General features: G+C 36.5%; 1 protein-coding gene and 1 long non-coding RNA gene across 3 annotated transcripts; both read right to left on the bottom strand.

The window, feature by feature from the left end:
• Nucleotides 1-19,475: 19,475 nt before the first annotated feature.
• On the bottom strand, nt 19,476-42,537 carry ZMAT3 (zinc finger matrin-type 3). 2 transcript variants are annotated; one of them, XM_045556685.1, is made up of 5 exons: nt 42,217-42,537; nt 25,636-25,755; nt 23,110-23,276; nt 22,892-22,992; nt 19,476-20,615 (listed from the first exon to the last, which is right to left on the bottom strand). In XM_045556685.1, exons 1-5 carry the CDS (start codon nt 42,484-42,486, stop codon nt 20,407-20,409), a joined length of 867 nt encoding a protein of 288 aa, XP_045412641.1. In that variant the 5' UTR covers nt 42,487-42,537; the 3' UTR covers nt 19,476-20,406. The 2 variants fall into 2 exon arrangements, with proteins under 2 accessions (XP_045412641.1, XP_045412633.1); XM_045556677.1 differs by having other exon boundaries at nt 19,476-20,618.
• A 5,658-nt stretch (nt 42,538-48,195) lies between these two features.
• On the bottom strand, nt 48,196-58,772 carry LOC123641760. The gene is made up of 3 exons (XR_006736345.1): nt 58,726-58,772; nt 54,659-54,697; nt 48,196-48,455 (listed from the first exon to the last, which is right to left on the bottom strand). It is a non-coding gene; the product is annotated as an uncharacterized LOC123641760 (long non-coding RNA).
• Nucleotides 58,773-72,089: the final 13,317 nt, after the last annotated feature.

The raw sequence follows: 72,089 nt of genomic DNA on the forward strand, positions 1-72,089 counted from the left end.
CAGACTTAAGGTTAAGTGATGGAAAAATATATTCCATGCAAATGAATACAATAAGAAAGTAGGTGTAGCTATTCTTGTATCAGATAAAAATGACTTTAAATCAATAATAGTAAAGAAAGAGAAAAATGGTCATTATTTAATGGTAAAGGGAGAAATTCAATAAGGAGATGTAACAATCCTAAATATTGATGCACCTAACACAGGAGCACCCAGACTCATAAAGCAAACCCTGCCATATTTAAGCAAAGAGATAAACGGCAGCATGATAATTGCTGGGGATTTCAACACCTCAGTGATAGAACTGGACAGATCATCCACATAAAACAAATAAGCACAGGACTTAAATGGGACGCTAGAATAAATGAGCCTAACAAACACTTACAGAACATTTTACCCAATAGCTACTGAATATATATTCTTCTCATCAGCACATGGGACATTCTCTAAGATTGATCGTATTTTAAGCCACAAATCATGGCTCTACAAATTCAAAAAAAATTGAAATCATACTGTGTATTTTCTCAGATCACAGTGGAATATAACTTGAAATCAACTCTAAGAGAAAATCTAATTTTACACAAAGTCATGGAAATTAAACAACCTGCTGCTGAATGATTATTGGATCAATGAAGAAATTAAGATGGAAATCAAAAGATTCCTTGAACTGAATAACAAAAGAAACACAAGCTGTCTTTGGCATTCAGCAAAAGCAGTCCAAAGGGGAAAATTCATAGCCTTAAATACCTACAATAAAAATATAGAAAGATCATAAATTAACAATCTAATGAATCATCTCAAGGAACTAGAAAAGGAAGACTAAACCAAACCTAAAGCCAGCAGAAGAAAAGAAATAATTAAGCTCAGAGCAGAACTAAATTAAATGAAAAACAAGAAAATGCAAAAAGGTCAATGAAACAAAAAGTTGGTTCTCTAAAAAAATAAACAAAATCAATAGACCTCTTGCTACATTAACCAGGAATAGAAGAGAAAGGACCCTAATAAGCTCAATCAGAAATGAAAAAGGAGATATTACAACTGTTACCATAGAAATACAAAATATCATCTGTGAATACTATGAAAATCTCTACACACATAAACTCAAAAATGTAGAAGAAATGGATAAATTCCTGGAATCACACAACCTCCAAAGACTCAATCAGGAAGAAATACAACTCCTGAATGGACCAATAATGAGCAATGAGATTGAAGCAGCAACAAAAATCTTCCCAAAGAAAAGCCCTGGACCAGATGGATTCACAGCTGAATTTTACCAGACATACAAAGAAGAGTTGGTACCCATACTGCAGAAATTATTCCATAACATTGAGAAGAAAGGAATCCTCCCCAACTCAGTCCACAAACCAGTATAAACTTTATACCAAAGCCAGGAAAGAACACAGCAAATAAAGAAAACTACAGACCAATCTCCCCTATGAATATAGATGCAAAAATTCTTAATAAAATACTAGCAAACCAAATTCAATAGCATATCAAAAAAATAATACACCAGGACCAAGTGGGCTTCATCCCAGGGATGTAAGGGTGGTTCAACATATATAAATCCATAAATGTGATTCACCACGTAAACAGAAGCAAAAACAAAGATCATATCATCATCTCAATAGGTGCAGAAAAAGCATTCAACAAAATTCAGCACCCTTTTATGATAAAAAAAAAAAACCCTCAACAAACTAGGCATAGAAGGAACATATCCCAAAATTATAAAAGCCATATATGACAAACCCACAGCCAACATCATACTTAATGGGGAAAAGCTGAAAGTATTCCCCCTAAGAACCAGAACAAGACAAGAATATCCATTGCCACCTCTTCTATTCAACAAAGTGCTGAAAGTCCTAGCCAGAGCAATCAGGAAAAAAAAAGAAATTAAAGGTATCCAAATCAAGAAGGAGGAGGTCAACCTACTGCTTTTTGCTGGTGATATGTACGATCTTATATCTAGAAAACCCCAAAGATTCCACCAAGAGACTCCTGGAACTGATAAATAAATTCAACAAAATCTCAGGATACAAAATCAATGTACACAAATCAGCAACATTCTTATACACCAATAATAGGCAAGCTGAGAGTCAAATCAAAGACTCAATACTTTTCACAACAGCTATAAGGAAAAATAAAATACCTAGGAATATACTTAACCAAGAAACTAAAAGATCTCTACAAAGAGAACTACAAAACACTAAGGAAAGAAATCACAGATGATACAAACAAATAGAAAAACATATCATGCTGGTGGATTAGTAGAATCAACATTATTAAAATGTCCATACTACCAAAAATGATTCACAGATCAATGCAATCCCCATCAAAATACAAATGTCATATTTCACAGATCTAGAAGAAATAATTCTATGCTTCGTTTGGAACCAGAAAAGAGCCTAAATAGCCAAAGCAATCTTAAGTAAAAGGAACAAATCTGAAGGCATCACATTACCAAACTTCAAACTATACTACAAGGCTGTAGTAACCAGAAGAGCATGGTATTCGCACAAAAATAGAAATATAGACCCATGGAACAGAAAAGAAAACTCAGATATAAAACCATCCACATACAGCCAACTTATCTTTGACAAAGCAGGCAACAATATACACTGGGGAAAGGAATCCCTATGCAATAAATGGTGCTAGGAAAATTGGATAGCCACATGCAGAAGAATGAAACAGGATCCATATCTCTCACCACTCACAACAATTAATTCAAAATGGATAAAAGACTTAAATGTAAGGCATGAAACTATAAGAATACTAGATGAAAATGTTGGAAAAACTCTTCTAGATATCAGTCTAGGCAAATAATTTATGAAGACATCAATGGCAATCACAGCAACAACAAAAATAAATAAATGAGACTTGATTAAATTAAAAAGCTTTTGCATAGCCAATGAAATAATCAACAGAGAAAATAGACAACCTACAGAATGGGAGAAAATATTCACAAGACATACATCCAATGAAGGGCTAATAATGAGAATCTACAAAGAAGTCAAGCAAATCAGCAGGAAAAAAATCAAACAGCCCCATCAAAAAGTAGTCAAAAGACATGAACAGAAGCTTTTCAAAAGAAAATAGACAAATGGCCAATAAACATATGAAAAAATGCTCAATGTCACCAATCATCAGGGAAATGCAAATTAAAACCTCAGTAAGATATCACCTTACCCCTGTTAGAGTGACTGATATTAAAAAATCCAAAAATAATAGATGCTGGAATGGATGCAGAGAGAAAGGAACGCTTCTGTCAGTGGGACTGCAAACTAGTACAACCTCCATGGAAAATAGTATGGAGATACCACAAAGAACTAAAAGTAAACCTACCATTTAATCCAGCAATCCCACTACTGGGTATTTACCCAAAGGAAAAGAAGTCATTTTATCAAAAATACAGCTGCACTTGAATGTTTATTGTAGCACAATTCACAATTGCAAAGATGTGGAATCAACCTAATTACCCATCAATTCATGAGTAGATTAACAAAATGTGGTATATGTATACCATGGAGTACTACTCAGCCATGAAGAACAGTGACTTAATGCCTTTTGCAACAATCTGGATGGAACTGGAGACCATTAGCCTACATGAAGTTTCTAAAGAATGGAAAAACAAACACCACATGTACTCACTATTAAATTGGAACTAACTGATGAGCATACATGTGCATAGAGGGAAGTAAAACTCAGTGGAAATCAAGCAGTGGAGAGGAAGAGATGGGTAAAACCCTACCTAACGAATACAAGGAACGCTATCTGGGTGATGGGCATACTTACAACCATGACTCAAGCATTATAAAAGTGATCCATGTAAACAAAAATATATTTGTATACCCATAATACTTTGAAATAAAAAGAAAGATATTTGAAAATACTTTTTAATTGCTCTATGGTCAAAAGTTGGCTTAAGCCGGGCACAATGGCTCACACCTGTAATCCCAGCTACTTGGGAGGCTGGGACAGGAGGACCACTTGAGGCCAGGGGTTCGAGGATGCAGTGAGCTATGATGGCACCACTGCACTCCAGCCTGAGTGACTGAGCAAGGGCCCTATCTCTAAAAAAATAATAAATTTTTTGAAAGTCAGCTAAATTAAAAGCTGATATTAAGGCTATATCTATGGTTTTTAAAAAGTAAAAAAAGGTCGGTCTGCTTTTTCTCCTTTGGATCGAGGGTCTCCCCTAAGAAGTTTTTTCAGTTGACTGAAATGCTTTTTTTTTAAATTATATGTTCTGTCTCCCTGTTCACTTCCTTTCTTCTCAGTATGATTTTTGCTAAGAAAAATGCAAAACTTCACTGGCCTTTTTTGAGAAGTCTAAAATCTCCCCTAACTGGCTTCTTTAAGACTTGTTTTCCCATTTAGTTCTACTCCTTCCTTTTTTGCCAACTTTGATACCGCATGAAGGAATCTAGAGAGTACGTCTAGCATCCCTGATACTCCTTGAAAAACACATAAAAAGGCACTACACACCATTTTTAGGGCCTTCTGTCTTCCTCATGGAGCCCCAAGAGTTGTGGGCAGGTTCCTCTCAGGTCTACAGCTTTGCTCCCTTTTGCATTGAGCTTCCTGATCTCTCCGGCTTTCAGAAGTGCCAGGGGTTACTTTGTGCTGTGAGGAAGCACTTGACTTTTGAGATTTTGAGGGCTGGTGAGTCACAGGTGAGGACTGCAGTTTTGAAACAGCTGATAGTGGTTGCAGTGAATGGCCATTACTGCAGGGGCTACTTGTTTCTTTGTACATTTAGATTGCAGTTTGGACACTTGGAGACTGTGAGAACACTCACCCTGAAGGGATGAGACTCCTGTGGGGGATGGGCTGATCACAGAGTGGGCTAATTGGCATTGGGTTGCCCTCCAGCCTTGGGAGAAATGTCTTTGCAGTGAGGTGCGTTGTGGAATTGTTGTACAGCCTGGCCTCATGACAGGTTTTTGCCTCAGCTTTGGCACACCTGGAATTCAGTGTAAAATTGGGATCCCTCATCTCTGGGAATCTAGGTGCTCTGCCTTCCAGCTGCACCTCTGCTTCACATATATAAGTATTAGGCCCTGGAAACTACAAGGCTTTGTCCGCCTAATTCTTTGATAGGTTCCTCCCTGAGCTTAGTGTTCCAGTCAAAACATAGAGACTAAGTTGAAGCTACCTAGCTAGATAAAATTGGTCTTCTTACAAAATCTGATGATGAATTCCCATGATTTTGTTACCTTAATATCTATTTTAAAACTTTCTCTGTGTCTCAAACACACACACACACAACTCCTTCTTTAAAAAATCTTAAATTCATCTCTGTATTTTCAGATGTAAATTTGCTATCCTGTTTTCTCTAAAACTTGGTAGAGGCTTCAGTCATGTGGGACAGATAAACTTGAACTTCTTACGTTTACAAAGGATGATTTAATCCAACTGTCTCTTTAAACTAATGAGTTTTATCTGTTTCATGGCTAAAATTTTAAAGTCAAAGCTATAAAATCTTTATGTTTGTATTTTTATGTATATACATCTATGTCTGTGTTTGCATATTGCCTACATGGTACCAAATTGAATATAAGTAAATGAGTGTTCATAAATGAAGTAAATAAGCCCAAATGCTTTTCAAATTTCTGTGACTTTAGTAATCTTTGACAAATAAAGCTAGCTTTAAAATTGTTGGTAAAATAAAATAGAAATGTCTTTAAAATATTAGACATTTTTGCTTGGGTCTACTGGTCAGAAAAATTTATACTGTTTCTGATAGATGTTTTAAAGTTATAAAACTGCTGCCTCTGTGATATTTTTGATACTTGCTTGATTTGTCTGTGAGCTAGAGCTATGTGAGGGCTGGCTTCTGGGATGCCCCAAAACTTTGCACACATCTTGCTGTGAACTTTTATCTTTGGTTTTGAGCCTTTATATTCTGGGGTCTAGACAGGGGGCCATGGTGAGTCCTAGGTAAATATGTGTGTACACAATGTCTGAACCACCAACTGCAGGGCAGAGCTAAGCCCAGTATGGCCCCATCCTTCCCAGCCCAGCTCTGCCTCCCGGCCACTCTGAGAAAGGTTGGATCCTCCAAGCGTTGTCTTCACAGCTCTGTCTTCTTCCCTGGGCTCTGTACCTGGTACATAATAAAGAAAATTGCTTACTTCTTTTTAAGGCCATTTAAAGGTTGTTTCACATTGAAGGACCAAAAGAAGAATGATATAGATAAAACTAAATGAATATAAAAAGTTGGATAAAAAGAATTTCAAAATCTTGTGTATTTAAACTAAAGTTTAATAAATTTATTATAAGGGTTTTTAATTGAAACTTAATATAAAAATATACTAATTCAAAACTAGAATTTGGTTTTCTCTTTTTAACAAGATTTTTATATAATATTAATAAGAAATAGTAAAAGACTTTGGTTCGCCTTTTGAGTAAACTGCAAGAAAAAGTGTGCCTCATATTGTCTTTATTGGATCTTTTGATTATTTTTTAAAAAATCTGAGTCTCCTACCAAAGAATAAAGTTGTTTTTTTCTTTTGTTTTTGTTTTTGCTTTCTGAAGTCTTTTAATTATCATTTTGGCTAAATGAATGACTATTATTTTACAGTGACCTGTGATCTTATTTTGTCCAAGTGTTTTTAAACCTTTGATATTTGACAAACTTCTCAAAATCAAAATTTTTAAATTAAGTCTTTCTGATCTTGAGTTAACTTTTGGACATCCCCAAAAAGGCCCTGGAAGTCAAAGAGAGACATACTAGGCTTACGTGGTATGCTAAAATTATACGGGAAGTATTATTAAATAAGAAATAATGTTTAACTTTCTTTGAGTTATATTTGTATAAATGTGTTATTAATATGTGTTCCAAAATTGTGTGAGATTCCTAAAAATATAAGTTTTGGTAGTTATGTTTTTGTTATGATTACTATGTAAAATTGTTGTAACCCATAAAAATAACCAAATTTCCTTGTCAATTGCATCTTTAACCATGATGGCCATTTGTCTAGTTCACAGTAAATTACTTTATTCTGATGCTTTCTTCCTAAAAGCTCTTTGCAAGCCCTGAAGTGTTGTATCTTCAAGGGGGTTCATGGAAAAGACTACTAATGTTCTTAAATACAGGTTTCTGACAACATTAGATAATATAATAGGACTAAGTAAAAATTTCAAAAACTCCAATTAAAAAAAACCTGTTCTCATAAAATTGCTAACCTAATATCAAGCAAAGGAAGAATTAATTACATGAGACTGAACTAATTGAGGACTGAAATGATTTCTTTATGACTTTTTTGTTTGAAACATTGCCAATTCTGTTTATGTCTTGTTTTCCAGAGTCAAGAAAAAAATTTTTAAGCTATTTATAGCTTACAGCAATTGGGTAAAGTATACTTTTGTGACCAATTGAAATATTTACCTTTCTCTCTGATTTCTCCAGAATTTGGAAACTATTAGTGAGTATTCTTATTTTATGGTAATATAGTTATTTATCTAAATTCAGTAAGAATTCGTTTTCTTTGTAACAAGACACAATTGGAGACACTGGTTATTTTACCAAAGCTTTGACTGGAATGTCATCTTTTCATTTATGACCAGACTGCTTTGAGGGATTGAAGTTGACTTTAAAGCCAATAGACTTGGAAAAACTGGCCTGTATCTTGTCTGCATGGTTCCCTTATGAGGTTCTTGACCTGGCAGTAAGTAAAGAATGTCATTTTCTGACAGGTCTAGGAACCTCAAGATATTTTCAGGAAGAGACAAATTTGGCCAGGTGTGGTGGCTCATGCCTGTAATCCTACCACTCTGGGAGGCCAAGGCAGGAGGATCACTTGAGGGCAGGCGTTCAAGACCAGCCTGAGCAAGAGTGAGACCCTATCTCTACAAAAAATATAAACATTAGCCAGGCATTGTGGCGCACACCTATAGTACCAGCTACTCGGGAGGCTGAAACAGGAGAATCATTTGATCCCAGAAGTTTCAGGTTGCAATGAGCTATGATGACGCCACTGTACTCTAGCCCAGGTGACAGAGCAAGACTGTCAAAAAAAAAAAAAAAGAGAGAGGCATTGACCAATTTATACAAGTATTACAGATGCAGTCTTTGGCTTAGCTCCTAAACCCCAAAAGGTTTTTAAAAGTCTAATCCAAAATTCCTTATGAAAAAGTTCTAGCAAAGTTGACTTAACAGGAGACTGTATGGCCAATCAACATTCTTGCTGTATTTTATGCATATAATTAGGCTAAGTATCATAAGACTTAAACTCATGCCAATTATGCCAATAAGTTGGTCTTACTATGATTTATCTTTAGTAGAAATGGAGGAATGGAGAGAGAAAAACTATGTTTCAAAAGAAAACTATAGTATACCTATTATTAGATTCTAGCCATGTTTATTATTTTTGAGTTTTTATTATTTGCCCACAATTTGCATTAAATTCTGAATTCTTTCCTGGCTACAAGTCTCACACTAAGGTTTTCAAAATTTTCTCCCATTTTTCTGACTTGGAATTACTAGAAATTAAAATTATGTTTTTTAGCCTTGCAAACTGAAGCTGGACAACTTCACACAAACTTCAGGAGAAATCACTACAGAAATTTACATATAAACAGCCAACATACTTGTTGATGTATGGACTACTCAAAAGTTCACCTGAACACCTCATTCAAACGGCAGTCCAGGAAAATGTGTCAGACTGGCACTGCCTGCCTGCTTCAAGTGAAGACGCATCAAACCCAAATGTAGGAATCTTTTCAACTGTCTGCCTCCAGACTCTAAAGAAACTGGTTTAGAGATTGTTCCAAACATTAACCTTTGTTTTTCTTCTGTTTTCATAGAAATGTCTCTTATTAAAGATCAGTTTGCTTGAATCATATATAAAAGCCTAGTTTTGAGAGCCCATCTGCAACGCCACCTGCTGGAATGGGATACAACTGTTTAACTGAACTCACTTGTTCTCACAACTAAATATTTAATTAAAGGATATGGGCCGGGCGTGGTGGCTCACGCCTGTAATCCTAGCCCTCTGGGAGGCCGAGACGGGTGGATCGCTCAAGGTCAGGAGTTCGAGACCAGCCTGAGCGAGACCTCGTCTCTACTAAAAAAAATAGAAAGAAATTATCTGGCCAACTAAAAATATATATAAAAAAAAAAATTAGCCGGGCATGGTGGCGCATGCCTGTAGTCCCAGCTACTCGGGAAGCTGAGGCAGTAGGATCGCTTAAGCCCAGGAGTTTGAGGTTGCTGTGAGCTAGGCTGACGCCATGGCACTCACTCTAGCCTGGGGAACAAAGTGAGACTCTGCCTCAAAAAAAAAAAATAAATAAAATAAAGGATATGGGGTGATACACTTAAATTTGTTCCTATCTACTCTTCCCAATTTGCTTTCCTCCTCCTTTGCCTACCTCTTACTTCAAAACTTCTAGCCCAATCTCTCCATATCTACCAATGCTACTTTAATATGTGAAACTTTCTAAAAATAAAGTTTCAAGTGGTGGACTAAAGGAAATCAAAAATATTTCACCCCAAAATATACATCTTTGACATATTTCAAGATGGCTATTCAGAAGGCCTGCCAACACAAGAAGAGCCCTGCAATACTGTCTTTTATGGGAAGATTTGCATCTGTAGAGGAAATAAAATGGAGTAAACAACAGATGCAAACAGGCTCTCTCTGAAGACCGCCTTGTCCAGATCTAGGAAAGCTTAACTGAGTCTGACATCTTTAAAGGTCTGACATTTACCACAGGCTCTCAAAACCTGTGAGGTTTCATGTGCATAACAAGACCATCTTTGCCCCATGCTTTCCTCTTCTCTCCCTCCCATAACCTATCTTGCCACGATAACCTGTCCTGCCATGCTCCAAGCCCCTATTCTTTCTGCAACCTCAGGATAGTATTAAAGCATCAACCATCTGGCCATTTCTTTGAGCTTTTCATATTTGGTATGACTTCTGTGTCCATATGCACATTAACAAATTTCTATAACTTTTTTTCTGTTAACGTGTCTATTATCAGTTTGTTTTATGGACTCATATTATCAAGCCTTCAGGGAATAAATTTAAACTTCCCTACACTTTGCACATATAAAATAACTTAAAATTTTCTAAGTCTTAATTTATGGACACCCGTATTCATAACAGCATTATTCACAATAGCCAAAAGGTAAAAGCAACCCAACTGTTATCAGCAGATGAATGGATAAACAAAATGTGGTCTATACGTACAATGGGATACTATGCAGCCTTAAAAAGAAAGGAAATTCTGACACATACTACAACATGGATGAATCTTGAGGACATTATGCTAAATGAAATAAGCCAGACACAAAGGAACAAATGCTGTATGATTCCACTTATATGGAATACCCAGCATAGTCAAACTCATAGAGACAGAAAATAGAATGGTGGTTGCCAAGGTCTGGTGTGGAGGAGGGAACGAGAAATATTACTTAAAAGGAACTAAGTTTCAGTTTAAGAAGATGAAAAAGTTCTGGAGATGGTTAGTAGTCATGACTGCCTGAAAAAGAGAATGTGCTTAATTACTGAACTGTATACTAAAAAATGGTTAAAATGGTAAATTTTGTTATGTATATTTTATGGTTAAGTTTTCAATTTAAAAAATTACGATGATATAAATGTCCATCAATAGAAGGCCAATAAAAGAAACTTTAAAAATCATAAAAGGAAACACCACATAATCAAAAAGAATGAAATAGATCCACATATGCTGGTATGGAATGCTTGCCAAGGTCACCACAAAACCCAAGTTGATGAACAATAGTTATGGAATGCCACCACTGACACTGCATAGAATACCTCATTACTATGATTTCCTGTGGGCAGGGGGACAGGGAGAATGCAGTTCAGGGGTGAGTTTAGGATTTTTCTATTTAAAGAAATCAATTCATTTTTTAAAAGATCAATCTTCTAAATTATCCATAGTACTGAGAGAGAGGGATGAAAAAAATAAATGGAACTTACACCTAATGGTCCAATTCTGGGGAACTGAATTTCAGAGAAGTTGAGTGGCATGTCAAAGACACACTGGTGACAGAACTGAGACCAGTTATCTAGCATGTACTTTTTCTAAATGCTTGAAATATTTAATAAAAGACTTGTTAAAAATGTCTCCTCTATTGCTAGCTTATTGAAGCAGAAAATATTGTTTTCCCCCAAATAAACTACATTTGGGAAAACTTTCAAATTTAATAGTTTATTTTTTATTTGTCAGCATGATTTCCATGTTTGGTAATATTTGCCCCTTTATGTAATTTGTTTTTAAATATTCAACTGTCTTTGATAAAAAAAAATTTCTAGTCATTTACTTTCTATTTGGGGCTTTCATTGACCATTATTTTAATTTCATTTCCATGTTTGTTGTTCACATTCCCAAAAAGGTATAGATAACAGATTTTAAAAGCAAAATAGAAATTTTTAAGACATCACAAAAACGTGTATGTTCACACATGCATATGCATATGTATCTATCCATACATATACATACATGCATCTTGATTCCCCATTCAACTTTGCCCATTGTCATACTTCAGCAGTTGAAGCTTAAAAGCACAGTCCTCAATATCTCCTAAAAACGTAACATATGTCTCTACTTTATTTACAGATAAAAACTCATATCCTCCACAAGGTGGTTTTCAACCAAAGAGCCTGCTTCAAAATTTACCAACCACCTTCAAACTGTAATTGTAAAATTCAGTTAATCCACAAGGTGGCACTGGATACCTTTAGTCAAAGTCCATAACCCAGTAAGAATTTCTAGAAAACAGGGTTAGAGAAGTGCCTCTGGCATCGGCAAAGATTAAAAATTGAAGCTAATATGAAAGACATCTTGTTCCTGTCTAGAGGCACTGCTGCCAGCCAAAACACATTTGAAGCTCTAATTACATACTTAAAAGACTAATCCAAAATGCCAAGCATCAGTTATAGACCACCTATGGTAGAGTATGTTACTTCCAGTGGCAAATTCACATCTGTTCCTTCGGACACACTTCATTAATAGTATTTGATAGTCTTAAACTTACTTCCACAAACCCCCTCCTAATCACAACCCCCCAATGTATGTGCGTGTGTGTGTGTGTGTGTGTGTGTGTGTATGTGTCTATCAAAGACACACATATGCAAACACACACAAACCATGAAATATATTTTGGGGGGATTGTTTTGGTAAGAACTCATATCCATATTAAATAATATTCATACTTCACAATAGGCAAATGTCTTTCATTTTGTAAGTTCTTAATTTTCAGCAGCTTACGAATATCCCACAAGAATAAAACTTGGTGGGTTAAGCTTCAACTCAGATGATGTCTTAAAGCTCATTACAAAAAGATCTATTTACAATCATATCAATTTATAATAGATTGGGAAAGTTAATTGCTAGCCTCTTACATAAATGAAAATTGAAAAGATAACACGCAACACTTGATCTTGAACAGATTTTCAGCCAATGAAGAAATCTCAGAAATGCCTAAAGAAAAGCTAAAAATCTCTAGTGGTTTGAGGCTTTTTTTAATGCCCATCATCATGGCTTTCGTGGAAGCAAAAAAACCTCTTGGAGATGATTTAAAAATTGTGCTGATGCCTTGACTATTTTGCAACACAAAAATTCAATGTGATCCATTCACTTCATTCAGAAACATTTTTTTTGTGCAGACCCAAGAATTTTTCCCACGACAGTGTGTATGTGTCTTGCATCCCGATTAAACGAAGCATAACAGCATCTTACAGCCTATAATCTACTTCTTAAAATAAGCATTTAAATCCAAAAGCACACTGCACACAGTAAAACAGAGTGCTTAAAGGACCACATCTCAACAACATATCTATATATGTGTATAAACTGTTTATATTTGTAAGAGTATTTTAAATGTGAAACACCCAGAAGATTAATGGGGATATGCTTTCTAAGATGTGTTTATTTCCAGAAGCAGTGGTTATGGTTCTGCGAAGGCCAGGTTTTCTCAGAATTTGAAGGGAAGATAAATATTAAAATATACCATTAAAATTGAGAACACACTCCAGTCCCAGGCCAATGACAGGGAGAAGGGCAGTGTGGGCAGCTAGGTCAATTCTACTGCAAGTTCAAGAGCTGACAGTATTCCATGAGTTTAAGAGGTCTGTGGCAGATTACATGCAGACTGATGGATGGAAAACTCATAGTCATTGACAATTGGCATCAAAATAACACCTCGGTGCTTACAATGTACCTTCTTCTCTTGATCTCCAACTCATAACCCAACAATTTTCAGACAACACTCAGAAACTGTTTTATTAAATTGAACACAAAATGCTTGTTATAATAACATCAAGCCTTTATCAGAAATCAGTACATAAGTGTGGATACACAGCCAAAATAAGCCATCAACATAAGCAGTGTAAATTTTAAATAACTTTCAGATTTCTATATTGAATATGCTAAAGAAAATAAAACCAAAAAGCAATTTCAATTTCACAATTCACAGTTGATTGGTTTTAATCCCATGACACATTTGTCACTTCTGTAGCCCCAGAACACAAACAAATTTCCAAAGCAGTGACTGGCACTTTGCTCCAATAGCATACACAGATCTTAAACCCCTATATAACATTTAGAGAAAATTTTAGGAAACAACCCCAATCTCATACAGTTTGGCTGGCATTTTTATCTATAGCCTTTACCAAAGATATGGTTCTAATGAAGTAGCAAAAGCAGTTTTAAAAGTTTGCCATGCCATTAAATGAAGGATTCTAAAGTCTCCCTTGGTTTTCCATGATTTTATTCTCTAATTTAAAACAATAGCTGCATTTAAATGCAACCTTAGCAGTGAAAGCAAAATCAGTTTTGCTTCTGGATCTACAGTATACATCCAAGAGAGGCGATTTGTTGTCCTAGCAGATATATGGAATGCAGGATCTGACATACTCCAGTAAGGCATTTAAAAGCATACACACAATACCCAAACTAAATCATCATGGTCAGCTGAGGATACCACAAGGTGAACACCAATTAACACAGAGTCAACATGAAATTCTTACAAAATGACACACTAATTTTCAAAACCACAAAAAGTTACTCAGGTACCAAAAAAAAGGTAAAACAATGACCAGCCACTCTTAAAAGAGTTTTGTTCCTGTAAATGCCAGATTTGCAGAGTAGAAATTAACTGCTTTATATGTGCTTTGCCCTAGGATAATGTCGCTCATCCTGATACATGGAGTTACTTTTCCTTACAAATATATATCATGTAGAGAATACACATATAATCAGTGATATAGAATATTTATTTTCACTAGTGAGGGGGTCACTTAAGCACTTACATGGAAAGAGTTATGACTGGATCGTGAAGGTCATTTAAATAAAAAAGAAATCTGATAAATCTTGCATTATTAGTATTCAACAATGCATTGAGATTTTTTTTTAGCCACTTCATTGGGCTTAATTAGGAACTATGACCATGAGAATATTTGTAAGTTCAAAGAATTATGAAATGTCTAAAAATAAAAGTCTAAACAGTAAAAATACATGTTTTCCTTTTAAGGGCCCAAAGGAATCATTTAGTTATTTTGGAAGCCATGAATCGTATCAAACAAGCACAAGACTATGAATTTGGAACATTTAAATTTCAATTTTGATTCAATTTTACCCATTGAATCTTCATGACCTAGAGCAAGTCACTTAACTTCTTCAGATTTTATCCACAAAAAGTAGGCATAAAAATAAAGGCGTATCAAGAAAGTTTTCTAAACATTACTAGAGTAAAGCTAAAGATTGTTACCAAGGCTCATAATTTCAACAACTTATGGTACAGTACAATCACTTTTAATTCTGCTAATTATAGCTAGAGGAAGCATGGTTAATTACAATTCTCAGAGAATTCAAATCAAATCCTTTAGATAGTTTCAACTTCCTAAATCACTACTCTGTTCTCCTAGAGTTGTTTACAGCAGCTAGTCATATATGTTTGACCCTTTACTCCCCTCTACCTTCTGGTGCAGCAGCTGAAAGTAGTGAAAGGAGATGTGACAACCAGGAGAAAAGCAGCGATAAACTGAAATGAGGTATAAGCTGATCTCATAAACCCCAATCAGTAATTTACAGTTTTTTGAAGAAACTGCATAGTTTGGCAAAAATATAAGAGGGGGGAAAGAAAAAAATTATCATGAAATTTTAAAACTTATGACAATTAAGCATTTTAAATGACCAATTCTAGAAGAGTTCAGTTTGAAAAGGAGTTGTTTTCCCTCAAGCACAGACAAGAACGGAAACTGGAAGACTAAAGTCCACAGGAGGAAAACAAGTATGTTCATTGGCCAGGTTATCAACTTTATACACTGCTTTCCAAAATATTTTTAAACAAACGTTAAACCCTAGTTAATGACACCTATGCTAAGTGTTTAGGGGGAGTGTATTGTCTGAAATTTACATTGAAATATATTTTTAAAAAACCCAATGGACTGAGGAATGACTAAAGGGACAGAGAGATGAATAAATGTGGTAATACAAGCACAGTAAAATGCTGATGGTAGAATCTAGGGGTGGGTAATATTGTAAACTTTTTTCAACATTGATATATGTCTGAAATTTTTCATTAAAAAATGTTGAAGAAAATGTTAATATTTCTATAATAAAATTAATTTAGCAGTGTGTTTCAAAGATTCTAAGTACTCAGGCAATTTAGAATTTTAAATTAATTGAACTAGGGAAAATTTTGCTTTAAAATGCCTCAAACCTGATCTGTGAAGATGCCTCTTTTAATGTAGACATGAACTAACACAATTAATAATTATTGTGCCAGTCTCAATACTTTGCAAAATACACAGTTCTTTCCTCTACAGAAAAGACAAGTTTGAAAAAGACTACCGGAATAAAAAATTTTTCCAAACATCAGTGTCAAGCTCTCCCAAACCACCACACTACCATTCACTAAGCAGAAATGTAACACAGATCATGGTGAAAAATGATCTATGACTGACAGCTAGCCTGGGACAACTGGATTCATCTGCAGGGTATATGGTTCCTGATCAATAATGACAACAGTTTTACTTGATATCAAATTGAGATTGCCTTAAGAAAGAAAAAAAATGTAGAACAGAATTCACACAGACCTTTGTTATTCCAAGCTCCTGTTTCATGAACTGTGATTAATGGCAATAATTCTATCATCTCTTCTCTTTGTGAAATGCTAACACTTGCTAAAGGCACTCATATTCTGGGCTTAACGGAGACAGGGTCACATGGGACCATAAGCCAGCACTTTTTTTGGTAGCTACCCAGAAAGGGAGTTTATAAATGTTCCTCCCATTCATAATGGGAGGAAAAAGTCAAACAACTATCAGTAGAAATGTTTTATGAGAAGCTATTTACACAACTATTCATCCAATCAGCTAGATTGACAGGAATAGCTCACAATGACAGGGATTCCCCCACCAAAAAAAAAAAAAAAAAACACACTTTTTATTATGGATGAAACTCCTAAACAATCATTTGGCTGGTAAGAAAAAAATAAGGTAGAATTTTTTTAAGTATCTGTTCAAAAACCTACATTAAACTTTTTTGCCTATCCTGACAGTACATTTCTCAACTTATTTCTAAAGCAGTTCTACTGCCACTGGTACATGCCTCACCAAGTTCTTTAGAGTACTTCCAGCCTAAGTTCTGACATTGAGGAAACAAAATAGGTTAGGTTCCAAAACCACCATTCCTAGGCCTCTCTGCAGGGAATACTATGTGGAACAGTTACATGTCTCCCCTGACACAAACAAGATTCAGTTTACGCAGGTCACAGGACAGTCCTCAAACTGTCATTGCTTGCAGTCTCAGCCAACTCAGGACTGAAGGAATCATAAATTCCACCACTAATCCCCAGAATCTATCTACAGATGAAGATTTAACCAGATGTATACATATACACACACACATATATATTTCTCCTTTTATCCTCATTCAAACTGTAGATAGGTAGCTCTAAGCAAGCATATAGTTCTGTAGAACAGCTTCGTAAAATAAGGTGAAAGATCTCGTGCTCCTCATTAGTTAGCCTTTTAAGTCAGAAAGGTGTAAGGATGATCTCAGATAGCCATGATTTTTTTTTTTTTCAACCTCAGGGCTTCAAAAATCCTAAATGGTGTTCTAAGTTTACCAACTAATTAAAAGGGCTTTGGAAATCCTAAATGGTTTTCTAAGTTTACCAACTAATTAAAAGGAGAAACAGTGAGAAAGAGTTGGGGGAGGAACTTTTTCAAAATTAATGGTATAAAAAAAATTATTCACTTTGCAGAATTCAGTGCAATAAGAGACAAGCAGACAAACATGTTAAAGAACATGCACATATTTACAAGTTACAGGACATGATATACAAAGCCAAGACCAACAAAGTATTTTCTGTTCAGTATGGAGTCCAAAGGATTACAGGGCATACTCTTGTAACTGAACTTTTTTTAAAAAATCACCTTGAAGGCATATGCAATCCAATCTTTTAATCGAAACATGGGTGGTTTGTTTTTTTTTTTAATAACTTCTTGCCCTCAATACCTAAGAAGAGTTTCTGTTATTTCCTACCATTGATTTTTTTAATGACAATCTACACAAAGATATTCACAGAGAAAAGAGACTTTGATGTTATGAGTTCTTACGGATGATGACTGAAATCTATTTAATTTTTTTTTAATAAAGGTTTTCTGTTGCTTAGGCCTCTGTCCATCCTTGAATACGGCTTACAAAAAGACATTAACATGATTCCTGGGGAGCACAGGGTGCAAATCCTAAAGCATGTTACAGAGCAGGACTGGACTTCACAAAATGAAACCAATGGAGATCACATATCACTGACTCAGAAGAAACAACAGCCTGCTTAGACAGGGAAAAAACACTGCCTATATGGAATACATGAATATGAGAAACTGTACCATGCAGAGATGTATTTATATAGGCATTTCCTGCCTGACAACCTCTGTCACCCTTTGTTTCACCTATGGAACAAAGGAGAACTGTAAGGTAATTGCAAGGTAAAATACAACCTACTGTCATAGAGATCTGTGATTTTTTTCAGATGTGCATGTAACCTCTATAAATGATCATGGAAGTGATTTATCAACTTTCTGGAGTTTGGAAATTAAGGAGCAAATTGAGTTACTGTAGGCAATATGGTACTAAAGTGTCATATAAAACAAACATATAGTTATTTTTTAGTGCAAAGAAATATAGCAAGTAAGAAATAACACTATAAATCTAATTCTTTCTTTAAAAGAAAATGCGCTTATGCATTCGTAACATCCATTAAGGGCACTGGGACACCGGAAACCTGAATACACAAGGCCTGACATACATCAAGCCCTTAAGTCCACTGCTGTCTGTATGTATATAATGAAACTGGTAAGTGGGGAGAGTGGGGGAAACTTTTCTTTTAATTTTATTTCCAAAGGAAAACGAAAAGTTTCCTTTGTCACTTTTACAAAATATAAATTCATATTCATATCTTCTACTGTTATCTGAAATAAGGGTTCAATGAAATCCTCTCTATAGTATCATATGTGTGTGGGGGGTGTATACACACACCTACCTACAGAGAAAGAAAATGAAATTTTTAAGTAATCATAGAACCAAGTGGCCAGCACTGTAATATTAAAATAGACCAAAAATCTATACTTAGCAGCAAAATGAGTAACCTACTGGCCAATTACGAAAAGCCCTAAATTGCCCTAAACTAATCAACTGTACTTTATAGATTACTGCAAAAAAGGTTATTATACTAAGAGTCATAGGTCTAGATAGAATCTCAACAGAATATTTCATTCTTCTATTTCTGCAAGAAAAAAAATTACCAAATAATTCTAATTTTTAAAAAACCACCACTTCAACAGAAGACAGTAATTTGATGTGTACAAGAGGTTAATCACAAAACTAATTTTTAAAGATGGGTCTATGTTGTTTAAAAATTGTTCTAAAGTATTACAGGAAAGGAATGATGATTATAATTTGCCTCCCCCCACCACGTATTTGCCTTTAGAAATCTCAAGAAAAAATAGGAGTTTTACCTTTAATTAGTAATATAAGCAATCACATGTGAATTGACCATAGTGCAAAGATACTGTTTAGTATAAACTTCCTGGTGAACGTGGACTTTCAAAAGAAGTGTGGATGAGCACCAGTCTTATCCATTTAAAGTAAACTACTGTAAATACATAAAATTCAGTTAATGAAAGTTCACACAGTACTCCATTAGTTAATCTAGACATATACTATAGCTTGTTTTAAAAACAAAAAACCAAAAATAATACTGTTGTAATTATCAGATAACAAAATAATCTATATTTTTAGTAACTTTGAAAAAGCCAAATTACAAAAAATAAAACCACAGTTCATTTATCTGCTGGAAATGATGATATTGATACTTGATTTGCTTTTTTAAAAATTCCTCTCTATGTATAAAACAGCAGGTAGTGATATTTTTCAGGACTGCCAACAAACTGGCAGAACAGAGAAGAATTTAAGTGAAGTGTAAGAATCAGATTATTTACAAAGTCTGCCAAAACAAAATATCAAGCAATCTTAACTTATGGTTGAGACCATCATATAAGTGTGTTATGATCAATGAAGAAGTAACTCTAAATTTAAAAATCACACACATCTTTTTGTTTCCTAATGTCACCTGAAAAACATATTTTTAAAAACATCATATCCACCTTAAAACTCACTGAATATTCAAATGTGAGGCTTGGAAAACCCCACAGCACAGCTGGGACATGAAAATGAGCTTGTTAGACAAGCTGATTCAATCAGGAAAAAAACAAAAAGAGGAGGGAAGGGTGGTGGCAATTAAATGTGTGAAATCCACAACTGGAAATGAAGTTTAGCTGTTTGGAAGTACATAAGCATATTGGAAGTGTCTGAATTCAAGAAAACCTACATTTCAATGATGGGGGAACATGATACAGGAAAAAAATGTTCTGAGAAAGACCCTAACACAGTTTATAATACTGTGTCCTACTAACAATGCATTGAGGTGGTGGTTCCAATGAAGCCTACGGAAACTAAAATCTCTGCTTACCTATGTTTACTGTGATCTGAAGAACTCAATACAATTGTTTATTTAATAGCACATGAAATTAAAACTGAAAAAGATGAAATTTGTAAATAGTCATATTTCCAAGTGGTCAGGCTACTAGTCAACCAGAACTTGGGAAAAATAAAAAGTTATTTCTGATGGGGTAGGTAGGCCACACTGTAAGTAGCTCAACACAATTGACCTGAAAAAGCATTATGACCTAAGAAGCTTGTTCTCCGTCCCCCGCCCCCAGTTTTGACATCTCATGGTACCAGTGCAGGTTACATGTATTAACATTAAGCAGAGGAATGTACTCATATCAAAAGGACCACAAAGCAGGGCGAGTTGACAGAAGGCAAACAACAGGCAGGACAAGCTGCTCTATCTGAATACAACAATCTCTATACATATCCCAGATTCTCCATCTCATTCCTGTACCGCTGTTCAGACACCTTGCTTTTATGTTGCTTGCTCTCTAAATGCTGCCGGAATTCCATCTCTTCACCAGCCCCAACATTACACATTGAGCAGTAAAACTGGCCACTTGGAGTAACGCACATGGCTAGATCACGTGGAATTCTCTGCCGAGAGCGGGGATTGAAGTAAGGACCTGCTAAAGCAAGAGATAAAATACATTCGAAATATTCACTAAGTAAAATTATAATTATCACTGTAATTTGTAATTCTAAGTTCAGATTATAAAACTCACAGATTCGAAGCTTTAAATGAATGTGAAGGTAATGGATTTTTTAAACTACAATTTTATACAGGTTTGATCTAAAAAGATAAAATGATTCCTCCAACTATTGTCAGAACATCTGCTGTAGAGCCAAATGAAAACTCCAAATGGCTATGTCTCTAAGAAAGTGAATACAATTTTAAAAATACTTTAATTTCCAAGCATTATATCAAAAGTCGTATAATTATGCTAACCCTTTATTCCAAAAATTCTACTTCTAAGAATTACCCTAAAAAAACATTGAGAACTTGCACACAGAGATTTACCAGCAAGGACATTTATTTCAGTAGTGTTTATAAAAGCAAAAATTTAGGGGGAAGGGAGATCCAAAAATAGGATTTGAAAAATTATGGTAATATATGCAATGGAAAATTATGCAATCACTAAATATAATGCCATAGAAAACTCTTATAATATGCCAGTAAGTAAACCAAGAATATCATAAAATAGGATCCCATTTCTATATATTTTTTTTCTTTTAGAGACAGGGTCTTGCTATGTCACCAAGGCTGCATTGCAGTGGTATGATCATATCTCACTCACTACAGCCTCGATTTTCTAGGCTCAAGCAATCCTCCTGCCATAGCCTCCCCAGTAGCTGAGAATACAGGTGCACAACACCATGCCCAGCTAATTTTTTTTTTTTTGTTTGTTTGTTTAGAGACAGGGTCTCCCTAATGTTGCCCAGGCTGGTCTAGAATTCCTAGACTCAAATGATCCCTCCACCTCAGCCTCCCAAAGTGCTGGGATTACAGGTGTGACCCACTGTGCCCAGCCCCATTTCTATTATAAAAAAGTAATATATATGAAGAGATTGGAATGACAGCCACAAAAATGTTAGTGACATTATTGATAATTTTATTTTCTTATTTTTACATTACTAGCTTCCTAAACTGGACAATTAGTTCATTAATTTTCTGCTTTTATTTTCTACTGTAACAATAAATATTTAACGCTTTTCTCAAAATACTGCTTTCACTGCATCCTACAAATTTTGATATACTTTCATTACTGTTTGGTTCTAAGAATTTTTAATTTCCAGTATGATTTCTTCTTTGAACCATGAGTTATTCTGAAGTGTTTTAAAATTTCCAAACAAATGGAAATTTTGTTTGCTTTTATTAATATACTTGTTTATTTATTTATCTTTTTAAACTCTGCCAAGTCTCAGGAATGATTTTATATTTTTGTTACTGACATATCATTTAATTATACTCTGGTCAGAGAACATAGTCTATTTTACTTTATCCTAAAATTTATTTTATCTAATATTAATACAGCTATCCCAGCTTCCTTAAATGCTGGATTTCTTTTATCCAATCTGATAATCTCTGTCTTTTAACTGGGACTTTAATATATTTACATTTATTATAATTACTAATATATGTTTAGACTTATTTATCATATTGCATCATGCTTTCTATATATATCCCTTTTTTTACTAAGCCTTTCTTGCTTTTCAATTAACTTTGTCTTTTATTTTACTGTTCACATAAATGATCTTTGCTGGCATGTGTATATATCACAGGCTAAGGTAAAGGGGAGGATGAGGGACTACTCAGTCCTACTCTCCCTACTGAAACAATCTGAATATGCAGAAAATATTCCTATAAATGCATGGTTGTGAACTGAATATGTATATAAAATTACCAAGGAAGCATTTTCAAAACACACATATACCTGGGTCCCACTTCAAATTTACTGATTGAAAATCCCTTATGTCATGGTTCAGGCATTTGGTAAAAACTCCCCAGGTAATTATGATTCACTACCCTGGTTTAAAAACAACTGCTACAGTCTTTATTTTCCCCCCAAATTGGAATTAAACATGGTGCAACTTTAAACCAAGTAGCCCATTTTTATCATGCATTTTACATTTCCCAACTGGAAAATACCAGAAAAAACATAAAGAGAATATGATAAAAGATGCTAAAACATAGGCTATGATTTAAAACCAAAATAAATAATATACTAAATAGGAAGTAAATAAATAAGACCTGAAATAAACACCAGACTGACTGAATAGCCACTAGACCAATTCAACATAACAATGACTAACCCCAAATTCTCAGGGCTATCTAATACCACTAAAGGAAATAAATTAAAGGAGACTATTTGCAGAAGGTATATGGAAACACACAGAATACCTGAATTATTCTGTACTGAATACATATTTCTCCTAGTAGGCATCATCTTAAATTCACTCCCTTCTTTCCGGGCCCGCCGGTGGCCCACCTCTGAGGAATCCCTGTAGAAGAGAAATTTAAAAAGAGTGAGATTTCTAAACAAGAATCCCTTTCAACAATTTTTCTTTAAAGAGAGTCTCACATAACACTTTGGCCTCAGAGAAAACGGCAATACCTACGAGAATGAGTTACTCTGAGCTTCCGCCAGCCGCAGCCTCTTGGCATGATTCTTCCCTTGATAGTGTGCCTGAGCCACAGCCGGAGAACTAAAGGAGGCATCACAGAGCTTACAGTAATCATTCTCTGTGGCCAGGATCACTCTGCCTCCCGGCTTAAAGGAGCCCACCTGACATCAAAGACACAAGACAAAACAAAGTTAAAAAATATGGAGCTTATTCCCTCCTCCTCCTGAAAGGTCCTTCCAAGAATTGAAAAACAAAGGATATGGCATGACCACAAGCACTCAGCTTCATAAAGAAAGAAAATAATTCATTCTAGAAAAAAAAGGCTGGGAGATACTTAATCATGGTCTTGCATTATAATCACCTATGTACCAAATTAGCAAAATGGTTCATTGCTACCTCCATTGAAGAAATTTTAAAAATGAGTTTAAAAACCCTAACATGGAAGATTTAGGGCAATAAATAATGGGTAGATAAATAGGTCTGGCCTAAAATCACATTACCAGAAAGAGTAAAGTCTGCTCAGAATCGATCAATAAGCATTTACTGAATGCCGTTTATTGGGCTTGCTGCCTCATCCAGAAGGGATATATAGTCATATATTTAAAAAAGAGCCCCTGTCCTCAAAGAGTCTACCAACTAGCTACAGATAAAATATAATCAGGGAAAAATAAGGAACAGATCGAGACAACTGTATTCAGGTTGGCAAACAGTATGTTAAGGAAAACCCAACACAGTACCTGGAAGATAGTAGGTACTCAATAAATATTGTTGGAAAATGACACGATAGATTTCAGCTGGAAGAGAATAATATACCATATGTTCAAGATTCTGAAAACCATATATATCATAAACAGTTGAAGAAAATAGTGCTGTTTCATCCAGAAGAGAAGATCTTCTGGGGACAGTCTAGCTACTTCAAAAATCACAAAAGGCAATACGCCATGAAGAAACGTTTAGACTGTTTGCCCAGGAGGATGGAGCCAGCTGAGAACAATCCCAAACTAGGGGCAGCCATTAATTTTAGAGCAGCCTTCAGGAACCAGTAATATAAAAACTGTTCAGCTTGAAGATCTCTCTGGGTATATTCCTGTTCTCTGATTCCATTATGAATATATCTCATTTCCCCCACAAATCCATGAGAAGGAAGACAGCTGGCAGTGCTACCCAATCTTTAAGTACTAAAAACTGACACTCAGAAAGGTAAAATTATACCATGATGGTTAGGAGCAAAGGTCTAAGATGAAAAGAAATTCTTGCTCCACCACTTTGCAAAACATCTAACATTGTGGAAAGTTACTTAGCTTATCTGAATTTCTAATGAATTTCCAGTGAGGCGGATGGTGCTGGCTCATGGATTACACTTTGAGTAGTAAGGCCAAAACCTAAGTTGTTGCAAGCATTAAATAAAGCCAGGGCCCGGGACTAGAATGAAGCAAGGAAGACACTTGCCTTGAGTACAGAACTTAAGGAAGCATCATAAAACTCAGTAATCAACATAAATAATACTTTAATATAATATTTTTAAAAATCAAATCATCTAATGCAAAAAATTTGATGAACAAAATACCAAAATTTTAAATATTTAATCAGTAATAGTACCAGGCCAACCCATATTGCAGCCTCAGGCAAAAGGGAAATCAGTAATACTTATCCTGTCTTTAAGTTTTTGATGTTTTGTTCACCATTGATCTTTTTAGATTAATTTTGAATTTCTAAAACACTACATTAAATACTTACCTTGATTACTGAGTATTCTGGCTCCCCCTTATATTTTGTGCCCAAGGCAAGTGTATCCCTTACCTCATCCTAGTTCCAGCCCTAAATGAAACAATGTATGAAAAGTGCTTAGCACTGTGCCTGGCATATTAAGTAATCAATTATAGTTATTATTATTTATAACCATTATATTGCTTTATAGACAAGTAACACCTCAAAGATAGATTATGCAGTAGAATCCATAGTTCAGAGGCTACTAAGGTGCAGAAATATCTTGTCTAAATCAACTTGCTCTATCTTCCAAAGAGCAAAAAGAACCTGGCTCTCAAGTATGTCTCATAATAGCAAAGTCCAAAAAGTGTTTATACAAGCTGTCAGCATAGAGGTAAGCAAAGGGCAATCTCAAGAGACTAATCTTACAAATGGAAAATGAAATCTGAAGTAAATGGGATTAATTGCAATAAAGAAATAAATATTTAAATAACTCTCTTTTCATTCAGAGCTTAGCCTAAACATTCAGGGTCATTTAACCTTGAATTTTGAGAATTTTGACTCTTCTAACATTTGTTTCATCATTTCATGCATCACAACCAGAGCCAATGAGAAATCTCAAGGTTTATAGATTTGGCATACATTACATCTAGCACCATAGAGTTCAAGGAGTTAAAAGTACCAAGTAGCATTTTTGAGGATTATTTGCCCAACTGTACCCTGATGGACACATGGACAACAAATTTCATCCATGACCATGTGTACACACGACAGCCTCTCCCCCTAACGCTGCTTCATCCAGACACATCTCACCTGCGAAGGGACTGGAACAACTGGAGTAGCTGCGGGTTCCACCGCATGGCTCATTCTGGCAGGAGGAGGACAGCTATTTGCTGCATAGTAATTGCGGAGCTTCTTACCATGATTTTTACCCTAGAAGTAAAAATAAAATGAGTACATCAGTTCCTCGCTTATCCGCAGTTTTGCTTTCAGTTACCCCATCTACTTGTGGTCCGATATTTTGAGAGAAAGAGGCCATATTCACATAACTTTCATTATAGTATATTCTTATAATTATTCTATTTTATTATTAGTTCTTGTTTATATTTTATTGTACCTAATTTATAAATTAAACTTTCTTAGGTATATATGTATAGGAAAAACCATAGCATATATAGGGTTCAGTAGTATCACAGGCATTCACTGGAGCTCTTTGTATCCCCTGTGGATGAGTGAAGACAACTGTAATCACCAGGAGGACAAGGTGTCAAATCAAGTTAATCAATATATTCATTTTTAAAAAAGAAAAAACCACAAGCAATACTAACTACATTTAATCCTTTATACACAACATTGGGGTAAGGAGACCACTAGCTAGATTTCACTACCAGATTTTGAAGTAAAAGAGTCTACTCTTGGACTCTAACACAATGATTAAATTTATCTGGGAAAGATAAGAGAACAAAGCCAAAAAAAATTAATTTCCTATATGTTTCTGAAAAAGTATCACATTTTCCAATGATCTATTTCCTCACTCAACTTGTTGCCATTCATATGCCACTGTTTAAATATGAATTTCATGACACTCTGATCTAATCTACTTTATAAGTCAGCAATGAAATGGATAATCCAATTATTTTTACAAAAATAGCTCTCAGAGTATCTTTTTAGTTACAAACGATGTTCTGTGCATTAGCTCATTTGCTGCTCACAAAAATCCTGTAAGAGGAATCTGTTAACATTATCCATATCTGACAGCCAAGGAACTGCAATCCAGAGAGTGGGGGTCACTTGCCCCCAGACCCTTTCAGAAGGGCTAAGTAGTGGAGCCAAAGCTGGAGCAAGCCTTCAAAGAATGGCCCGTCCTCACTACAGCATGATGGCTTCAGGACACACTGGGAACCGCTATTAAAATGAATTTGCCTTTCTCATCACACTATAAGTTACTATTCACATGATTATACTCCTTGAACTGACACAAACTAGTGGCAAGGGTCAATGGCTCAAAAGTATTCTAAATGAGGGCTAAACAGGTAATTATTCTTTAAACTGTATTGTAAAATTCAAACCTGTATGCCAACATTAATTTACCATTTACTATATGCTGGAGCCCTAGAAATAAACTAAGGGCCAGCACATAGTCTAGAGGAAGAGACAGATACATAAGCAGTTAATTAAAGTAATGAACTAACTTCCATCTTCTGCCCATTCAAATGCCCTAAAGGTGCTCTTACCACAGTCACAGCGACCTCCAGAGTCAAATCCAGCGGTCACATCTGTGTCTTCATCTTACTGGAACTCTAAGCAGCATGACACAGTTGCCCTTCCCTCCTTGAAACGCTCTCCTGATTGCCATCTATGACCCCCTCTTTCCTCCCTGGTGTCTCTATCAAACCTCTAAACTTTACAGGGCCCAAGGCCCTACACTGGGCCCTCTTTTCTCCCCATCTACACTCTGACCCTAGGTTACTTTATCCAGTCCCACAGCTTTAAGATACAATGAGTATGTTGGTGACTCCCAAAATTACCTCTCTCCGTCCCTCGCCTTCAGAACCATATATCCAATTGCCTCCTCGCCATTCGTGTTTTTAAGTCCTAAGAGGCATATTCAACTGGACATAACTTTCAATTCCTCCCCCACAGAACTTTTTATTACCACAACCACTAGTCACCCACGTAGGTAAATGGCACCACCATCTACAAGATTACACAAGAAGAGCCAATGGGTCCTCTTCTTGAGTCCATCCTTCCCTAAATCCAAAACATCCATTCCATCAGCAAGTCTTGTCATTCAAAATATATCCCACGTCATTCTACTTCTCTCCATGGATACTACAAATACCACAGCAATCCAAACTACCGGACATTTCTCACTTGCATCGGGCAACAGCTCCTAAGTGGTCTCTGCTCTCAATCTTGTCCCCTTTATAATTTTCCTCATTATAAACTGTAGTGATAATGCTAGATATGAATCAGATCATGTTGCTCCCTCACTTAAAATCTTCCAATGGCTTCCTACGACACTTAAAATTCACAAATCTTCTTATGAGGCCCTACATGATTTAGCCCCGTTTACCTCTCAGATCTTACGTTAGATGTACTCCTTTCCCCTGCTCATTATGCTCCTTCCACACTGACCTGCTTCTGTTCCTTAAACATACCAAGCTCACTCTAGCTCCAGGGCCTTTGTACTTACTGTTCCTTCTGCCTAGAATGTGACTCCTGCAGATCGCTGGCTCCTTCTTATCTTTCAAGTCTCAACTCAAACAATGTCTAACTCACTCTCAAGTGTCACAACCCCCATTTCCACCACCCCCCCACACACACACATACTCTCCATCACATTACTACATTGTCGGTTCTGGTTTTATCTTGGTACCACCTATCACTATCTAAAACAAGACTGTTTGCTTACTTGTTTTTTCTCTTTCCTCCCCTCTGGAATGTAGACTCCTCGAAAATAAGGACCTTGTCTACTATTCTATCTCCAATGCCTAGAATGGTCTAGCATAGAGTAACCAAGCAATAAATAATTGCTGGATAAATGAATCAAGTATTATAATGGAGATGATAAACTGCCAGGAGAACACAGAGAAGGAATTTCTTATTTCTGCCTGAATGTGTTGGGGAAGGCTTCCCTGAAAAGAGGGACATTGAGTCATCTTTTTAAATGAGCAAAAGTTTACTGGGGACGTAAGGAGTTTACTGGGGAAATAAGGAGTGAAAGAAAGAAAACTGTGCACTGAAGAAAGAGCATGAGCAAAGGCCCAGCCTGTTATGTTGAAGAGCCACAAGGAGAGATGACGATCGTCTTCCCCTTTGGAGAAGAGGTAGGAGTTAAGATACACAGGGGCTCATCTTTAATGGTTTTCTCCATGATATAGAACTGGGACTTCAGAACTGGGCAGCAGGGAGCCTCTGAGAGACTTTAAGCAAAACAGTGACATGATTTGATGTATTTGATAAAGATCGTCCTAAGATCAGCATGGGGCATAAATTAGAGTAGACCAAAGCTAGAAGCTGGGAAGATACAGAGAGAGTGGGGGACAAAGCCCTCGGACACAACAATATAGAGTGTGGTAGAGAATGAAGATCCAGAAAATGAGAGTGAGAACGCTGGCCTATGAAGTAAGATGAAAATCAGACAAGGCGTTGTCATGGAAGCCCAGAAACAAACTGGAGCTAAACAGTGTGGTCAGGCTGGAGATGGAATCTAAGCAGTTGCAGCATTTAGATGGCACTTGAAGTCATGAAACCAAAAATGATTACCTAGACAGAATGAAGATAGGTAAGAGGTTTTGAAATGGGCCTGGAGCAAGATAATGCCTAGAGTGAGGGAGAAAGACACAAGAACTATGAAGAAGGTAAAAACAAGTAATGACAAGCTGGATATGACGGAAGCAAACCACAAAGTAGATGGGGATAACAGTTGTCAAAAAAAAAAAAAAAACTTTAAGGATGGGGAGGAGAGAAGGCTTTGGGGAAGAAGATAGCATTAACATGCTGGAATTGAGAAACATCCTGCTATTGCAAGACATCCTGATGAATCCTAATGAAACCAAGAGACAGTACAACACGTGGATTAGCACTAAGGAAGCCAAGGCTAAGAGGGTTTGGGAAACTTTCTAAAAACAGGTGGGAATTTGAAACCACAGATCTCAAGGAGGATAACAGGGTTAAATTATTACTGACTACCCCCTATGTGCTAGCCCCCTATGTGCTATTCTAAGAAATAGAGATAAGATGCTGCACACAGTCCCTGCTCTTACAGAACATTCCCAGTGGACATACATACACATATTTCATAAGCAAAGAAGAAAGATGTGAGTTAGAGACACTGCTCTGCAGAAATCAAACAGGATGATATAATAGATAATGGGCAGGGAGAAGGTAGGGTAGTCAGATAAGGCTTCTCTGAGGAGAGATGTGAGCTAAAAGCTGAAGAATAAGAAGGCTGCAACTGTGCAATACAGAGAAAGAGGAAAGAGATGGGCCTTAAGAGACCCATTTGGCCATGTTAAGTCTGAGACCCCTTTTAGATGTCTAAAGAGAGACCAATCTGGAGTTCAGGTGTGAGGTCAGGTTAGAGACCTAGTATTTACTACTATCAGCACATAGATAGTATTTAAAACCATGAAACTGAAAAAATAATAATAATTAAGATGAGAACAACAATAAAAAAACATGGAACTTGGTAAGATTACCTAGGTGGCCTGGAAATAGAGAGTGAAGGACAAAACTCTAATACACTACAATGTGGAGTGTGGTAAAGAATGAGGATCAAAAAAATGAGACTGAGAATGCCTGGCCTATGAAGTTGAAAACCCTGCAAGTGTAGTATCATGGAAGCCTAGAACAAGGTGGCTCAAAAGTAAGTTTAGGTACATCATGACCCCGGAACTCTATTTCTAGGTGTTACCTAACAGAAACATATACATGATGAGATATCTATAAGAATGTTCCTAGAAAGACTGTTTTGTAACAGAAAAAAAAAAAAAATGGAAACAACTAAGTGTCCATCTATAGAATAAATAAATTATAGTCTATTCATATAAGGGAATACTATACAGTAATGAAAATAAACATTCTGGGGCCATAGGTGCCCACACAAATGATTCTTATAACACAACACTGAATAAAAAGGGCAAGCTGCAAAAGAAGATATATAAGAACAATTTTTAATACAGGGTTTAAAAACATGAAAAAATGCTACATATTATTAATATATAGGCAAATACATATGTAGTACAAGTACAAAAAGATGTATGGTAACAATAAATACCACTTCATTATAGTGGCTGCAACTAGGAGCACAGGACAGATACAATAGGAAGGGATACATGGGGACTTTGGTCAAATTAACAATTTTTACCCTGTAAGCTACACAGCAAATACAAAACTTCATTATATTTTTTGTGCTTTATATCTGAAGGATTTCATAATAAAGGTTATTGTGTTTTAAATCATTTTTGACCTGTTTTCACTAGGTCAAAAGCTAGTAAAGTCAGGACAGAGAAGTAATGCTTGGATTTGCAGTTCTACTATGCCAGGGAGCAGGGAAATAGGGTATGGAGTTAGAGGAGTACATGAGGTCAATGGAAGATTTTTTTACAGGTGGGCTGTATTCAGGCTTGTTTACATGACAACAGGAAGAAATTACTAAAAACAGAACACATGGTGCAGGAGCCAAAGGGCATGGCTACAGGAGCACAGTCCTTGAAAAGGCACATGAGGTCTACTGGAAGGGTCAACTTTAGATACTATCAGGTTTTTTATTACCAAAGCAGCATCCATAGTAGTATTCAAGCAGATATTGCATCCATAACATAATAATAATAATAATAATAATGGCAACTAATAATTTTTGAGCACTTATAATGTGTCAGGCCATGTTCGAAGCAGTTCATAAATATTATCTCTTAATAATAATGAAATGTCTATCAGGTAGGTACAATTATTATCACCATTTTACATATGCAGAAACTAAGCTTAGATACTTAAAAACCTGCCCAAAAGGCTGAGTGCTGTGGATCACACCTATAATCCCAGCACTTTGGGAGGCTGAGACAGGAACCTCACTTGAGTCCCGAGGTTCAAAACTAGCATGGGCAACATAGGGAGACTCATCATTTTGCTTTAAAAAATTAAAAATGAGCCAGGTATGATGGCATGTGTCTGTAATCCCAGCCACTCAGGAGGCTGAGGTAAGAGAATCACTTGAGGCCAGGAGTTCAAGGCCACAGTGAGCTATGGTTATGCCACTGCACTTCAGCTGGACAATGCAGTGAGACTCTGCCTCTATTTAAAAAAAAAAAAAAATGCCCAAGAGCTTCCCAATAGCTAGGTAGTGGCTGTTTACTTTTGGGTCTCCCCACATATTCTCTGCAAACAATACAGAACAATAAGAAAAACAAAACTACACAAAAACCATGCCCTCCACATAACCAGAAGCACAGAGTACCCAGCCTCCAAAATAACTGTAAATAGAAAAAACATCAAATCCCAGGATCCCTCATGCTCCTGTCACAAACCTTCAAGTAAACAATGGCAATCTAACAAAAACTGTAGGAAGCAGAGAAGAGGGGAACTAGAAGCAGGCCTAAAATTGCTCTAAAACCACTACCAGAAAAAGAAAGTCCACCCTAAGTTTGCAAATATTAAAACATGATCTGGTGTATCAGAGTAATGACTACTGGAAAAGTAGCTTAAACATACACGATCTGAAGAGACTGTCTTCAATGTGGCTTCTGGAGAAGAAAAAGGCAAAAGGGAAGGAAGGGACATCCTTTGGCATCTAGGAAGTTAAAGGGAAACGAAGCAAAATAGGAAAAGTTAGTGTCCTGCAAAACAAAAATCAGAAGGCATACAAACCTTCCACAGACCACCAAAAAAAATATTTTAAAAATAGACTTTATTGCAGTCATAGAAGAGGTTGTCATTAAATTAAAAAACTCATAAACTACCCCAAATCACAAAATGAACAGAAGAAAATTAATCAAGTCTATACAAAATTACTACCAAAAATTCAACACATCTCAGCAAATGAAATCTCTCCCTTCCCCTCCCCAACAAAAACATGAAACATAAGAAAACCAGTAAGGTAACACGCTAAATTGAACTGAATATATTCAATCATTTGAGGATATAAGAAATCACCTCAGATCAGAAATTCAAAATGTACAAAGAAAATCATAGTGAGAAATGAAAACAAGGGTAACTGGGAAAGAAAACGAGAGTCATCTCAAAAATGAAAGGTAAATTACAAGTGACAAGAGAGAATACTCAAATGAAAAGTACTAAGTGGCACTGAAGAAATGTAGAAAAGCAATCCAGAAAATAAAAGCGATATAACTTATATAAAACTGGAGTCCCCAAAAAAGAAAAACAAATCAAACAGAATATTTAAAACCACAACCCAAGAAAATTTTCCAAAACTAAAGGAAGACCTGAATCTACATACTGAAAATGTATAACAGGTTATCTAGGAAAATTAAGCCAGAACAATCAAATCAGGGCACATTTTAGAAAAATGATGAGACTTCAAAGAAAAAAGAAAAAGCCCTCAAGCTCTCCAGGCAAAAAAAATCAAATAATTTACAAAGGCAAAAGAATTAGAATGGCATCCATAATATACAAAACAAAACAACAATGGGCAATACCTTTTAAAAACTTAATGAAAATGTAAATCAAGGATTTTATATCCTGCCAACTAGCCCCATGTTAAATTTCAAGACTATAGAGAAACAGATTTCAACATACAGGAACTTAGGAATTCAATAGTCATAAGTTCTTCTTGAGGAATCTATTAGAACTTCATGCAACAATAAAACGACTAGAAAAACTTCAGAAAAAGGGCTGACGGTGAATATCTTCATATATATAATTGTAGATCAAAGACTAAAATAAAGGTGGAGAGGAGGGTGAAAGATTAATCCTCAAATGTTACAAATTATGACACAGTAGCAACAATGCAACAAAAAATGGGAAGAAAAGGAAAAAGAAGGGGGAAGTAGAATAAGTTCATTGATTCTGCAATAGGAAACAGCTGGGATGCCATTAAAAACTGGCAAACCAGGCCAGGTGTGGTGGCTCAGTTCTGCAATCCCAGCACTTTGGGAGGCCAAGGCGGGAGGACTGCTTGAGCCTAGGAGTTCAAGACCCATCCCAATACAAAAAAAAAACTTTTGAAAAAAATTGGCCAGGCATAGTGGTGTGCGCTTATAGTCCCAGCTACTAAGGAGGCTGAGGCAGGAAGATCATTAGAGGCCAAGAGTTCGAGGCTGCAGTGAGCTATGATCACATTATTGCATTCCAGCCTGAGTGACAGAGTGAGACTCTGTCTATAAAAAAAAAAAAACTAAAATTAAAACTAAAAACAAACCAACAAGCCAAATACTAAAACATTAAAAAACAAAACAGGGGCGTAAAGTCATTTTAAAAGGCATCAATATTAGGGGAGTAAGTAAGAATGGACTACAAGGGATGGTGGGATGTGATACTTCTCTGAGCATATTTTTTTCTATAGTTCTGACTTTTAGAACTGTATTAATACTTCACAGACTTATAAAAAAGAATCAAAATCAACAAGGACTGGGGAGGACCTAAAATGAAACATAAACAGAAACAAACTTAACTATATAAAAAAAATAACCACACTGAAGAAGGAGGGAAGAAAAATATTATTCAAATTTCACATAGTCACAAATTATCTTCCCAATGATACTTATTAAACACAAAAAAGAAAAATAGTAACTTTACAAAGGAGAATCCTTTGTAGGTCCCACCTTTGTAACCTAAGAACTGTGAAAAACAATATTTTGACTATATCTTGTAATGCTAACGACAAAATGAACAGTATACAAACATTATCCTCTGGTAGTAGGTTTGTTTTTCACAAGGGTATGGATTATCAAGTCCCAAACTACTTTAAGTGTATTGAGTACATGGGAGTGAGTGCATGTATGTGTGCACCTGCATGTGTATTTTGCGAATAATGAACGTCCAGGTTTCCTGCTATCAAAGAAAGGAGTTAAATATAAGAAAAGACAGAAGGCAAGAATGAACACTTGTGTTGTACTGAAACTGGAAGTATCAGTTTAAATTCACATTTAATATATGTACACATAAAGATGTATGTATGCATATATATATTTACTAGCTCTGTTCAATGATAGAGTCTAGAAACAATAACAACCCAGTACCAAAGAGAACACCTAGCACCTAGATTTTGGCTTCTAAATATCATTCTCCATTAAAAGAGACCAGACTTTTTGAAAAATGGCTGGCAAACAGAAAGTACAAGAAGACCCTGAAATATTTTATGTAACCAGAAAGTAAGAAAATATGCAAAAATATTTGAAGATGTGACAAACGGACACAAGCATCAACTTGAAGGGATTCACATTGGTCAAATCTGGGACACTTTAAACATGAAAATAAATAATGACAGTAATAGATTGTATGCGTAGGATAAAATAAAAATCCGTAAGTCCATGGTGATATAAATAAATCACTGAATAAATAAATAAACAGACAAAGGGAAAAATTCTTCCTTAAAGTAAAATTCCAACTAATAAGTTTAGAAGAAATGATTAAAACAGAAAAATCATCATTTGGCAAGCATCATAGTAATAATCATTGCAGGCAAGAATCATCAGTGAACAAAAATATGATCAGAAATAAAACATTCACATAGTCTCAAAGGATCTCCCCATGTGATATTTATTGAACATAAGAAGAAAAACAGTAACTTTACAAAGGAGACCCCCGGCAGGCAGCACCTGTAATACAACACAGTCACACCAGGTCCTTCCTGATACGATGTACTGGGAAGAACACAGTATCACTTCCATAGTATTCTTGCCAAAAAACACATAATCTGAATTAATCAAACATCAAACAAGCCCAAATTTGGGACAGTCTATAAAACAACTCTTCAAAAGTTGTAAGATCATAAAAAGCAAAGAAAAACAAAAGATCCATCAGATTAAAGGAGACATGAAAACTACCTACAGAATTTCATCTTGGATTAAATACCAGAACCAGAAAAAGGTCATTAGTAGACAATTGGTGAAATGTAAATAGTTTATAGATTAGATAATATTATTTAATCAGTGGTAATTTCTTGATTTTGACAATTGTACGATAGTTATATAAAATTTTAATGTTTGAGGAATTTCAATAAGGTGGATATAAGACTTCTTTGTACTATTTTTGGAACCATTTTGTAAGTCTAAAATAATTCAGACTAAAAAGTTAATAAAATAAAAATAAAAATAATCCCAAGCCACAAGTAAGTGGTAGAGCTGGGGACAATCTGGTTCCACTGCACCTAGGACCACTCAACAATATTAAGGAAATGTTTCCAACATCACAGATCTAGCAAGTAGTAAGGCCACAAGTTGAATACTAGCCTGACTCCAAAGTCTATGATTTCATGTTCTTAACTAACATCCTATAAAACATGCTATGAAAAGGGAACAATAAGAAATCAAGAGGTCTTTAAAAACTAAAAATATCATTGTCAAAATTTTTAAAAATCAATATAAGATTATAAAAACACCTCTCAAATTCAAATGAGGAACTAAAGGAATGAAAAAGAGAGCACAGACAAGCAATATAAAGAATAAATCCATAAATTATATTTCAATAAGACTTGAAAAATAAAGAATCAATCCAGCAGGTCCAGGACAGGGGCTAACAGGATTTCTAGGGAGAGGAAAAAAACAGAGAGAGAAAAAATATATAGAAAAAAAAAATAGAGAGAAAAAATATATAGGATTTCTAGAGAGAGAAAAAAATATAGTCAATATTAACTAAGAAATAATATTTTGAAAAACATTCCCCAGAGCTCAAGAGAAACAGGAGCATACAAACTGAAAGGATCCACTTAAGTGCTGACCAGGACAAATGAAAAAAGATCCAGACCTAGACACAACCATCATTGTGAAATTTCAGACTCTGATGATAAAAAGGAGAGCCTAAAAGCTTCCAGGGGGGACAAAAAGACACACAATTAAAACAGGTCACCTACAAAAGAACAAGAATCAGAATAAGATTTTTCTCTAGCAACATTAGATTAGAAAAAAAATGGAGTAGGGGCTTTAACATTCTGAAGAAAAATAATTTTCAACCTGGAGCTGAATTGTCAAATATGAAAGCACAATGCAAACATTTTTTAGAAACACAAGGGCTCAGAAAAATTTATTTCCCATTACTCCCTCATTTTATTTGAAAGAGAAGGATGCGTTGTAACATATATTTATATTCATTTTTTTCTTCCTTAAAGTAATGTGAAGATGTACTCCAACAAAACGAGATGAAAAAATCTGTATTTAGAAAATAACAGCCTAAATCAAAGAGCACAAGAAAATCCAAAGTTGACAACTGTGCAGTAAACCCAAAAGGCAACCAGTTGAAAGTGGAATAAGAAGATAGAGGAATCTAGGACAAAAGGGGGATTCCATACAATAGATAGAGTGACTGAGAGTTTGGGGGACAAGGGGAATGAGGATATGATAAACAAAATGCAAGAAAAAGAGAAAAAGAAGAAAAGCAACTGAAAACTCTAAGAAATACAAAAAGCTACACAATGAAGTCATGATTCAAAGATGGAACAATTAATCCAAATTAGAACTAGTCCAAAGCAGAGCAGGAAATAGTGGGTTTCATGAAGAAAAATAAAATGGATTATAAGCAATACAAAGAAATCCAGCTTAAGAAGCTAACAGTTTTTCTAAAAGGCATAAGATTCTTCTCTATATTTTTTTAAAAAGCATCAGAAGCTCAAGGAAAAACAAAAAGCTATTTCAAAGTTATAATCCACATATGAAGCAAGCTAAATAGGACATGAATTTGAACAACTGGTAGTATTCAAGAAAGGGTTATCTATTTGAACATCTCTTGAGGAGAATGGGACCATGACACTAGAAACATACAAAAAGAAACAGCTCTGCAGTGAATTGTATTTCCTTAACGCAAAAGCTAAATGCCAATTTTCAACAATTGGAATCAATCTGCAAATAGAGCATGGAAAACTTAATTTGATAGAATAGGAAAAAATGCAGTCAATCTTGATAGTGTCAAGGTAAAACTATAGCCAGAGGTAGAAAGAACAGAATAGAGAAGAAAGAAAAATTAGGGAATGTGTGGGGAAGGAACAGGGTAATTACTGCTTTGTATTATAAGCCCTTTATTCTACAAGCATTATTTTTAGCAAAAATATGTTCTAAATTTTTAAGGAGGAAGTTCCAGGGGCAAATGCTACAAAAAGCTAGATTTGGCCTGTACAGTCATGAGTGACCACGGAAAGGACCATTTCAGTGTAATATTGTAATGGAAACTAGAGAACAGTGAGCTGGGGAATGAATGGGAAATGAACTCAGCAGAACTCTAAGGACGATAGAGAAGAGGAGAAAGGTTGCTAACAAGAGGGATTAGAAGTTAAGGGAAGATTGCTGTTGCTATTTTTATTTATAAGGAAGAGACTTGAGTTAATTTTTAATTTGATTGAGGTAAAGAGGTGAAGACAGGCGATGAAATCCAGAGTACAGGGTGAGGAATCAAACTTAAACAAAAGGAAGGGCATCTATTCTTCTGAAATAAAAAGAAATGAGGTAGGGGTGGATTCAGACAGAGGTAGGAAACTGGTGAGATCTAGCTAATGGCAGGATCATGGAGAGCTTTTGTCCTCTAAAGTGACCAAAGCAAGAGCTGGAAGAGCCTACAGAACTGGTCATTTCAGAGAGCAGAACAAAAGCCAAAAAGGGCTTATTCTTAGGTAAATGGACTAAGCTGGCAGGCCTAGTAGTATGGTTGAAAAACTTTTACATTTGAGAATCATTTTATATTACCTCATCTGTTGGTTGAATTATTCTTCATAAATAATTCATAAGATAACCAAGTATCTGGATATAGAAGAGTATCTTTAGAGAATGACCAGGGAAAACAAAGTTTTACTCATTTATACAAGGTCCTATAGCAAGTTAGTATCAAGGTAGTAACAACAGTAAGAGAGTTGTGTGTTACCTTTTTGTCCTTGCGAAGCTACAGATGAAAGGAACCTGTGCTCATTTGAGACCCAAACACTTCTAAATAACAGAAATCTATTTCAATCAACCAGCATTTATTAATACAACATACACACACAATTCTCACAATCCTGTAAGGGAGGTACAATGACCCCTACTTTACAGATATTGAATAAAGAGAGATTAAGTATCTTGCCTAAAGTAGCTGAGCCATGATTCCAGTCCAAATCTGTTATATTCCAAAGCATATATGCCACCGTATGAAGCACTGAGTCAAAACCAGATTTGAAGTGTATTTTGACCATTCTCAGTCCACTGCAAGTTCGTTTGGAAAACAGACAGAAGAATTTTTAAAACATAAAAATTAGCTAAAATTTAATTACCTGATCCAAACCTGGGTGATCAATGTTAAAATGTATGTGCCAAAATCTGTGCTTTAAATGTTAGGAAAAACCTAATTGCATTCTCTTCATTATGAATTAAGACCACTACATTTAGCATCATAATTCTAAAACTATTTTTTTATCTGTGTTTCTTTTTCTTTCTAATCAATCTAATTAATATGGTAGGTTGTTATCTGGCTACTAAGTATTACAAATAGAAACCTATGTTTATGACAAATTTTAGAAATGTACTTTGAGTAACTAGTTCTTTTCAAATGGATATAAAAATTAGCAGATAAATTGGTGACTTTAAACTGCGGGTACCTTAGCAAAATTTATCCATGCTTTTTGCTTTTTTTTATTTCTGTTATTAACCTTCTATCGTAAAGCAACTCTTCCTCTGGGCATTTATGCTGATGAAACAGTGTTATGTTACTCCATGCCAGGCTTGCCCTAAGTAATCTTAAGCATGCAGATAGATTTTAATAAAATGAAGACATGTTCCTCCTCCAAAGATTTGATTTTAAATTAGATTATAACCAAAGCCATAATTTTGAGACTGCAAAATTAGATAACTTCACTAAAAACAAAACGACAGCTGAGAATGTTTTAAAGCCGCCTGAACAGGTTTAAAAAGTCCGAGGAATAAAACTAAATCTATGATGACTACGGATATACACGGGTCATGTATAAGGTAGCCCAAGCTTGGGAACATCCGAGTGTCAGGAAAAAATGGTAGTGAGCTTCAAGGGAAGTATTTATTGAGCAGTTTCCACTGTGTGTCCTGGATTACTGGAACGATATAGTCAGGCTCTAGTGTAACCACGGTTGTTTACAATACCTTTGGCAATTTGGAACTTTTCGATTTCAACAATAGCATCAATTGACTAAAAAGTTTTGAGTGATGTAATCACAGTGATTTATAATTTCATACAAATGTGTTTCTAGCTCATAAACAGGTTATCAGTGACCCTTTTATCTTGTACATAACTGAAATACTGAATTTATGGTTTGGGTATTACTCTGTATTAAAATTACAAAGCAGGATTTTAGCCTTGAAATAAAACTTTATATCCACTATCTCATTTAAACCTAAACCACTTTGTTTTATTAGTCTACAATCATTGCCATTCTGCCTATGCCTGGTGTTTGGTAAGCCTTACTTTTTGGTCTTATCCTTGTCTTTAATAGGCTTTCTTTCATCACTGCCTATTTATGTATCTTTGATGCATCTTTCAGGCTAGCATTGTTATGCTTTCCTTCTATGTTGGTGCACCCACCTCTAGATTATGATCTACTGTTATTATTCTGATCTACTCTTTGATCTACACTCCCTCATCTTAACCATTTCTATCTTCTTCCTCTTTAAGAGTTATCAGTAACACTGGTCTCATTCAAATCTTTGCTTCTAAGCTTAGAAATATGCTTTATGGCACCCAAATTTTTCATTTTCCATTAGGTTCTACTTTCTTAATACCCACATGCCTCTTCTCCTTCCCCCTATCTTTACTCCAGATTTGGCTGCTTAATTGTCCCTATGACATGCTATCCTTCTCCTCCAACTTTTCCACTTAAAAATTCTGATTTTTGAGGAATTTACCTAAACTGTACTTCCCTTTTCTTATATTTTTCTAATTTGTTTATACACTGTATCACTGAGGGAACTAAAATTAAATATGACGAATGGTGTCAACTAAAAAGTTTAGAGCAAACACACACAAAAAACTCAAAAAGAAAAACCCAAATAAATGTTGATTGTTTCTTATCTAAGTTTAAGCCTTATAATCCAAAGACCTTGCATCAAACTTAATTCTCTCTATGCATAATCAGAAGCATCCATCACTATCCATAGAGTCACAAAGTGACATTCAGAGAAAAAACGGAAGCATACGTATAATCCATGCACATACATATTAAAATTACACATTGCCCAACAGTTTTCCCTCATAAAAGTAAAAAGCTCTTCTTTAAAAGGCAATCATATGTGTGTATGGCACACAAGGCGGTTTGCTCCCAAGTTAATGATTTATTAGGGGCTTTATACAGCTAAAAATCAAAACTTTAGAACCCAGGTTTCATTTTTCAAAGTGGTTCTTAGGCTGTAAAACTGAACATTCCATAGGAATAAATGAAGAAAGCTAATCTAGTCTTGAGTTTGAGATTAATCATCCTAACAGACTCTGCCTGGATGGTAAAGACAAGCAATCGAAGACTCTGTTTCAAACCACTGTAGTAGAGAGTAGTACACAGAGGGGTGAGAGCAGAGATTGGGGAAAGGGGGAAAAACGTAAAATTAAAACCAGAAGAAGCCCTTGTGAACCGATGATGGCATGTGCCACGACCTGAGAGAGATAATTACCTCAACTCTCTGCACCTGAGGGCAAAACAAAGCCAAACAATGAGAACTCCAGGAAAGCAATACATACTATCTTCCCCTAAATCCCAGAGAAAGCAATTCGCCCTCAAAAGACATACAAGAACAAAGTGACAAAATTATCAGTCTTTGGGATCAAAACAAAACAGAAAAGACTTACACTCAGAGTAAACAAAAACTTTAAGCTGGAGAAAGTTACAGTGGCATGATAGAGGAAATACCTGTGAACAGTCTTCTACCATAATGTCTTATTATTGCAGATATTCATATAGATAATAATCAAAGCAATGATGACCCAGAAGACATGGTTCAGTCAAGTTTGGCCTCAATTATTTCCCAAGTCTCTTTTCTCCAAAAAACGAAATTATATAATTTTATACAGACAACAATCTAGAATAAAAAGAAATCCTGTACCTTCTCTTTCTAGCCAAAATTTAACTTTCCATTTGTTCTTAAGTAATATTACCCTTTAAAATGATCCTTTCCACTAGCTCTTCCACATGGAAGTGAAAACTTTAAATCTTAAAAATAAGTATCAGTTCACACTAATGTACTAACAGAAATCAGAGTATATTTATTATGAATGAAGAATAGGTATCAATATTCCAATGTCAATTTATTCTCATTACAAAAAGATACCTGTGTTCTCCTTACCAGCGATAAGATATATAGGAAGAATCAGAAGTCAAAAATGGAAAGCATAATAGTCATACAAACAGATTACCCTGAACTGAATGCAAATTATACTAGCTTTTAAACAATTTTACACTGAGTTGAGTTTGGTACATCATGTTTTAAGTATCTTTTCTCCTTAGAACTATAGGTTCCAATGCCAGCATAGATGATTTACATTTGCCTACAAAGACTGGTAAGCTATCAAATGCCACACAGCTTAGTGTAGGAGGTTGAGAAGCTATGAAAAGTGATACTTATTTTTAAAGTAAGAACATTATGCTTTTAATCAAACAAACTAATAGCTGTTCTCGAAGCCATCTTGATTTTCCAGGCATAATCATTGTTTAGTCATATCTGGAGAGGCAAATGCTAAATAGGCAGAGCCCTGAAATGTTCACCCCACTAAATGCCTGATTTTCTTTTCTCCTCTTACCTGATAATGAGCCTGGGCTTGCTGCGCTGAGTTCAAAGTGACATTGCAGAGTTTGCAGTACAGGGGCTTACATAGCTCCTCCAGGGCAGAGTCTTGTTCCCCTCCCTTAGGTAACTCTTCTTCCCCTGCCAGCGGCAAGGAAGTGTCCTGCCCAAAAGGCTTCTGTGGTGGAAGCTGCAGAGATCCTGTAGACCTGGTGGCCACTGACATAGGAGGAGAGGTTAAGGGCTGCTTAGGCGGAGGAAGCCCTGTGTGTTGCAGGAGGATCATTGGGTAGGAAAGCCTTGGGCATAATCCAGTGGGTGATGAGAAGCTGGGTCTTCAAATCTGAATCAACAGCATAAAAAAAAAAGTACTAACTTAAAAAGGAGACCTCACCAATACCACACGTAAAAGACATCATATGACCCTTTCCTCTACTTCCCCAATCCCATCTTTGGGACTTCTTTCCTTTTGCCTCATCTAGCAGACTTCCTCTGTGTTAATTCATATTGACACAATGCTCTTCCACTGAGAATGGCTTTATAGATTTGGCTTTATTTTGCTTGGCACAGCTCCAACTGCTATCCCTCCGGCCCATGAACATTAATAGCATTGCATCCATGGCTAATTAAATCTAAAAGTCACATGGCTGAAATGAACATCAAAGGTCACCTAGTCCAGACCACTTCCCTCAGGCACACTTACACTTAAACACTCTTGATGATAATTGTGCATAGACAAAAACACCACCAGTTAAGAATCTTAGCAAATATCTCTTTTCCATCTCATGTCAAAAAGAGTGGGGAAAAAGAGTATCACCTCTCAGAATTCTTAAAACACTTCTAGAATTAGCTAAAATATCAAGGAACTCTAGGAACAACCCACAGTTAAAGTGTGACAGAGATAAAAGTGTTCCTTTTGATGCAACTGGCAATATTTAAGTAGTTGAGCCAATGATTCTTTACAGCAGAGGTTGCAAATGGATGCACTGTAGGCCACACACAGCCACAGATATGCTGTTTGGAATATACAGTGTTTTGTTTTGTTTTCATCTTTTAAAATGAATTAGTTGTCAATATTTAAAAATGAAGAGATTCGTGGCTTCTCTTGATAAAAGGATGATCTGGCAACACTTGGCCCACATTCCTACCTGGGAAATAACTAGCTAGTTAATGCTCAAAGGCACTGCCCCTGGAGCCAGGCCTGCCTTCTCTAGGCCACCCCAGTCCCCACTCAGCCGCTGCCTGTACTTGCGTTACTTGCCTGATCCCTGCAGGCTCTTGAGTTTATGACCTCACCTCATATAGCCTTAGACTATATTCATGAATCCCCTGTAAAAGCAAAATATTTTTTCTCCTTCTAAAGGTAAATCACCTGCACAAAATATCAAGTAAATGTCCAATGTAGTAATGGGTCACACTACCATAAACCCTAGTATAATTCCAGTTCCTCAGTCTTCTGGCTATTTCTTCCGCCCTTTTTATTAAATAACTGATAGTTGCTATTCTACTTCCCTCAGAAAAGACCCAATATGTTTCACTCTTTCTTCAATGTTTATCCATGATTTCTCCTGCCTCCCACCCAGATGGCATCTTCTAACCTTGAGTATCTCAAAATGAACCACAGTACACCTTTGAGTTCCCAAGATTCTAATTAACCCAAATTAGAATCCTTATTGCAAAATCTACAACTCCCTCTCCTTTCTCCATACAGTACTATTAAAACCTCTTCTCTTGGTCAACATAATATGACTATTTTAAGCTACTGAAATTTTCCATCAGCAATGCAAATGTGTATATTATAGCAATAATAGATTCACTAAAATGAATCAAGTAAATTTTGAAAAGTTAAAAGTTTCTTTATCACATATGGTAACTACACAGCACCTGAAAATTGCAATCAAGTAACAACTTTGGTACTAAATTCAGGTTCTGCAAACAGCAAAGGAAATCAGTGCCACACAGAAATAATGTAGTTAAGGGCAAAGTGGATAAATTATTAGTCATCGTATTTAACAACACTTCTTATTAATCAGACTATTTAGAAAAACGATATTATTTGACTCTTAAGCAGAAGTATGCTGCCACATCTCTGGGAACATAAAGAAATGCAATATAGATTTAGAATATTTAAAAAGTCAAGTTTCTATAATGGCATTATTTCTTTCAATTAAATCAAGCAAAGACAACCAGAAAGCAAAGACAGGTATGGTCATTTAATGAAAGGAAACTACGGAGACAAAAACCAGCTTTTTAAAAAGTTTAACTACCTCACTGTAATAATTCATAATGTTAAAAGTCCACATATACTACCTGTACAGAGTCATACTGATGCCAAATTGCCACAAACATGTTGCTGGTTCATAAGAGAAAAGGTGGAGAAGGGTGTCAAAACATCTGGATAAAGGAAATTAACAATATAAACAGAAAATCAAATGCTACCAATTGCCTAGACATGTCTAGACTTGTTTTTTGAAAGCTCACTCCCACTTGAGGAAATTCCAGCATGGGTCTCCCCCAGTGTTATCTACAGGTTTCCATCAAAATAAAGGCCCTTCTCAAAGCACAGAGGTACAAAAGGCCCCCTGCCAGAGGTGATAAAATTCCCTGATTTAAAGAAAATATTCTTGCCAAATACAGACTTACCCAATATCACATTTTATGTTTATAATTTTTAAAGAATAGCTAGATATTCCAAATTTATTTCTTCTATATATCTAACAATCAACACAATAACATTAACTCCCAGAAAAATATCTATACATGACAATTACATCAGGTATTAGTACATTTGCAAACAAAAATCAGCATCAAATATAAATCTAAAAATAAATAAAAACAAGCCTTCGGTTAATGCATGAATCATGGAACATAAAGAAACCCAAAGCATACGCAACTCAGATCTGTTCAACTGCTACATTAGTTTAAAAGAGACTAATTTGAAGGCTGATATAAATATTCCTCAGATTGTTAAAACTACTCAATTTGATGCTTGTGGTAGCATAAATGAAGGATTTATGGCAGTTAATGCTCTGGTTTGGAAAAAGGTTGAAAGGATATTAAAGAAAATCAAAGCGTCACAATGTACCCTGTTTAAAGAAAATGAATGATCATAGCATACTTAGTTTTCAAGATTGTACTGGGGCCTACTTTTCACATACTGTATTAAAAACAATCTCTTTCTCATTCGGAGAAATCTTCAGAAGAAAGAGAATAGAATAAAGGAACAGGTTACTGGGACCTCAGTAAACTGGGGAAGTCTGTAACTGGGAATTGTGGCAATGAGGAAAAGATGGCAAGCATTACTCAAAGGTCATCGAACGCAGCAAGAAAGTAGAGAGGGAGAAAAATATAAAATAGTCAGCCGAGGCAAGGTATATCATATAAGGAAGGCTAGAAAGAACCCAAGAAACTGGGAAGAGGCCTTGGTAAATTGGTGAATGTTTTCCTGTCTCAGCTAAGACGGTTCCTAATCCTAGGGAACGGTTTACATTTGTGAATCAAAGCCACAGATACTTCAGCATTGCCCACATATATCTTACATTCCTAAAATGTGCATGCATACATATGAAGGAACACACACACACACACACACACACACACACACACACACACACCCCTCAATCCAATAAGGATGCCATCACGAAAGATGGAATCCCCGGCTCCCACGGGGCGAGGGCAAGTACGAGGGCCAAGGCAGCTGCATGCACAGAGGATCCAACTGGCACACGTGAAATGTTTAAAACAAACAAATAGGTAAATAAAAGCAGCGCAAGCCCAGTCACGTGGAGGGCAGGTGAACAGACAGCAACAGAAAGCCGCTAGTCCTGCGGCGTTTTCCGGCTCATCCTCAACGCCCCCGGCACCTAACAGCCCGCACTTACCGGAACCCCCGGGACGCGCCCGCAGCCTCCGCGCCGCGTCCGCCCGCCCCGCGCGCCCGGCCCGGCCCGCCCCAACTCTGCCTCTCCTCGCAGCAACTTTCTCCGCCGGCCTCCCCGAGTCCCCTGCACAGCTGAAGGCTGACTGTCAAAAGTCAGTCCAACCCGACCCACAGGGAAACAGCTGCAGGAAGTGACTGCGGAACCGGGAGGCGGCGGAGGAGGAGACTGAGGGCGCCGGCTCGGCGTCGCCACTGCGCATGTGCCGGCGGAGCAGGCCGGCGGCGGCTCCCGCATCCCCGCCCGGCGGGCGGCGCGCTGGTCAGGTGCCTCGGGCGCGAGCGCGGGGGCGCCGGGCCGGCCGGCGTGGCGAACAAAGGCACGAGTTAGGAGGCGCATGCCCCACCTCCCGTCTCCTCAGACAGCTCCTAAGGGCTGTGCATCGTGTACCCTGGAAAGCCTGGGCAGAGCTTTTGCAACTTTCATCTCCTGTCATTGCGATCCAAACATTTTTCATTCCAGCCCCTCCCTCGGCCTGCTGGTTGCCGGCTAAGGCGAGTGAGTGGAGCTGCCAAAATATCCGGGATCCTTTAAATTGCTGCGACAGAGGCTTTAAACTGTATCTCTCCCCACTTTCTCCCCAGGATGGAGGAAAAAGAGCGTTGCTGCCCGCCCTGTGGCCTCCCATCACGGGAGAATACCGCCCCCCGCCCCCACACACACACCTCTGCCCTCTCCCCTGCACTAAAGTGAACGAGAAATGGAGGAGACTTTCTTCTGACCCCCAGAGACACACCTGCAAGACAGGAAGGACCAGCAAGAGATTGGCTCGCGCTACGGTGTCACATCCTCCATTGCCAAAATGGACATCTCCAGGGTTGACGTTGAGAGATGAGCAGGGGAAATTCCAGCTCTATAAGTCTAATTTGTAAATTCACCCATATGAAGATTTGCTGGTTATTTTTATAGTTTATAGTGGTATAAATTTACTATTTTCAGAGTATAGCTCAGTGGTATTAAGTATATTCACATTGTTGGGTGGTGATTTTTTAAATCATTAATTAAAATGCCCAGGAGATCTAAGTATAGTAAGGTACACCCTGATAATAGGCAAACTACTGAAGGAAAATAAGGCTAGATTTTTGGCTGAAACATGCACCATCCAGTACCACCATCAACAAACCAGAAATGACTTCATAAGTACCATGATTATTTAGCAAACATATACATACAGCTAGTGTATACTGGCCATTTGGGGAGATTAATCCATCTGAATTGTTTTTCCAACTGTATATGTACATATACTTTATGTGTCAAAGTTTTATTATATTAATAAATGTCCACATTGTTTTTAAAATAATAAATCCTGCTGAAATCCACTCTCTAGCCCTTTTTCTATATGGTCTTTAGCCAGTTGTGGAACTACCCAGTCCACACTCTTTAGCTAGGACCGCAACTAGACCTTGGTGAGCCTTCGCAAACTGACTTCCCACCAATCTCCTTATCTTTACTCAAGGCTCCATCCATGCCTCTTTCCTACCTCCATGATTTAGCTCCATCTGCCTTTTGAGTACAAAATTATTTTTCTCCCCTCTCCATGCATTTCCAAATCCTACCTATTCTTTGAGGCCTCTTCTTCCATGAGCTCTCACAACACTTCCTCTGCACACCTTGATAACACCCTTATTATTTGTTACCTCCCATTATAATTACTTAAAGAGATACTTAATCTGTCCTATAAACTCCTTGAGTTTAGGAATGATGTCTTGGAGTTTTCAAATTTTATATTTCAGAGTTTTATGCATTCTTGTATGTCAGGATAAAAATCAGAACAATTTCATGTGCTCTGTCCCTGGTCTTATACTCTTCCTAGACAGCTAGGGCATTTCCTTTCCTGCCTCAGGAAAAAAGAAGGCAATTCTCAGATCTTTGTATAATAGACATTTGAAGCTCATAGTACTGAAAATAGTCTAAGTCAGAGCTTTTGGGTTGGAATAGCTGAACTTCATGAGTTTCAGCTCCTAAAGAGCCAAAAGAAAAACAGATCATAAACAATGTATTCATCACTTTGGCTCTAAAGAACAAAACCAAAAAACCAAACTCTCAATGGCCTGTGTCACAAAGGTTTATTTCTTGCTTGTATTACATGCTATGGGTCAGCTGAGGTTCTGTTCCATGGGTCATCTTGTTCCTGAAGAAGCAGCTGCTATGTAGGACTTGGCGATTCTCATGGCAGATGGGAAGATCCAGAGAGCTGCCAGAAACTTGCAATGCCTCTTAAAACTGCTTCTCCAACATACCATGATACATCCATTCAAATCCCATTGGCCAAAGCCTTTTGTATTTCCCAAGCCAGTGGAGAAGAAGTCGATTGCTTCTATAGGCAAATCACATGGCAATGGTCTTGGATTATAATCTTTAGGGCAGGGGGGACAAGTGTGGTTAATTGCAAATAGTAATACAATCTGCCACAAACCTAAGGGAACAAGTTTCCTCATCCCAGAGGTATTGGTGTATATCCCCAAGAAAGGCCTGTACCACCCCCACATCCACCTCCAGTCCCTGGGATTGGTTTGAAAGAACCTGTGGATATAGAAATAATAGAACTCCCAGATGTGTTTGAAGATCTAAAGATCAAGGGTACCTGACATCTATTCCCAGTGATGATCAGAAAAGCAACCAAGTTTTCCCCTTAATAAGCCATCAGACAGTAGCATGTTAGCATGAAGTGTTTGGGCATGAAAAACCAGAGGAATGCCCCTAAACCTGTTCTTTTTTTTTTATTATTAGTATTTATGGCATTTAAAACCATTCAAAGGAGCTGAGAGAGGGATGTAGTGTGTTGTAGAGCCTACAGGTCAGAAAGAGGAAGGACAGAACTGAAAGCACAGATCAGTGATCCATAGGCAATGGAGAAGTGGACATCAACTTTTGAGGCCAAAGCCAAGGGGTGTTTGAATCTGACAATCAGGTACTTTCTCTTGCTGCCTGCCTCCCTACATCCTCCCCCTCAAATTTTGAGACTATCCTCAGAAAAACAAGGGGGGAGGCAGATAATTTTGAAGTGATTACATTTTAGCCAGAAATGGCTTGGGTACAGGAGAGATTTGTGGGTTACAGAAAAGTAGATGTTGAGTTGGCTAAATTCTATCTCTTTAGGATCATCAACAGAATCTCAATGTTGAGACTAATTTTAATTATTTTTTAAAAAGAAACTTTTTTGCACACTTGAGTTTTATGACCTGATGCAGCATAACCAGTATATTTGTATGACAGCGGTTGATGGAATAAATATATGAATGAATGAGGAATTTGTTCCCTCCATTCTACAATAGGTATTATAGTGCCTGACAATTGTACTTCACAGAAATGTTGTCTTTTTAGTGTAATTAGTATGTAGGAAACTCTCTGAATTGACCAGGAGGAAATTCTCATATTAAAACAAGGATCATTATTTTTCATTATGCTAGATCCCATACTAAATGTAGGGAAAATCTACATTTTATATTCATTTATTTACCAAGAAGATGGTTCTAACACACTTTTGGTGGCATGGCTTGAGCCTTTGGGGAGTCTAAGCCAGAAATCTTCATGCTATACCCACAATCAGGAGGGAACACTCATCCCTCCTCATGTACTGATGTAATATGTCAGGTCATATCCCCTCTCGTATGGAAATTTGCATCATCCTTTAAGACTCAACATACCTTTACTCTCATGCCCAGGCCATCACACGTAATGTCTTCCAGCTTTACTTCTTTCTTTAAATCATCAGAGAAAGCCCCCAGAATTCTTTGTCTCTCACACACTAACCTCTGTTTTTCACCACAATCCTTCCTTTACAGTCAGAACAATGCAATACAACAAAAATCTCAAAGCAAGCAAAATAGCCTCTCAGGCATTTTAATAACATTTTAACATTTTTTTACCAAAAAATAAAATATGGAGAAAGAGCAGAAAGATGGCAACAGCTACAGCACAATTTTTTTTAACTTTCCTGAATTCCCCTAATTTAAAAAAAAAATGGACCAAGTAGGTGGCAAAACTAAAAGTCTATAGCCAACTACTATAACAAAATATCCTCCAAACCGCAAAATATAAGTGTTGGGGAGGAGCCGCCAATAACCACAAGACCTGTGTCAGCAGCAGGAGAAAGCAGAGAGAAACAACAGAGCAACTGACAGACCGGAGAAAACCAAAGTACACTCTGCCCTCTGTATCCACTATGTTCTACACCAGGAGATGCAAGCAAACAGGGATCAAAAATATTTGAAAAAATTAAAAATCCAATAAAAATAACAATTACAATAAAAATAATAAAAATAAAAATAATCCAGTATAATAGCTAGTTATAGAGCATTTACATTGTATTAGATATTATAAGTAATCTAAAGACGATTTAATATTTACAGGAGGATGTGCATAGGTTATATGCAAATACTATCCCATTTTATAATGGGATAGGGACTTGGGCGTCCTTGGATTTGGAGGGGGGGAGGTTCTGAAACTAATCCATCTTGGATACCAAGGGAAGACGGTGGCTGATGGGACTCACCGGGAAGCTAGGAGGGCCAGTTTGAGAATAGCAGCTGAAACTGAGAGGAGTTTTTGCATATCCGGAGAGGAGAGCGGATTTACGCAGTGGCTAAGTGGTGAGTTTTGAAGGGACTGCAGCAGTTTGGGACCCATAAACTCTCAGAGCTAACCAACCCAAACTCCCTTCCCAAACTGAAGAGAAAATTCTGGGAATAGAAGCCAAATGGTATAGGTTAGAGAAATAGGAAAGAAAAGATCCAAAAGAGGAGAAAGAGCTAGGAGATCTCAGAAAGTCAGCTGCCACCTTTGTAAACACTGAATGAGGACAAGAGAAGAGAGAGCTCCAGAGTCTGAAGTTGTTTTGTATCCTAAACAACCCATCCTTCAGCTTCTAATTAAACCTGCAGATTCAATTGCCAGCTGACAAGAAATTAGAGGGCAGAGAAACAAATTAAACTACACTATGGGCATGCACTCAGCAAAATTCAGGCTATAGGACAATGACCTGATTTCAACAATTAAATTACACAGAAAAAGGGGGACAGTGAATGAAAAGTGAATGTGTAGATTTTTTTAAAGTCTTAAAAGATTTTAAAACATTGACAGAACCAAATTACAATGTTTAAAAATGAATGTTTGGGTGATACACTGTACCAAAAAGCAAAGAATTGATTACCACAGAAGTCAGGACAGTGGTTATTTTCCTGCATGGTGGGGAGCTGCATAGGATAGGGAGATGGAAGATGGAAGATTTCTGGACTAGCTGGAAAATTTCTATTTCTTGATATGGGTGGTAGTCAAGACATAGAACTTATAATAATTCATTAAGCTGTGTTTTTGTTTTATGCATTTTTCAACATCTATGTCATATTTTTCAATAAAGAAACTTTTAAAAACAGAAGAAAACAAATAATATATCCTCAGTGTAGACAATGCAGAAACATATAAAACAGAAATTGACTTTTAATACTCATGCCATGCATTTTAAAGTTTGTACAATTTCCTTTTAGGCTTTTTTCCACACATATAAGGACATATTTTTAGTGAAATTGGATTATGTTATATATGTACTGTTTTTTCACTTATATCTTAAGTATTTTCAATGAGTAGTCCTAGAAAATGGTACTTTTAATGGCTCCATAATATTCCATCCAACATAGTATAATTTAAACATTCACTTATCATTGAGCATTGAGTTTCTTTCCAATTTTTCACTAAAATAAACACCACTCACTGTTCCTCATCTTTGTTCATACATCTTGATTTGAATTTATAATTATGTTTCTTAGATTAAATTATTAGAATATTAAATTACTAGATCAAAAGGAATAATCACTTTTAAGGCTTTTATTACATTGTGCCAAACTGGCTTTCCAAAACCTTGACCCACTCAACATTTCCACTGGGCGCTGCTATCTGAGTGTGAGCCTCTCACTGTTTACACACAAATTACAATTTGTTTTTCTTTGCAGTTTGATAGGCAATAAAATGGTAGGCTGTCATTTTCATTTCTTTAATTATTTAATTGTTGCAATTAGTTTTTAAGAGTTGTCTGATCTTGTCCTTTATTTTTCTTTTGAAGAGTAATCTCATTGATTATGTAAGCACTATTCAGAATGTCAACCTGTTGTCACTTTATGCAAAAAATTGCTCTCCTAGTTTTCTGTTTACTTACAATATTTCTTTACTTACAAAAATTTTACTCACCCTTTGGGTCTCAGCTTATATGGCACCTCTTCTTTGAAGTCTGTCCTAACCCCAAAGTCATAGTTACCATTTCCTCCTAGGTACATCTATGCCAAGTACCCTACACTTCCCTTTATAGATCTGAGAACTAAACCAATATAATTCCCTGATCCTGTGTTCAACAATATCGGGACCAAATGTACTTTCCTGTCCTGTGTTAAATTATTCTGAGACCAGGCACAATTTCCTGTACCTATGTTAACTAAAACTAGAACAAGTAAAATGAAACAAAATAAAACTTAGTTACTTGCTCCTGGAAATCTTTGCTCCTAAAAGATAAGAATATGAACCTACTGAAAGATCTACTTATAAAGACTAACAGTGTGCTTTTTGAGACCCTTGCCTCACTCAAACTGCCCTATGGAGGGGCCCACATGGCACGAGGCCTCCTGTCAACAGCCACATGAGTGACCTTAGAAGGGGATCCTCCAGCTCCAGTCAAGCCTTCAGATGACTGCTGCTCTGCCTGGACTGCAACGTCATGGGAAACCCTGAGTCAGAACCACCCAATTAAACCACTCCCAGAGTCCTAATCACAGAGACTATGTGAGGTAATGAATGTTGTTACAAACTGCTAAGTGTTGGGTAATTTGTTATTCAGAGATAATCTAAGCCTCCCCCTCTTTTTAATCATAGAACTATGTATATAGATTACCTTGCAAAAATAAAAATATATCTCTCATTACTGTTTATTTATGTCCTTGTTTATTATTTGCTATTTATGCTCATTAACTTTAGAATTACATTGTCACGTTCCCCAAGAAAAACTCACACTGGGATTTTAATTTAAATTACATCAAACCTATAAATTTATTTGAGGAGAAGTTAAATAATATTACAATATTAATATTGTATTAATATAATGTAATAATAATATTACAATATTCTCTTTCTTGCGACTCTATAAAGGTTCAAGGCTTTCATGCTCTTCACTAAGATTTTGTGATTTTCTTCATCATAGGTACAATGTTTGTTATATCATTACTAGTAATAAAATAGATAAATATACTTTTTTTCTTTAGTGAATAAAATCTATTTTCTTTTAAGTAATATTACTGGCATATAGAAAAATTACCAAAATCTTGTATTATACTCAAGCATTTAAACTACTTTATTGTCTGCTTGCACTATTGCTACAATTCTACACTCTTCCTTGTGGGCAGATCTATTAATATGCAAGAGAGAAAATGAATACTTTTAATATGATAGCAATCACATTCCTTTTTCGTATCCTGTGAGTTGTCAGATTATCTAATTTAGGTCGTAGGATCTGAAAGCAGTGGAAATAATTAGCAACTTTCCTAAAAACTCCATATTCCTTTCCTGACCTAATATTCGTTTCCCTCTCTCAACCTCTACAACTTCTCTGCCAATTCTAAAAATTACTCGTTAATTTATGTTTTAATAATATGTCTCCCTTATTAAGACCAGTTAGCTTCCAACTGTTTCTTTGCCATTGACATCACTAAGATTACCTTAATTTTGCATGTCCATTATGACAAAGAAAATCAAACCATATTTCCTTTTGACCCTGTAACCTCGCAGCTACTATACTATTTGGGGGAAATCCCTATTCATTATGCATCCATATATTTTTATCTGCATCATTTCGTGTCTGTGCTTATCTGTGCTATCCAACCATGGGAAGAATGATACATTTATTTAACGTTGGAAAGGAAGGATACTAACTTATAATAAGAGCCTACTATTTCAGGCTTTCATACCCCAGCTCAAGGGTCCCCAACCTATAGTGTGTTGTATAATTATTTCATTATATATTACAATGTAATAATAATAGAAATAAAGTGCCCAATAAATGTAATGTGCTTAAATCATCCCGAAACCATCCCCTACCTCCCTGGTCCGTGTAAAATTTGTCTTCCATGAAAACGGTCCGTGGTGCCAAAAAGGTTGGGGACCGGTGCCTAGCTCATATAATCCTCACAATTCCAGTGAGGTAGGTATTATTTCATCCATTTTACAGATGAGGGAAATAATTCTGAGATGTTAAATTACAGTTCAAAGCTTAGGTCTCCCTGAACCCCATGCCTCGGTTTCCACTAGATCAGAGCTTCTCAAACTTTAACATGCACACAAATAACCTGACAATCTTTTTAAAGTGCAGATAATTTCTCAGTAGTCTGAGGTCAGGACTCAGACTGCATTTCTAACAAGCTCCCACTTTGCATAGCAAAACATAGATTACACCAAATTTAAGGCAATATGACACATAGGAAGGAGTATAGGCTTTGGGATTTAATCATCTGAGTTGACATTCTCATGCAGATACTTACTCACCTTCTGATTTAGCATGGATTCTTTCTGAACTTCAGTTTCCTAATCGGAAAAACAGAAAATAAAACCATGTTCACAGGATTGTTAGGATAAAAATAATGTATCTCCAGTACCTGCCATGCAGTAGAGGCTCAGTATTGATTTGCCTCCCCTTGGGAACTTCGGGGAACTTTGTTATAAATTTCCTAGGTGTTCAATATATGTACTTTTTGGTGACAATGACAGAAACACAGTCAAACTGATTTGAGCAGAAGGAATGGAAAGATCCTGGAGATTCTCTAGTAGCTTAACTCTGGGGAAAGCAGCTGGGAGCCTGGAGCTAAGGACTCAGACGCTGCCTGGAATCTCTCTCGTCTCTAGGAGCTGTTTCTCTCCTAGGGAAAATGGATGTCAGCTTCACTGCAGCCTTGTTTCTCACAACGAGGGAAAGTGGGTGCCTATAGTTCCCAAGCCTTACAGCTCATGACTTCCACCATCGGGGAAGATTGAATCTGTTTCTATCTTTCTATTCCAAACTTGAAATCCTTGAGATAGAATTTCAATGGACAAGAGGAGGTCAAATGTCCATCCCTGGATCCATTATCTCTGATCAGAGGGGCAGGGGTTCAGAGAAGGCGGTCTTGCTGGGAAGACCAGCTACTTCAATTGGTCAGTTGGTGACTACTGCAGTGAATTGGTATTTCAGTGCTGGGGGAAGAACTGGACTAGTAGTCAGGAACCTAGGTAGTTGTCTTGATTATGCCACCATTTCCTAAATGGCTTTGGATTAATCACTGAATAGCTTTGGATTAGATGATATCTAAGGTTGTATTCAAATATAAAAGTTTATGAATCTATGTACATAAGATAGAAATGTAGGATTTCTCTGAGTTTTAAGTATTAGCTTTTTAAAAATCTATAAAATGGCACTACCTTCCATTAGAATTTTCCAAGCAACTGAAGAATGGCAGGCAAGCCTGACAGCTTCCCAGAGGGCCATTCCAGTGTTAATGTTCTTTAATGTCAAGGTGGCTTACAAATTACATTTGAAAAAAGTGTGTACTTGAAGTTGATAGAATTATTTACACGTTGTTATAACCTGTTCCTAGCCTTTACTGTCAAATTATTTTTTCTTTTCAAGCAAGGCAACCCCATCCTTTCTCTGATCAGTGAAATAGGGGCTTGGAAACAACAGCCACAGGTAATAAAAGCGTATCCACAGTTGAAGGTTCAGCTAGAAAGGTATGAACAGAAAAAGATTGACTGGCTTCCAGAAAAGTTGCCATTACTTTAGGGGAATCTATCACCTCATTCATGTACTCATTCATTTAACAAATTCAGCTGAAGTCAACTATGTGTCAGGTACTGTTCTAGGTGTTGGGGATACGGTAGAGAACAAGACAAAGGAGATCCTGAGCTCTTGGTGCTTATATGCTATTAGTAATTAAGAAGATAATAAATACATAATAAAGGCATGGATAAAATATCAGAGAGCTATAAATGCTATGAAGACAATGTAATTTTTAAAAAGTGAGTAGGGGAAGGTGTGATGGGAATATTCTAAAAGAGGTGTTATTTGGGACTTTCATTTAGGTCCTATAAAGAGAAAATTGAACCGGGGCCTGAATGAGCAAACGGAGCCAGCCACATGAAGATTTAAAGGAACAGCATCAGTCAGAAAGGAAAGATTCTAAGGTGGAAATTGGCATGATGTGTTAGAGAAACAGAAAAAAGTCCAATATGAACAAGAAGGAGGCTGAAAGGAGATGAGGTTGGAGAAAGACACAAGGGCAAACCACAGATGCCAAAGAGAGAGTTCAGATTTTATTCTAAGTGCAATGAAAAGGGGTGGAATTTTACTGAACAGGGAATAACATGATCTGATTTGTACTTTTATGAAGATCACTTTGTTAACTGTGTGAAAAATGGCCTGCCATTTGGATTTATTCTAGAAATGTGACATTAATTTAACATTGGAAAACCAATTATATAATTAACCATTTTGGCAGATTAAAAAAGGAGATTTGTGATGATTTCAATAGATGCAAAAAAGAATTTAATTAAAAATTCAATATCTAGTCACAATTTTTAAAAAAGAAACCTAGTAATAGGAATTTCTTAGATTAATTAGACCTATGGTAAACATAATACATAATGGTGAAATGTTGGAAATTCCTTTTAAAAAGGGAACCAATACAAATGTATCCAGTATCACAACACCCTTTCAACATTGCACTGGAGATCCAAACAAAGGCAATAAGACAGAAAATGAGAGAGAGAGAGAGAGAGAGAGAGAGAGCACACACAATTAAAGGTTTATAATAATAATATAAGTGAAAGGATGGCCTTGCTAATAAACTAGCTAACAGACAAAGATACACTATCAAACAGAAAGTAAGAGAAACAAACTCATAGCACATTTGAAGAAAAAACTCATAACACAACTGCCCTTTGGTTTGATCAACCACTTGGGACTCAATTTGTTGTCTTCAAGATTAAAATTGTTTTATTTGAAAGTTCATTTTCACAGCCTTCAAGAGCCCTAAGTGGACAGCAGGGATGTGAGCTCCCCACTCCAGCTCTCACCAGACCACATTTCAAGGACTCTAATAAGCCAGCCTCACAGAGAAGGAAAAATAAAAATAAAAAGCAGAGACAGCAGGCAGCTTCACAGCCACTTCTGTTTTCAGCAGTAGCCATAACTATTTATTTCTTCTCTTTGTCTCCATAAAAATCCTGAGCCGCTTATGTTCAGGGCCAACATTTTTCTTTCTTTCTTTATGTGTTATGCCCTTCTCACCCTTTGAGAAGTAAAATAAACTTTCTTTCTTTAAAACTATTTTAATCTTTGTGTTGAGAAATCTTTCTTCACTTGTGTAGAAATTTGCACCCTAACAATATGGGTGTAGAAGGAGAAAAAACTGTCGTTATTTGCAAAAGATGATTACCTACCCAAAAATATAGGAGAATCTACAAGTAATTAATAAGAAATTCTGGCAGGGTTATTGGATACAAATAAATAAAAATCAATTATATTTCTGTTCTCTAATAGGGAGTAAACTTTTCAGAATGATACCTTTAAATGTATCAAATTAAAAGTGTCAAAAATTAAAAGTACTTTTTGGGAATCACTCTAACAAAAGAGGTGCAAATGCTTTAAAGAAAGAAGCATAGATTTTATTGAAATACGCTAAAAAAATACAAATAAAGAGGAAATATACCATGTTCACAAAACGAAGACTCAGTGTCATCAAGATGTCAATTCTCCCTAAATGATCTACAGATCTAAATTGCAGTCAAGAAGGGAGTGGAGCAAGATGGCCAAATAGAAATCTCCAGCCATTGTCCCTCTGCATGAACACCTAGTTCAACAATTATTCAAGCAAGTAAGCACTTTCAGAAGAACCAAAAATCAGGTGAGCTATCATATTACCTGTTTTTAACATTATATCAAGGAAAGAGGCTCTCAAGAGGGCAGAAAAGGCAGTCTTGCATTACCTACACCACCCCTCCTCCATGCCCTGGCAGTGCCCTGCCAGCACACCCAGTGGAGAGAGAATCTGTGTGCCCCCAGGAGAGAGAGTCTGTGTGCCCCCAGGAGAGAGAGTGAGTGCATTGAAACGCAGGGCCGCCCTGGCACCAGGGAACACAGCACAGGGCAGAATTCTGACGGTGTCCACAGAGGGAGAGTTTTGACCAGCACAGCCAGAGGGAAATCCTCCTCCCCTGAAACCCAAGTTCCCACTAGCCCTACCACCAGCAGACAAAGAGCAGCCTGAACTAAATTCATAAGGCAGTCAGGCGACAAAGGCTTCAGTCTTTGGGCAATTCCTGTGGCTGTGCTGGCTCAGAGCCAGTGGACTTGGGGTACACGTGACCCAGTGAGACACCAGCAGATGAGGCCAAGCAAGTGCCTGTGTCACCCCTCCTCCAACTACAGGCAGCATGGCTCAGGCAGAGTTTTCTTCCACTTGAGGAAAGGAAAGGGAAGGACTCAGAGGACTTTGTTTTGTAACATGGGTACCAGCCCAGCCACAGTAAAATAAAGTACCAAGCAGACTACTGAGGCCCTTGAGTATAGGTCTTAGTACCTGGAAGGCATTTCAGGATCCACCCTGGGGCAGAAGGAAACATGCTGTCTTGAAGGGAAGGACTCAGTCCTGGCAGGATTCACCACCTGCTGACTGAAGAGCCCTTGGGCTTTAAACAAATATCAGAGGTATCCAGGCAACAGTCACCATTGGCTTTGGGTGAAACTGGGCTGGCTTCAGGTGTAACCTGACACTGGTGACCACAAGGGAGTGCCCATGTCAGTCTTCCCCCAAGCCTAGCAGCCCAGCACAGTGAGGGAAGAGAATGACAGACTTTGCCTGGTAATCCAGGGAATTCTTTTACATCTTACTCAAGCTCATCAAGGGAGTACCACCAGGCATCTGCAAGAGTCACAGCATTATTGGGCTTGGGCACCCCCAGCGCTGATACAGCCACGGAAACCAGAGACTTAGACCACAACAATTCCATTTGAGTATCTGGAAAAACTTCTCAAGAAGGACGGGTTCAAACAAGCCCAGCCTGTGAAGATTAAAATAAGTGCCTAACTCTTCAATGCCCAGACACCAACATACATCCACAAGCATCAAGAGCATCCAAAAAGACATGACCTCACCAAACAAACTAAATAAGTTACCAGTGACCAATCCAGTGATGAACATAGGTGACCTTTCAGGCAAAAAATTCAAAATAGCTGTCTTAAAGAAGCTCAATGAACTTCAAGACAACACAGAGGAGGAATTTAGAAGCCTATCAGAGAAATTTAACGAAGAGATCAAAATAATAAAAAAAAAAGCAGAAATTCTAGAGCTTACAAATTCAATTGACAAACTGAGAAATGCTTCAGAGTCTCTCAATAGCAGAATTGACCAAGCAGAAGAAAGAATTAGTGATCTTGAAGACAGGCTATATATATTAGCGATCTTGAAGACAGGCTATATACATAGTCAGAAGAGAAAAAAGCATAAATAAGAATGAAGCACACCTACAAGATCTGGAAAATAGCCTCAAAAGAGCAAATCTAAGAGTTATTTGTTCTTAAAAAGGAGGTAGAGAGAGAGATTAGGGTGGAAAGTTTATTCAAAGAAAAATAACAAAGAACTTTCCAAACCTAGAGGAAAATATCAATATTCAAGTACAAGAAGATCATAGAACACCAAGCAGATTGAACTCAAACAAGGCTACCTCAGGGCATTTAAGAATCAAGCTCCCAAAGGCCATGGATAGAGAAAAGGTCTACAGGAAGCAAGAAAAAAGAAAAAAATAACACATAAGGAATCCCAACACATCTGACAGTAGACTTCTCAGTGGATACCTCGCAGGCTAGCAGAAAGTGGCATGACATATTCAAAGTGCTGAAGGAAAAAAAAATATTAACCCTTGAACATTACATACTGCAAAAAATATCCTTCAAACATAAAGGAGAAATACTTTCCCAGATGAACAAAATCTTAGGGATTTCATCAATACCAGACCTGTCTTATAAGAAATGTTAAAAAGAGTTCTTCAAAGTGAAAGAAAAGGATGTTAACAAACAATAAGAAATCTTTGGGAGGTATACAACTCACTGGTAATAGTAAGTACACAAATACAGAATACTCTATTGCTATAATTGCAGTGTATAAAACACTTATACTTTGAGTGGGAAGACTAAATGACAAACCTACCAAAAATAACAACTTTTTGAAAGATAGATGGTACAAAAAAGATATGGATGGAAACAACAAAAAGTTAAAAAGTGTAGGGGGTGAGGATGGAGTTAAAATGCAGAATTTCTATTATATTTCCTTTTGTTTGTTTATAAGCAGAGTAGTCATGTGTTTAAAATAATTGGTTATAAGAGTGGGCATAGTGACTCATACCTGTAATCCTAGTACTCTGGGAGGCCAAGGTGGGAGGATTACTTGAGCTCAGGAGTTCAAGACCAGCCTAAGCAAGAGTGAGACCGTGTCTCTACCAAAAAAAATAGAAAAATTAGCCAGGTATGCTGGTGTGCACCAGTAGTCCCAGCTACTGGGGAGGCTGAGGCAGAAGGATCACTAGAGTCCAGGAGTTGCAGGTTGCAGTGAGCTACCATAGCACCACTGCACTCTAGCCAGGACAACAGAGTGAGACTCTGTCCGCCCCCCCCCCATTTTATAAATTGGTTATAAAATGATTTTTGCAAACTTCATGGTACTCTCAAATTAAAAAACCCACAACAGATACACAAAAAATAAAAAGCAAGAAATTAAAACACACTACCAGAAAAAAATCACTTTTAACAAAGGAAAACAGGAAGGAAGGAAGAAACAGAGGACCACAAAATAACCAGAAATCAAATAACAACATGGCAGTAGTAAGTCTTTACCTATCACTAATAACATTGAATGTGAATGGACTGAACTCTCCAATCAAAAGACATGGAGTGGATGAATGGATTAAAAAAAAGGAGTCAACTAACTATATCTTGTCTGCAAAAAACACACTTTACCTATAAAGACACATATAGACTGAAAATTAAAAAATGGAAAAAGATATTCCATGCAAATGGAAACCAAAAAAAGAGCAGGAGTAGCTATACTTCCATCAGATAAAATATTAACTTTAGATGGGTTTCTTGTATCAGTTCCAGGATGTAAGTGATTTCTGTTCCAGGTGTAGAGCTTTGCTTATTTCTTGGGTTACCTCCACTACAAAGGAGGGTCCATTATCACCCTTGTGAAATGTCCAAGTGCTCCTGGGTCCTGTTGACAATGGGTTGCCTGCTGACGTCCTTGCTGTAGGAGGAGGAACTGCTGAGCCGTCTGTGTAGCTGTCTGTCCACGGCTAGCCTCTCACTAGCCATGCCACCTTGGACAAGTCACTTAACCTTTGCATGCCTCAGTTTCCTCATCTGCTAAGTGTGGTAATAATCTTATATAACCATAGGATTGTTCTGAGGATTAAATAAGTTAATTTATATAAAGTATTTAGATAAGGTCCTAGCACATAGTGAGAATTATATGTGTTAGCTTTTATTATTATCTAGTAACACTAGGCCTGCAGTTCATATCACGATAATCAGCTGCACCTAAATAACAGCTGCTGCCATCACATATGTCATGCATATGTCCCTTTACCCACAGTCCCTACTGCTCCTTATTATATCCCATACACTGTGGAAGAGTGTCATGTGGCACTTACCATCTTACAATGGCCCACTGCACCTATTATCTTATCTGCTTGGGCCTGGAAAACACTTCAAAATGTGACCCTTGGTCTAATACGAAAGACCTATTATAAAGCAAATCATTCAACTCAATGAACTTAACTCAGGTTTTAAAAACTGTGACATTTTGAAGGTTGCCAACCACCTCAAAGCACTATTTGAGGTCAGCAGCAGCAGAAAAGAGATGTGCCTTTCTCTTTTGATTATTATGAGTCAAGATCTAAAAAACTTACTTGAAAGTATTTAATGCCCTTTTCCTTGATGAAACCAGCCCCATACAAAGCTGTCCCACTCCCAGGATGTAAAACACATACCACAGCTGATGCCACTTATTCTAGTCCCTGTTTCTAAAAAAGCACTAATCTTCCTATCCCTCTCAATTTTCTTACCTCCCAAATAGCATACTCAATCTCTCTCTTTTTCTTTCTTTCTTTCTCTCTCTCTCTCCTCTTCTCTTTCTCAGTACACAACACACAAACACAAGTGCACACCTGAGTACGCACACTTTATAGAGACAGATGGTATCCTGTTCACTTAAGAAAAAAGTTTGCATTGTTGAAAACTAGTGGATATGTAGAATTCAGATAAATAAGACCTTCTATTCAGGAGCAGGGAGTGGGATGCTGAAATTAAACTAAATTAATTGATATTTTTTTCTACTACCAAGTCTTTAAAGCTATCTCCATTTATTAACACTACCGGTAATGTGACCGGTAATGTAGATATTGGTTGTTCATGCCTGTTCTCAGCCTCTGCCATTGTTTTGGAGCAATACTCTGACTTTCCCTTAGAGAACTATTTCTACCCTGGTGCATAGAGTATAGAATGACTGTCAATTAAGGTGTCACCTTCTTCTAGCTGAGGGGTGGGGACATGATCCAAGCTAAGTGAAATCAATGGCCTCCGAGAAATCTGAATTTTGAATCAAATGAAACAGGGATGGGAACAGCTACAGACAATTCATCTAGGTAATGGCACGAAAAGGCTTCCATGACATCTCGTTACCCAGGACTCTGGAGCTCACTAATATTAGTAACTTAACCTCTCTAAGCTTTTAAGTTCCTTATCTGCAAAAAGTATGATAATAAAAACTGACAGTGGAAAGATGTTGAGATTAAATTAGACAAAACATATATGTAGTATATCTATTATTGTGTCTCAATAGGAAGATGTAGCTCAATAAAGCAGAGGAATTATTATTATTACTATTATTATTTAAAATGAGTGCCATGATTCCAGGCTAGATTTCATATTGAATATGATAAAAATAACTGACTATATTTTCCTTCAGAATTGCCAGAAAAGAGAGACTACAACTTCTCCTGCATAAAGCCCAGGAATTCACAACTTTTTTCCTATAAGCTAGATCTTATATCCCTCTTGCTATAACAAGAGGGAAGGATAGAAGCATTTCAATTGCAATTTCAATTTCAATAGGGCCATTACTTTTTCCAAGCTTCTAGGAGCCACTCTAGCAATGAGTTTGCATCATCATTTGGGGTCCTTGTTAGGCTATTAAATCTCATATCCCAAGAGAGTGGCCCCAAATCAATAAACTCTTCCTATCCAGGCCACCTTGACCAAGAACCTTCCTTAACTCCTTTCAGTGCATGCTAATTCTTACAGCTTCTTTGGGGTAAGGTCTCTTTCTTTCCATATCAAGTCCAGGATGTTCTTGGATGAGTTAGACTGTGACTTAATCTTAGTTATCAGCCTGACAGCTGGGGGAGGTAGTAAGTACAGATCCTAAGGTAGCCTCTGTTGTCTTGCATGGGAGAGGGCTCTGTAATATCTTCCCACATTGGGAACAGGAGCTTTTAATAGGGAATGGTAGGCACCTCTGAAGGTTCTGATGGTGCAGAGAAGTCTAGGGATCTAAAATCCTTGGGGTTATCCACAAAAATGTCCTCATCCCTGTGTCAGGGCCCCAGGTTTGCCAACCAGAGCCCTAACCTGGTCATAGCAGTCCTCCCTCAGCTATAGTGACTCCAACTATTAAGTCCTGAGTATGGTTTTCAGCTATTTCTGCTTTCCTATTGAGGGAGATAAAGGCCTTTTATAGTTACCAAAGAGGCCCAAGATCCTTCACGCTTGGTTTTCAAATGTTTGTTAAATGCCCTCAACATTTTATTATCCCTCTGTAGGACATCAATGCAACTTAATGACAGCCAACCCAATTTCATGTCCTTGCACGCATTCTCTCCCCACTGCCACCAAGGCACTTTTTAAAAGGCTGACTTACTGTACCAGCCAAGGTGTTCTCCTTCACCAAAACATTTTCCCAAATCACCACTGGTAAAAGTTTTAGCAATTTGGCTGCCATTTTGTGCCAGAAACTATCTGTGCTTCATGTACCACCTGGGATGAGGCCCTCATGGCCACCCAATCTTCACTCTTGTGTCACTTCACGTCCTCTTGTAAGCAGACACCAAGGTGTTATTAGGCCTGCAAGAGGTTTATTGTAAGGTGATGTCTATGAGAGTTAAGGTGAATAAAGTAGGACTGGGCCAAGAAACAAAAACAAAAAACCTTCAGATCTCCAACTCCATGGGGAACTCCAGAATGGAAATTGCCTATTACAGAACTCTTACAATCTACTTTATATGTTCGTTTGAAGATAGAAACAATATTTTAAATTAATTGCTGCCAGGAAAAAGAAAAAAGAGTAAAAGCATGCCTTGTGGTAAAGGAACAAGAAGCTATTGCAGTGAATGTATCAATTTTACAAAATTGGATTGAAGCAAGCTACTACCAAGTATCAGTTTCAATTTCTTGTCAACTTTCTCTTCTCTTGGCGTAACAATATTTTAGAGATCCCAGAATCCCAAACATATACAGGAATGTGGATAGAAATGATGAGAAGTTTTTGTGTTTGTTTTTTTGTTTGTTTGTGCTACATTGTACTATGAAAGGAAATCATTAAGGGGAGACACTTAGAATGCAGCTACAATGACAATAAGATGTAGCAGAAACTTCAGGCTACTGTCAGACATTCTGTGAGAACAAATCACTCATGACATGAGGAAGACTGATAGGCTTCCTACTCTAAGGTCAGCATATTTTACAATCTCAGGATTACTTGTCAAAAATCACTTTCAATGAAGTGAGATTTTACCATTGATGCTGTAATTTTTATCACATGTAAGGAAAACAGTCTCAAATGGTTTTGTAGCTCTCAAGATCAACTTTCTTCACACAACCCTCAAACTTCATTTTTGATTGAAGCGATGCTGTTGTTTTCAGTAAAAAAATTCACAATTTATCATCTTTACCATCTTATTAAACATACTAAGTAAAGAGAAAAATTTGGGGGAATGAGATTTTCTCAATAAATGAAGCAGTGTTAGCCACTAAATTGAGCAGTTAAGCACTCCCATAGTTTTACATGTTATTGATTTGGCCCTGTTTATTAATTTTTTTCAGTTGCAACTCTGTTCACTAGAAACTCATGTGTTTTGTTGAAATATTTTTGTTTGCAATTTGCAAATAAATATGACTTCACAAATATTCTCATTATACACCATAGTAAACAAAAATCAACACAAAGCTAGATCAGTATTTGTCTTCAACATGTTATATTTGAATACATGCTTTGAGCATATGAAAATGTGCCCTTCAATGGTAGAGCTCCAAAAGGTTAATTGTTTCATCTTGGATACCAAATGTTGAGGCAAAATATGTTTCAGCCAAATGTGCAGTTCCAAATCTTCACCCAGTCTCCTCCTGGTCAGTAGCTTCATTGTCCATATAGATTCAGAAACAGATTTTAAAGGCAGCTTTAATTATTAAATTTTCTGTTTAAACTATTATGTGGGGTTTTTTTTTTTTTTAGTTTAAAAATTTTTAGTGACTTTTTTTTCACAATTTGCATGGTTGGTTTTTATAAGCCACTGAAAGAGAGTTGGTTTTATATAGTTACCCAGAGTTTGTCCCCATAAGTCATCCTAAGGTGTAAGCTGTTTTGCACATCCACAATAAGACTCGTGCTTAGAAAAACATCCATGGCAGAGACATGTACTGCTAGCCAAGTATCTGTGTTCTCCTTCACATCTCCTTACACATTTATAGTTAGATAAACCCATGTAACAAGCTCTAGGCTGGGGGGGGGAAAAGTATGCCATTTCTAAGTCAAAGCACTCAGGAAGCAGTACATGATCTTCCAAATATGGAAGTTGTGTTTTGAGATGAGAGTCACAATCTGGTTTATTTAGGATGGTGTCTTGCTATGTTGCTCAGGGTAGTCTCAAACTGCTGGCCTCAGGTGATCCCCCTGCCTCAGCTTCCCAAAGTGCTAGGATTACATGTGTGAGCCACTGTACCTGCCTGTATTTTTGTGTTCTAATATTGCTTTCTAGTTTCTTATTTTAACTTTTCTTTTGTTACAATTTCCTCTTCTATTTATTTAACTTCTTTACTACAATATATGCTATAGGCTACCCCAAATAGTTTTTGGGAATGAGGCAAAGTATTTTTATGACAAAATACAACCAGAGGAAGGAAGATAATAGGATATAAGCAGAGAAATAAACCTTGCATGGTAGATTTAAGTTTGAGGCTTTTTTAATGTGAGAGAAACTAAGTTATTATCTAAGGCTTTCTTAACAGACTTATATATAAATTTTACATAGAAAAAAATAAAAATGTTCAACAAAATTATAAATTATTCAAAATGAAAATTATCCTTTTATCCTCTAGTAGTGATTCCCAGTCTATAAAGATATTTTCACCAGTCTGCTGGAAAATAAGCAAAATAAAGACGATGTAGTCAATTTTCCATTAAATTAAATTTATTCAACTTAAATTTGGCTGTTTATGTTACAATTATGTTCTTCCTAATTTTGATATATCTTCTTTTATAATATGTTCTTAATAGTGAATGGTGGTTGTTTTTTCTCATGTTCTTAATCATACAGTTTCCCCATTTCCCCCAGCATTTATGTGTTTTTGTTTGGTTTTGTCTTATTAAATGTTTCCTGTGCATAAAACCACTAAGTGCAGCAACCACTGCTCCTAGAGAAGTACTGAGGGATGGTGAGGAGGCGGCAAGGCGGTTCACAAATCTCAAGGCAGGACAATGTGTGAAGGGGAGAAAACCTTACCCTTTCAGTATATCTTATAACACTAACTAGAGGAAAGTTCAACCACCTTGCATCTCAGGTCTTCCCCTCCCCAACCTGATTGAATGTCATAGTTCCACAGTAATAGATGGGTTCCTGCCTTTGGATTTCAGGCCTGTTTATATGAGAAAGGTCATCTAATCCTTTAGCACAGTAAAATTATCTGTAGTCTGCAGAGTGTCTCTGGATAATATATAAGCTATGTTTCAAATGCGTAGAGCTGCTAAGGTATAATTAACCAAATTCCATTAAAAGCGGTCTAAATTTATGGCAGATTTTATATATTGTGTCTTCTCCCAATTACTAGATACAAAAAATATAATTACTATGAGGTGGGCATCTTTTAAATTTTTTTAATGCTTTTAAAAGGGAGTCCTTGAAATGGTGGGGAACCACTGGTGCTATCTAAATGTTTTTTTAATAGATTATAGGGGCCTGAAAGAAGAAAATAGACAATAAAGCATATGAAACGCTTGAATCTTTTTTCCCATAATACAAGCTCCTGGGAAGTTATATAGCAGTGATAGACTCTCAATCTGACACATTACTCTTTTATTTTCTTTATAAGGTTAAGTGGTTCCTTGCTGCTATCTCCAAATGAAATTAAATTGCCTCGAGTTTAAAGGTGAACTTTTTTCTTTTCCAGATTATCCCAATAATTTGTTCATTAAGTCTAATATCCTATTTATGAGACAATAAAACCAATTTCCATAAACCACTCTAGAAAATCAGTAATTACTTCACACAAAAGAGCTCCAGTTTCCACAAGTAATGTAGGTAGATAGTTACAGCCTGCAACTTATTAGTGAAGAGTCTGTATATTCTTTATCTCCTGTGGTGTTTTGAATAGTTAAACATGGCTCCAGTACTTTACTATACTTTCCATTTCATTTTATCTCACCTGAGCTTTGCCTTCCCCTATGATAAACTCTCAGAACTTACTTCTTTCCCAATACTGCGTATTGTATCCTTTTAGCAACAGAAACGCAGGTTCAGAATTAATCTAACCAGTAATTTAAATTTTGGGAAGATGAAAGATATGCCTGAAACTATTCTTCGACTTTTTATTAATAGCAGAGCATATGGACCTGAAAGAAGAAGACAGCCAATCTTGCCTTACTTCTCCAACAACTTTTCCTCTACTATTTTCCTCCCTCTTCATGTATTGTTTTCCAACCTAGGTTTGCTTTCCCTTCAAATCTGGAGGATATATAAACCTCAGCAAAGTAAATAGCAATAAAAACTACATCTTAGAGATGGAAAGGAAAAATAAAACAAAAACACACCTAAATCCAATGCTTGAATATATAAAAGAGGAAAGTGAAGCCCCACATGGCCCATGTGTCTTGATTAATGTCCTACCACCACTTAGAGCCAGAGCTAGGAGTAGAATTCAGGCCTCCCAGTGTCAGCCTAGAGTTTCTTATATGTAGGAATTCATGATGTTAATGATACCAGTGGATGGAAGGTTGGGGAAAAGAAGAAAGATGAAATATCCTAACAGAGCCTTCCAATTCTAATTTGGTGGCTTTCAGAGAAAACTCTAAAAGTCCCTAAGTCTAGAAGGGCAGGAAGTTCTCCATCTGGAGTATCTTCCATCACAGCAAGTGTTGATATCAAAAACAACTTAATTTTACATTTGCCTTGAAAATAATTAACAATGTTGTCACGGCAAACCTACCCAGCCAACATTTTCTTTAGGGCTACAATTTTCTAAAAATGAAATAAAAACCAAAAATGAAAACATATTTTCCTTTTCACAGAATGCAAAAAGATAGGGGAGAGGGGAGGAAGAGAGAAAATGATATCATCATAGTTATCTGACAATTGTCTCAGTCCATTCAGGATGCTATAACAAAATATCTTTGACTGGGTAATTTGTAAACAAAAGAAATGTATTGCTTACAATTCTGGAGGCTGAGAAGTCCAAGATCAAGGCATCAGTAGATTTGGTGTCTGGTGAAGGTTCACTCCTTATAAATGGTGCCTTTTATATGTCCTCATATGGTGGAAAGAAAAAACAAGCTCGCTCAGGCCTCTTTTATAAGGACACCAGTCACATTCATGAGGGCTCTGCCTTCATGACCTAATCACCTCCTAAAGGCTCTACTTCTTAATACCATTGCATTGAGGATTAGGTTTCAATATATGGATTTTAGAGAGACATAAACAATCAGACCATAGCAACAATGAAAGCCAGTGAATAAATTAAATGATGATTTTTTACCTTAATTTACTTAGGTTTTTTTTTAATTATCAAGAAATAATATAATCTAGCTCATTTTCACATTTTAAAAATTACTGCCAGAAAAACATTAATGAATTTTGAGCGGATGGAATACAGGAACACAGGACATAGCAGTACTGAACAGAAGATGTTCCAAATTGCACCCCATTCCATCGTATTACCTTAGAATGTTTTTAACTTTTTAAATTATATTAGTTATTTTTACTAGACTTATCATCTCTTGAATTTTTATCCAGGTTCTTTCACTGACTTAGCTTAATACACAGAATCTAATCTCAAAAATTATCATTACACACTATTAAATAGTACCATCATGATGACACTCTCCCACTTTTTATGGAAATTTTAATTATGGCTTAAAGTTTTAAATGAATTGAAAAGGACTAGGAGCGCAAAGGGCTTATTGGAGAAATGATTTTTAAAACTTCAAAAATGAAAAAGGGCAGTATTCCTCAAAAAAACCAATAGATTATCATTTTAATTAAAGACAACATTACAACATCAACTTTATTACACTAGATGGCAGCAAACAATTAGAAGGGCCAAATACATAAAAGAAAACACTTGGATATCACATTAAACATTGAAGCACTGGAGTGAGTAGAGAGGTAATAGTAATATTTAGGAAAGAAAAATAAAACCTGGCTGACTTCTGAACATGCTTTAGGATTTATCACTTGTTTTTTCATCCTATAAACACTGACAGATTATTTAACCAATATTTAGACTATAACAAAGAGCTATGAGTATATTTCCTCTCTGCTGATTTTATAATTCTCAGATACCAGGAGCAAACTTAATTTGTTGCTCTTGTATAAGCAAGAACTATATTTTGGTCTTTGAAAACACAGTATGTACCATATAACTCTGATACCTAGTAGGTCCTTAGATTTTACGCTTTGCTACTTTCTAGTCTCCCATCATAACATGCACTCTCATATCTCTGTAGTTTGCAGATGTTATTCTCTATGTGCAGAATGAGGCCCCAACCCCTACACACACACCACTACCACCACTTTGAAGTACTTTCTCTTTTTCCATGTCTTCAGTGACCCATCATAAGCATATCAGAGCTCCCTTTTTTATGTTTCCAGAGCATCCCGAGGCTGCCTATAATAGTGGGCAGTTCTCTGTTGTATTATGTTTTACCACCTCTTCCATTAGACGGTGAACAGTGTGTCAAATTCTGGCACTGCACAGCATAGATTTTCCTCACAGAATAGGCTTTCTGTAAAATTGTTTTGAGTGATTCAGGTATGTTACAGGAAATCAAGCATCTGTGTTAGATGCCTGATTATGACTTACAAATGTAGGTGCCAATAGCTCATAATTTGGTGTGGTAGTATATGGATGAGGCCTATGAAACTGGCCAATAACCCAGAAGTCCTTTCAAAGCAGATTAAAGGTTCATAATAATGCATTGTTATATAATACTAATACTGAGGAGAAATATAAGGTAGAAGAGAAGCAGAAAAGGAGAAGTAGAATGAGAATGGGGGAAGAAGGGAAACAGAAGGGGAAGAGGAGGCAAAAATAAGGAAAATACCATGCCAGGTACTATTCGAAGCTCCTTATGTCATTACATTGTTATAACAATCTTATGGTAGATACTATAAATATTCTTATTTTACAAAAGAGTCTACTAAAGTTTGAGAAACTTACTCAAGGTCACAGATGGTAGGTGATAGGGTCTACAAAGATTTCATTGACTTTTTTCTTTGTCTAAAAAGTATAATTAGACTAATTTAACACTCTAGTTGCTATACAAAAAATATGTAGGTTTTATTCATACAATCTTATAACTTCTTGGTTTATCCATCACACAACTTTAGGAACAAGAGAATCACTCCCAGAATCTGTATCCCCTTCCATCTCTTTAGCTTTTAGTCAACTATCCTTAATACAAAAAAAAAAAATGAAATTCACAGGAATTAGAGACAATGCAGTGAGCAAACAAAAAATTAAAATACACAAATAAAGACTATTCACGTCCTGTGAAATAACAGAATATAGGGCATCTATGAAACAAGAACAGGATGCTATAAAAAAGGACACTCAGAGGCAAGGTGTTTTAGTTATTTATCACTGTGTGACAAATTACTTCAAAACTTAGCAACTTAAAACAAACATTTATTATCTCACACAGTTTCTGTGAGTCAAGAATCTGGGAGTAACTTAGCTGAATAGTTCTGGCTCAGAGTCTCTCATAAAATTACAATCAATCTGTCAGCTGGGATGGTGGTTTTCTGAAGATTTAGAAGATCCTCTTTAAGATGGCTCATTACATGGCTGTTGTCCATGTTCTCTACATAGACCTCTCTATAAGACTCTTGAATGTTCTCATGACATAGCTACTGACTTCCCGTAGAGCAAGTAATCCAGAGAAAAAGCAATCTGAAAGCCACAGTGCTCTTTATAACCTAGTATTCAAAGTTATACACCATCATTTATACTTTTTTCTATTAATTAGATGCAAGTTATTAAGTCCAGTCTATATGCAAGGGGAGCGTTATCGGGCTCTATTTTTTGATAGAGCATCACAAAATTTGTGGACATACTTTAAACCACCACACAAGATAAAAAATAGCTCTAGGAAATTATTATAAATAAGATCAAAGTATGATCATCAAAATAAAAATTCAATAGAAGTATTAAAGGTAAATTTGGAAAAACAATGCCCCAAAAGTCAGAGATGGTTAATATAAGAAAAATAAAGCTTTAATCCAGAAGCTCAAACACTTACCTTATCTCTTATTTCGGGAAGAAAGAACAAAGAAAATAAAGGAGGGATGTAATTAAAGGAACCCAAAATTGAAAGACATAAATCTCCAACTTCATAAATGGATCCCT

This window comes from Lemur catta, chromosome 1, assembly GCF_020740605.2.
Source record: "Lemur catta isolate mLemCat1 chromosome 1, mLemCat1.pri, whole genome shotgun sequence".
NCBI lineage: Eukaryota > Metazoa > Chordata > Mammalia > Primates > Lemuridae > Lemur > Lemur catta.

Coding starts and splice junctions, on each gene's coding strand:
- ZMAT3 (XM_045556677.1), bottom strand. CDS start 42,486: ATGATCCTCCTGCAACACACAGGGCTTCCTCCGCCTAAGCAGCCCTTA. Junction 25,756..42,216: donor AAGCCCAGGCTCATTATCAG/GTAAGAGGAGAA, acceptor TTTTACTTCTAG/GGTAAAAATCATGGTAAGAA. Junction 20,619..22,891: donor TTCAGTACAGAATAATTCAG/GTATTCTGTGTG, acceptor CTCTTGCTTTAG/CAGGTCCTTACTTCAATCCC.